Raw genomic sequence first — 72,089 nt, 5'->3', positions numbered from 1 at the left:
GGTATAACTATGTCGAGAGCAATGTTTCAATTTAGAAGAACTGAAATCCAGTGTTATCATTTGATAACAACTCTTAACTATTATTTAGAATAATTGTGTTTCAAGAATAGCTATACTTAGAACAACTAGTGTTGGAACAAATTTTATTTATAACAATAATGTTTTAAGAAGAGCCATTATTTTGAATGAGCTTTTCCAAGAAAAGCATCACCATAAAACAACTCTTGTTTAGAATAACTTTTACGTTGAGAATAACTAACATTTAGAACATGTCAAAAATATTTTTAAGAACAATCATCGTCTTGCATTTCAAAAGATGTTCAGAGAAGATGTTTCACATTGTAACCATCTAATTTTCTATTTAAAACTAGTGAAATTGGATATTTGTTTTATATCACAAAAACATGTTAATTTCAAAAAATGATTGATTTTAGAATTTCATTTGTAAAGAATAATGATTTTAAGAACTAAGTTGAATTTTGTTAAAATTTATTTTCAGATTGTCAGAGAAAAAGTGATTTAATCAGACTTTTATTAAAAACCAATTTCATGCATAGTCATTTAAATATCAATTCAAACAATTTAAAAATTTATGTCATGCAATTCAAATAAATCCCAAAATAAAGTCCCATGCTACAGTCCGGATAAAAATTATTACAGTCCCAAAACAATCATTAAAATTAAATTTAAAGTACTCAAAAAAGTGAAAACATCTGAAAAGCTCCTCTGATAGCCATATCCATGTCTTAACCTTGGGGATTATTTGAAATCAAATCATAAACTAAGGAATGAGCTGATAAGCTCAGTGTCAGTCATAACTCCAGTAAACAGTAATAGACATTAAATATAACACTCAAGCTAAAGAATATACAAAATATTAAAAAACAATACAAAATTCACAGTTTATCTCATGCAAGAACATGTCAATGCATAATTTTTAGAAAAGTTCCTACCCAAATATGCTACACAACATAATAAGAGTTCCCTAGAACTCATCCAACCAATAACACACCAGTTTGTGGACAAGCCACCAGTATTACATATAAACTGTCAGTAATATGGACAAGCCACCAGAATTGCAAACAAATTGCTAGTATTGTGGACAAGCCACTAAAATTGCAAACAAGTTGCCAGTAATGTGGACAAGCCACCAGAATTGCAGACAACCTGCTAGTACTTCCTCCTTACATAATTGTCCCAACCCCAATGCAATATGACATGCTTTAACAACAATAGAAGCAGCATAGTATGAATGATTAAAACATGCGATAAATGGCAAAAACAGTAGGCATGAATTATCATGTGTTCAGTATTTCAGTATTAATAATCATGATTTTATCATGTGATCAAAGTTTTTTAACAGAAACTGTGGCATACCTTAAACATGCAATCATATTTATCAGTCTTAGTGAACATGGTTTATCATGCTATCAGTATCAATTGCAGAACAGTGACATGATTAAATATTACAAAACATATGAATAATTTTTAACCCTATACACATATTTTTGGCTACACGAATTTCTTAAATCAGAGATACTTACTTGTAGCCAATCTTTATAAATGATTTATTTTTCACTAAGATCACTTATGCAAACGATTAGTTATATGTATTATTAAAGTTTTAAATGAACATTATTATTATAATTATTAGTATTAAACATACTCTTAAATTATTTACAAATAGATCATCCATAATATTTTAATGGTTAGAACCCACACCTGGAATAAAGGTTCCACAGTATTAGATCTAATCTTCCACACTTCAACGTGACAGATCTAATTAAATCTTGCCTTGATCTGATCATAGAATAATGGTACATACATAAAAAACACATATGTGTCAATTTTGGCTTAACAGTCCAATAAGGTCCTCTTATGAAATCGAATGAAATCAACTTACTCTATCACCCTTTCAATGGAGATCTAATAATATTTTTGTTATAATGCAAATTTGAGTGATCCAAATTGGGACCTTCAATGAAAACACAATATTCATGAGTTGAACATATTAGATTTGACCCTAACAATTCAAGAGAAAGAATTGAGATTCGATTGGGTGATTCATCACTTACGCTTTACCGTTTAGATAGGAAACTACGATTCAATGAAGATCTTGAGTAGGGGGAGGAATATTCGCTATGAAGAAACAGAAGTGAAGAAAAGATTACTATGAAGAATAAATAAAAATAATATATAAACTTGGAAAAGGGAGAGAATAAAAAAAGATTCATTTATAATCAAAGAAAAAGAAGAGAAGAGGAGAAAGGAAGAAACGCAAGTGGCGGTGGAGTGGTGGCAGCACAAGAAGGGGAATAGGGAAGGGCAGTGATGCAAGGGTGGTTATGTGGTGGTGTACGGCGGTAAAATTAAATAAAGATTGTGGCACAAGATAGTGAAGAAGAGAAAATAGGAGAGAAAAAAGAAAAGATGAGATGTAAAATGAAAAAAAATGAAGATTTTTTAGTGGTAGGGGCGAGAAACAAGATAAAGAAAAGGAAATAAGGGGAATATAGGGAGCAAAATGGGAGTAACTATAGAAGGAATGATGAAAGGAAGGAGGAAGAAAATGAAGGAAGAATCTTGAGTATCTGGTAAGTAGTTTGGCGGTAATGAGGTTTGACTAAGGGGTGTCCCGAAATGAAAATAAAATGCAAGAAAGGGAACTTAAACTTGGATTTTAATGATAGCTTCACTTGCTCTTAACCACTAGGCTAGCACTCGATCTTGTTAAAAAACTAATGATAACTAAATAAAAATGGGATGTTGTGGAGAGATTGGCTAGGTGGATTAGATATGAAGATAGTTAATAGGCTTCCTTTTAACTTTTTCTTGTAACATTGACTGTAACGACCTGATAGTCACAGGTGTCGGAAAATGCATATTTGACACTCCGTTTTCATAAATTAGACTCATATTTATGAAGTTAGTTGTGTGGTTAATTAGGTGTTGGTTAGGTGAATTTGTATGAATTAAGAGTAATTAGGTATAAGGACTAAGATGCATAAAGGATGAAATATGAATTATAGCTTAAAGAAAAACTAAAAGGACTAAAGAAACAATTATGCCAATGGTCATAATTGAGGCGGCATAAGTGTAGATATTATAAAATGTTAAAGTTAAAATATATATTATAATATTATAATATTATAATATTAAAACTTAAATGTTAAGTAAATATATTATATTATTATATATAATAATATATTATGTTATTATAATAAAAAATAAATAAAAAGAAAAACGAAAAAGAAGGAAAGAAACAGAGAAAGCCAAATGAAATAGGGAGAAAAAGAAAGAAAAGAAAGAAGGAAGGAAAAATTAGGGTTTCAAAGTTCCAAGATCAATTGGTTAGTCAATTTAGTCCATTTTCTTGTAATTTTTATGTTTTTGGAATCCCGGTATTAAATACTACTCGACCCATATCAAAATTTTAGAAAATATTGAGTTTTTAAGTGTTTTCTATGTTGAATAATTTTAATAATAGGGATTAAATTGTAGAATGATACTAAATTTTATGTAATAGGGACTAAATTGTGAAAATTTTGAAATTTAGGATTTTATGTGAAAATAAGGAGTTAAATCTAGTTTAAAGTGGAAATTGGATGAAAATAAAGAATTAAATGTGAAGAATAAAAGTTAATCTCGGTTTAGGGACTAAATTGAAATTTAGGCAATATTTGAGTAAAAAAATTGAAATATTCAATATGAAATTGAATTGTGTTGTATTGATAAGTTTTAATTGTTTTAATTCTGTAGCTAACGTCATACCGGAACCCTCGACTAAAAATGGAAATGATAAAGTAGACGAGGAATAGATCAGAATTTCTGGTTTGTATTTCTATAATTCGAAGCTAGTTATTAATTGTTCTAATTTTTATTTAATGTATATGGTAAGTGTTGAGGTAAGTATTTGATATTTTGATAATTGATTGAATGAATTGAATTGGTAGGTGTATATATTGAATGGATTGATTTTTGAATTGAAATGAATATATGTGTTATTATGTGATTATATGAAAAATCAGTATTGCATATTGATTATATCTGAAATATGAAATTTAAACCCTATTAACTGTATCGAGCCGAGTCAGATATAGATGGCATGCCATGGGATTGGAATAGTTCAGGAATTTCTTCGACTTTTTGTTGATGAGACACTGGTGTCAATTTAGTACTTCGGATTAATTCGATGAGACACTGGATGTGAATTTACTTCGGTTTAGCCGATGAGACACTGGGTGTCAAATTATTACTTCAAATTATCTGGTGAGGTACTAGGTGCCAAACTTGTGTGTTTTGGTTGGATCCGTATATCCGTCCGAGTCTGAGTCGTGTTAATAGGGGTAAATGAATAGTAAATTTTTATGATTGATATTGAAATGACATGGTATGAGAAATGCAATGTGAAATCACTTGTGAAAAGCTATGTAAATAGCACGTATGTGAATTGGGATATATTTGTGAAACAAATAAAATATGATATGATTGTTGTAATAATTAAATACTATTATGAGTTCATATTTCAATTGTATATTTTTAATTTCTTATCTTTAAATATTCAGATTATAGCAATACCACTGAGTTTATTCAATGTATGGTTTTGTTTTCCGTTCGCAGGTTAGGTACTTAATTTTGATCGCTGATTCAACATCCAACAACAGTCTCGAACTCAAATGTGGTGATGTTTTTCTTTTTGTCGGCATGTACTTAGGGTGTCTAAATATTAATCATTTTGTGGATTGTTTGTAAATAAGATTATAAGTTAATATTGGATGGTTATATACATATAAATTTATGTTTATGTTTGAGGTCATATTATGGCATAATTAAGTTAATGTTTAGATGAACATAGAATAGGTAAAATAGATTGAATTTGGCATGTTTAAAAATTGGATTTGATTGATGTTTCATTGATATGTTTTGAGGATATAATTGTGGTACCAATGAGGGTACATTGGTTAGACATCTAGGATGATTGTTTTGACATGTTTTGGATATGTTTGATTGTGTTTTGAATTGGTTAAACGAATGGTTTTTGAGTTGCTTAGTGTGTAAGCTTGTAAGGAATGGTAAACTTGGTGTTAAAGGTACATATTGAGTCCACACGGCTAGACAGACGGGCGTGCGAAGCCATTTTGATAGGGCACACAGTCTGGCACACGGGTGTGTGGCTTGGCTATGTGACCCAAGTAAGAAAGTTACACGAGTATAGACATAGGCTGGACATGGCCATGTATCTCTATTTTGAATACCCATGTGTCCTAAGACACGGGCGTGCCTCCTGACCGTGTGAGTCACACGGCTTGACCACACGGCCATCTGAACCTTGCAGCTTTGAAAATTTTATAATATTTCGTAAAAAATTCTCTGAGTTTCTGAATTAGTCCCGATTTGTTTCTATAATGTAGCTTGGGCCTCGAGGGCTCGAATAAGGGATAATATGTACGAGTTGATTGATTTTGACTTGAATATTATATGATAAAAAATGTTTTGAAATTATGTTTGTTTGATTGGTAATGCTTTGAAACCCTATTCTAGCAACGGATGTGGGTTAAGGGTGTTACAATTTAGTGATATTAGAGCTTTGGAGGTTTAGGCAATTCTTGGGCTAAATGGAGCTCGAAACTAAGTTTAGAGGTACATGCCATAATTAAGTCGAATTGAGTCAAGATTTGGATGCTGATATATATATATATATATATATATATATTTGTTGTTATTTTATAGTTAAAAATGTAGGATGATTATCATGATGATATTGATCTAGAGATTTATACTGGAGATGATGTATCCAATGAGTTAGATGAAACCGAATCGGCAACACCGAGTGTTAATCTAGTTAGTACTGAACAACCTAATGTTGAATGAGGTAATATTAGGGAAAGTGATGATTCACAATTACTTAGAGCTATTACTGATTCTCTTTAGCGAGTGGCGGGAACTACATCCGTTACGACATCTACCCTTACTGCTCGTCGAGCTCCGATAAAAGAATTGCGTAAATATGGTGTAATAGAATTCTTGAGGTTGAAAGGACTTGATCCTTTTGCAGCTGAAATTTGGATTGAATCCACTAAAAGAATTTTGCTACAACTTGAGTGCAACCTGCTTGAAGTTTAATATGTGTTGTTTCTTTACTGCAAGGAAAAGCTTATACCTGGTGGCAGTCAGTGACAAGTCATATACCTGCAGTTTAGGTAAATTGGGAATTCTTCCAAAAGGAATTTCAAAAGAAATATGTGGGTGAATTGTATATCGAAGACAGAAAACAAGAGTTTTTGATGCTGAAACAAGGTGAAATGTCTGTGGTTGACTATGAACGAGAGTTTTCGCAACTTAGTAGGTATGTTGCTGAGTTTGTGCTGACTGAAATTGACAGTTGCAAGTGATTTCTGCGTGGTTTACGCAATGAGTTATGAGTATAGTTGGTGTCACACAGAATCACTGAGTTTGTAGATTTAGTTGAACGAGCAAGAATGGTAGAGCAAGTTCTTGGTTTTGATAAAAAGACTTAGAATAGTCGTACTGTTGGAAAGTGTCGTGGAGTTGCTAGTTCAAATCCACCACCGAGGAGATCAAAAGAATTCAATGGTAGCTGTTGATCAAATTTTAAGTCAAACAGAGCTGATAGAAATCGTGATAGACAACTGACTGTATCTACGGGTAGTGCGCGAGGTCCATCCAGGGATACTAATATTCTGAATTGTGAGCACTGTGGGAAAAAGCATCGGGGTGAATGCTGGAAATGAACTTAAAGCTATTTTCACTGTGGATCTACAGAACATTTTGTTAGAGATTGTCCGAAGAATGAGAATGGTACACCTGTTACTTCTCAGAGATCTATGCCTGCTTCTAGAGGTTGCGGGTCGAGTCGAAGTGGTTCATTTTCGAGAGGTGGTTCTAGAAAGGGAAATGATGTTGTTACTCAACAATTGGAGGCTAGAACGCCGGCTCGAGCTTATGTTGTGCAAACTCATAAGGATGGTGATGCTAATGATATAGTGAAAAGTATATTTTTATTACATTCAAAACCTCTTTATGCTTTGATAGATCTGGGATCTTCACATTCATATGTTAATACTAAATTGGTTGAGTCGGGAATTTTAAAATTTGAGACGTATAGAGTATCAATAGTGGTGTCTAGCCCATTGAGACAATCTGTGTTAGTGGATTAGGTGTGTAGAAGAGGTCCGTTAATGATACAGAATATGATCTTCCCTATTAATTTTTTGATAATGCCGTTTGGTGATTTTGATATGATTTTGGGAATGGATTGGCTTACGGAGCACGGGGTGATTCTGTATTGCTGTAAAAAGAAGTTTGTTGTTCAGAGTGAAAACGGTGATAAGATTGAGGTGAATGGTATTCGAATAAGTGGTTTAACTTGTATCATTTTAGCAATTCGAGCTAATAAACTTCTTCATCAAGGTTGTGAAGTTTTTCTAGCCTATGTTATTAATTCGAATTCTGTTGATAGTCAGTGCAGTAAGATTCAAACTGTTTGTGAATTCCCTAATGTGTTTCCCGAGGAATTACAGGGATTACCACCAGATCAGAAGGTTAAGTTTGCAATTGAAGTGTTTCCTGGTACAGCTCCGGTGTCAATGCCCCTTATCGTATGTCACCTACGGAGTTGAAAGAATTAAATGTAGAATTGCAAGACTTATTGGATCGTGGTTTTATACGCCCTAGTGTATCACCTTAGGGAGCTCCAGTGCTTTTTATTAAAAAGAAAGATGGTTTGATGCGACTATGGATAGATTATCGACAATTGAATAAGGTGAAGATTAAGAATCGATACCCTTTACCCCGTATTGATGACTTATTTGATCAACTAAAAGGAGCTTCTATCTTTAGAAAGATTGATTTGAGATCGGGTTATTATCAGTTGAAAGTGAAAGAAAGTGATGTACCGAAGACAACATTTCGTACACGGTATGGTTATTATGAATTTTTAGTGATGCCTATTGGATTGACGAATGCTCTAGAAGCATTTATGGATCTCATGAATCGTATTTTCCAACCGTATTTGGATCAATTTGTGGTAGTATTTATTGATGATACTCTGGTGTATTCGAAATCTGAATTCGAGCATGAACAACACCTCAAAATTGTTTTGCAAGTGTTATGGGAGAAACAGTTATATGAAAAGCTTAGTAAGTGTGAATTTTGGTTATCAGAGGTCGTATTTTTGGGGCATGTTATCTCAGCAGATGGAATTAGTGTTGATTCGAAAAAGATCGAGGCAATTGTTTAGTGGAAAACACTAAGGAATGTGTCAGAGGTTCGTAATTTTCTTGGACTAGCTGGTTATTATCGAAGATTTGTAAACGGATTTTCGAAGATAGCCTTGCCATTGACAAAGTTGTTGCATAAGAATGTTCAATTCGTCTAAGATGATCAATGTCAAAAAGGTTTTGAGAAATTGAAGCAAATGTTGATTGAAGTGCTAGTTTTGACTTTACCAGAACCGAGAAAGGATTTTGTCATTCATAGTGATGCTTCCTTGAGTGGTCTTGGTTCTGTTTTGATGCAAGATGGGAAAGTGATTGTTTATGACTCTCGTTAGTTGAAAACACATGAACATAATTATCTGACACACAATTTGGAGCTAACTGTTGTGGTTTTTGCTCTAAAGATCTAGAGACACTACTTGTACGATGAAAAGTGTTATATTTATACTAATCATAAGAGTCTTAAATGTCTTCTATATCAAAAGGAATTGAATTTGAGATAGCGTCGTTGGATAGAGCTTTTGAAAGATTTTGATTATGTTATTGACTATCATCCTGGTAAAGCTAATGTCGTAGTTGATGCATTGAGTAGAAAATCAACGATTGAATTGCTAGCGATGTTTGCTCAGCTCAGTATTAATGACGATTGAAGCTTATTGGCTGAATTAAAAATCTCAGCTCAGTATTAATGACGATTGAAGCTTATTGGCTGAATTAAAAATCAAACCGGTGATGTTTGATTGGATCAAGTCAGCACAGTTAGAAGATGACAAGTTGGCAAAGAAAAGAGAAATGGTTCGGAATGGTACATTAGAAACTTTCAACATTGATGATTGTGGTTGCTTGAGATTGCATAACCGAATCTGTGTTCCAGATGTTTCTGAATTGAAAGAGTTGCGTAATAAGTGAGTTCCGTTAGTGAGAGTGTTGTGGCATAGTCATACTATTGAGGACGAAATTTAGGTACCCCCACCTCTTTTTAGGTAAATTTCGAGGACGAAATTTATTTAGGGGGAGGATTATAACGAACCGATAGTCACGAGTGTCGAAAAGTGCATTTTGAGACTCCGTTTTCGTAAATTTGACTCATAAATATTAAATATTTACGAAGTTAGTTGTGTGGTTAATTAGGTTTTGGTTAGGTCAATTTGTATGAATTAAGAGTAATTAGGTATAAGAACTAAATTGCATAAAGGATGAAATGTGAATTATAGATTAAAGAAAAACTAAAAGGACTAAAGATGCAATTATGCCAATGGTCATAATTGAGGCGGCATAAGTGTAGATATTATAAAATTTTAAAGTTAAAATATATATTATAATATTATAATATTAAAACTTAAATGTTAAGTAAATATATTATATTATTATATATAATAATATATTATATTATTATTATAATAAAACAAATAAATAAAAAGAAAAGGAAATAGAAAAAGAAGGAAAGAAACAGAAAAAGCCAAACGAAACAGGGAGAAAAAGAAAGAAAAGAAAGAAGGAAAGAAAAATTAGGGTTTCAAAGTTCCAAGTCAATTGGTTAGTCAATTTAGTCCATTTTCTTGTAATTTTATGTTTTTGGAATCCCGGTATTAATTACTACCCGACCCATGTCAAAATTTTAGAAAATATTGAGTTTTAAGTGTTTTCTATGTTGAATAATTTTAATATTAGGGATTAAATTGATAGATTTTAAGTTAGAAATGAAAAGATTAAATTGTAGAACAAATAGTAAATTTTGTGTAATAGGGACTAAATTGTGTAAAATTTGAAATTTAGGATTTTATGTGAAAATTAGGGAGTTAAATCTAGTTTAAAGTGGAAATTAAAGGAAAATAAAGAATTAAATGTGAAGAATAAAAGTTAATCTTGGTTTAGGGACTAAATTGAAATTTAGGCAATATTTGAGTAAAAAATTGAAATATTCAATATGAAATTGTATTGTGTTGTATTGATGATTTTAATTGTTTTAATTCAGTAGCTAACGTCGTACCAGAACCCTCGACTAAGAGGGGAAAAGATAAAGTCGATGAGGAATAGCTCGAAATTTCTAGTTTGTATTTCTATAATCCGAAGCTAGTTATTAATTGTTCTAATTTTTATTTAATGTATATGGTAAGTGTTGACGTAAGGAATTGATATTTTGATAATTGATTGAATGGATTTAATTGGTAGGTATACATATATTGAATGAATTGAGTTTTGAAATGAAATGAATATATGTGTAATTATGTGATTATATGAAAAATCAGTATTGGATATTGAATATATCTAAAATGTGAAATTTAAATCCTATTAACTGTATCGGGCTGAGTTGGATATAGATGGCATGCCATAGGATTGGAAGAGTTCAAGGATTTCTTCCACTTCGAGTCAATGAGACACTGGGTGTCAGTTTACTACTTCGGACTAATTTGATGAGGCACTAGATGCCAATTTACTTCGGTTTAGCTAATGAGACACTGGGTGTGAAATTATTACTTCGAATTATCCGATTAGGCACTGGATGCCAAACTGGTGTGTTTTAGTTGGATCTGTGTATTAGTCCGAGTTTGAGTCGTGTTAATAGGGTAAATGAATAATAAAGTTTTATGATTGATATTGAAATGGCATGGTATGAGAAATAAAATGTGAAGTAACTTGTGAAAAGCTATGTAAATAGCAAGTATGTGAATTGGGATATATTTGTGAAACAAATAAAATATGATATGATTGTTGTAATAATTAAATATTATTATTAGTTTATATTTCAATTGTATATTTGTAATTTCTTATCTTTAAATATTTGGATTATAGAAATACCACTGATTTTTTACTCAGCATACGGTTTTGTTTTCCGTGTGTTGGTTAGGTACTTAATTTTGATCACCGATTCAGTATCCAACAACAGTCCCGAACTCAAACGTGGTGATGTTTTTTTTTTCTTGGCATGTACCTAGGGTGTCTAAATACTAATCATTTTGTGGAGTGTTTGTAAATAAGATTATAAGTTAATATTGGATGGTTATATACATATAAATATGTGTTTATATTTAAGGTCATATTATGACATAATTAAGTTAATGTTTAAAAGAACATGGAATAGGGAAAATAGATTGAATTTGGCATGTTTACAAATTGGATTTGATTGATGTTTCATTGATATGTTTTGAGGATATAATTGTGGTACCTATGAGGGTACATTGGTTGGACATCTAGGATGATTGTTTTGACATGTTTTGGATATGTTCGATTTTGTTTTGAATTGGTTAAACAAATGGTTTTTGAGTTGCTTAGTGTGTAAGCTTGCAGGGAATGGTAAACTTGTTGTTAAAGGTACATATTGAGTCCACACGGCCAGACACACGAGCGTGTGACTTGGCCGTGTAAGACACACGACTAGTACACGGGCGTACGAAGCCATCTCGATATGGCACACGGGCGCGTGGCTTGGCCGTGTGACCCAAGTTAGAGAGTTACATGGGTATAGACAAAGGTTGAGGCACGGCCGTGTGTCCCTATTTTGAATTCCCACACGGCCTGAGACACGGGCGTGTCTCCTGATAGTGTGAGTCACACGGCCTGACCACACGGCCATGTGAACCTTGTAGCTTTGAAAAAAATTTAATATTTCGTAAAAAATTCTCTGAGTTTCCGAATTAGTCCTAATTTGTTTCTATCATTTAGTTTGGGCCTCGAGGGCTTGAATAAGGGACAATATGTATGAGTTTGATGGATTTTTACTTGAATATTATATGATATGAAATGTTTTGAAATTATGTCTGTTTGATCGGTAATGTTTCGAAACGCTATTCCAGCGACGGATGTGGGTTAGGGGTATTACATTGACAGTATGTTTGATTTGTTGGAATGAAATAAGATATGATTTGAGTAGTTATTCAGTGGGAATGAAATAGGGAAAGAATAATATTACTTAGTTTGGTTCATTGAATGGAATAAACTCGTAATAATATTTCATTATTTGATTAGATAAAATAATAAGGAATAGATCACAAATGATAATTTAACCCTTACAAATAAAAAATGTTTTAAATATATTATAAATATAATGACCCGATTTTATATTATATTATAAATAATTTACTTATTATATAATAAACAATTAAGCATATGTTTTGTTATTATATGATCGATTAAAATAGTAATTACGTACACAATAAATAATACAAAGTATTATATTATAATTTTATTATGTTAATTTAAAAATAAGAAAAAGGAATTATTTTGATTCAATCTTCTCTTGCCAAGTCAAATTCTATATTTTTGACACCGACGAAAGTAATCACTCAATATTCATAGTTTTTTATCTCTTTTGTGCGATTCAAGATATAGTATCCGATTCCATAGATCTATGTAGTTCCAAAAATAATTTATTTATTTTATTATTAATCAAGGATTTCGTATATAGCTAGAACGACCCTCACAAATTGCGACTACTAATTTGTTAAGAATTAATCGAATTATTAATATGATTTTAATAATTTATTATATTATAATGAATTATTTAATGTCTTTAATAGTCTTTTTCATTTTCATCTCATTACTATCAATGTGTTTAAATTCAAACACATCTCATCATTAATTTTTATCTCACCCTACAATAATTAATCTTATCATCACTGTTGTTTTTAAACTTATCGTCCATCCGAACTGTTAAGGATTAAGTTAGTTGTGGTAGTTGACAATTAAGTTTCTTAAGTCAATTATTGTTTCTGTTATTCTATTGTTGAATTGGTTAGTAGGTTTCTATAAAATGCTATAGACTATGCCTTCATAGGCAAGGTTTTTGATTCAATAAGATGAAGTTCATTTTCTCTTCAATTTACAACTTCTTTCTTGTTGTATGTTGTGTTTCTTCTTGCTAATGTGAAAGTTCTTGACATGGTACCAGAGCTAAGGGTTTTCTATTAAAGTTGTAGTTCACTCAAGTTTTGTTGGATTGTCATGGCACCTGAGGTTCTTGAAGTTAGTCTGAATCATTCCACAAATAGTGGTGGTGGTGAGCAAGCCAATTTTCCTTGTTCAGAACTTGGTTCAGTGATCTCTGTTGTTGGTAAGAAAGTTCAATAGTTTTCTAAGTATGATACTATCAAACTTGGTGAAAATAATTTTCTTTTGTGGAAGCATCAAATCTTGCTGGTTCTTGAAAGATACGGTGTCCAAGGGTTTGTTTTAGGCACTTTCAATGTTCCTTCTCAATTCTTGGTTGACAAGGATGGGCAATTAGTTAAGAATCCTAAATATGTACAGTATAATCAACATGAAAAACTATTAGTTTCTTGGTTATTGTCCACTATGTGTGATGAAATTTTGGTGTATCTTACTAGTTCTTGTACGAGCTTTGATGTATGGGCAATTATAGAAAGAAGATTTGCTACAAAGTCTACCATTAAGATTTTGAGTTTAAGGCATACCTTGTACTCTCAAAAGAAGAGTAAATTGTCAGTAAAAGAATACTTGGCCAAGATCAAGGGAATGTGTGACACCTTGACTTCTATATGTAGTTTGATTTTTAAGCAGGAGTAAGTTAATATCATTTTAGTTGGGCTCTCGGTTGAATATGAGTTTATAAGGGTGGTTGCATCAGCCATTTATGTTTCCCTTAAGCTCCTTTTTGATATGCTTCTTGACTGTGAAGCTAGGCAACTAGAGTTTGTGTTAAGTGTGCCTATACAAGCCAATCTAACTAGTCAACAAAAAAATGGTAGTAAGACTTCTAAAAATAAGAGATACACTCAAGGTCATAAGAAGTTTAGATGTGGTTTACAGTATGGTAGAGGGTCTCATTGTAGCAAAAGTGTGGGAGAAGGTTTTTCCAAAATCAGCCTAGTGTCAGTTATGTGGTAAGATTGGACATATTGTGTAAAAATGTTATTACTGTTTTGATGAGAACTTTGTAGGTGTTTTTGATGAGACCTTTGTAGGTGTTTTTGATGAAAGTTCAACCATAGCTATGAATTGACATTGGTTTACTGATTCAAGACAGTCAACATCCTCTTCACCAAGTTGTGGCATGCATCAGTGTTGCATTAGAACTCCTGGCCTTTTAGCAAGTATTGGTCAACCAATGGGTCACCTTGCAAACACCCACACAATTCAGATGTGTTATCTTAACTCAGGAGCCACAAATCACATTTCCAATGATTTGTCTATCTTAGATCATGCTACTGAATATACAGGTAAAAGTAAACTTTTTATGGGTAATGGTGCTCCTGTTCATATTAGTCATGTAGGGTCTTCCTTTACTACATGGGCACAAGACTTTTGCGTCTTAAAAATGTTGTTATTGTACCAATTGTTTTTAAGAAACTAATATTAGTATCTCAGTTTGCAAAAGACAATCAAGTGTACTTTGAATTTCATCCCTATCATTGTTTTGTGAAGGACATCAAGACATGAATGGTTTAGCTGGTGGGGCATATACATAAAAGGTTGTACAGGTTTAATACGTCTTCTCAATAAGCAGTTTCTGTAGTTCCTACTACTATTATTCATGTTGTTAAACTTGACATCAATACTGTTGTTTCTCCTACTATTTCTTCTTTCACTACCGTTTCTCATTCTGTTTTAGACTTGTAAAACAAAAGACTTGGTTATCTGTGTAATAGAACACTTCATTAAGTGCTTAAACTTTGTAATATTGCCCCAAAACAATCTCAATTTTCATTTGTTTATGCAACTTTCCAATTAGGAAAGTCTCATAAACTGACATTTATTAGTTCTAAGATAGTATATTACTCACTGTTTGAACTTATTCTGTCAGATTTATGAGACTTGCTCCCCTTTCTTTAGAAGGTTTCTTTTATTATGTTACCTTTGTAGATTCTTACAATAGGTATACATGGATATATCTACTCGAGTCTAAAACTGACGTTCTTGAAAAAGTTCTTCAGTTTCACAAGTTTGTTGAGGTTTAGTTTGGATGCAGGATTAAGAAGTTTTAGAGTGACTGGGTGGGAAGTATAGACCATTGACTCAAGTTTTTTCTCGGCTTGGAATTTAGCACAGAGAGACTTGCCTTCATACCTCAAAATAGAATGACATTGTAGATATGAAGCACAAATACCTGGTTGAGATTGGTCTTACTTTGCATGCGCAAGCTTCTTTGCCAATATTCCTACACTTTTCATCTACTTTGCTTGCACAAGCTTCTTTGGCAATGTTCCTACACTTGTATTTAGCACAGGCAATGTTCCTACACTTCTGATGCTGCTTGATCTGTCATAATTCGGTGTAGTAGATTAAACTAGTTTTTGCACTTTAGGAGCTTGAACACAAGTATTTTAGTTAAGTTTTAATTATGTTTTCGTAAGTTTAGTTAATAAAGTGTGTAATTTGAGTCTTTTATTGACTTAGGGGCCGAATGAGGCCTAAAGGTGAGCTAACACACTTCGTGAGCATGCATAAGACTATTAAAAGGCTTGCTAACTCGATATTGGTCGCTATGTTGCAATACAAAGAGCTGGATGTCGCAACATAGGGAGCAGAATAGATGAATTTCAAAACTACTTTCAGTGTCGTGACACACTCCCCTGAAGACAGCCTGAAGATAAAGCATACTGCCCTCAATGTCACGACACAAAACTTGGTGTGTTACAACATCACCTCTGTATGTTAAATAATTATGAGCCAGGGGTATTTGGGTCCCCACATTCAAATGTTAAGCACGAGGACGAAAACTAACCAAGTGTTAAGGACGATGACAACTTTTGTATTGTATAATATTCTTCCTAAATTTTGTCTTTAATTTGTTTTTTCTTAGGTTTTAGGTGTATTTCAATTCTTGTTATTTGCTTTTGTGGGAGAAATCAAATTGGTGAAACACAGTCAAACTCTGTGAGGATTCTGCGCTCAATTCTAATACAAATCAAGCTTCTACTAAGCTTTATACTATTGAATTATTATTAATGTATTCTCTTTCTATCAAGTGTATATTGTTTATGAGACCCATGAAGAACTAATCCTTCTGTGAGGGATTAGTGACTAGAGGTATGATTAATTAACTATTTTGTAGGGTTCTGTTAGTGGATCAGCTATTCAAGAAAGGAAAAACCTAAACCGTAGTCCTGACAACCCTAGGAAGTCATGAAGGTGGGAATTAACCCAAATTTGGTATGACCTATCCTTGAAAACCTTAACCTTGAACCGATCTGAATTATAAGGTCGAGAGAGAAGTAGTTCTTGATGATTGTTATTCTAGTGGAAGATTGGAAGATCTTGCTGGGATATCAAATAGTTGATGTAACAAGAAAACTTGAAGCGAAAATTGATTATGATTACTAAAGCGAGCTAATCACCCATGCCGAGATTTGATATATTCTATTATTTGATTTCTCGAGATTTATTTTTTTTGTCTTTTATTATTATTGGTAGTATAGATCTCAAAAACCTTTACTTTCATTTTATCGTAATATAATTCATTTAAAATACTAATTAGATCTATTTTTGCTTAGGTTAGAATTAATTTAGTGCTCGCCTCCTCTGGTACGATCCTCGGAGTACTCACTTAGTCCGCTGTAACTATATTACAACCTAATTCGTATACTTATGAATACTGCCTTCAATATATTTTGTGTAGGATTTCTACTCTAGACGTTGGTACATCCGGAGGCGGTCAAGTTGTTGGCACTCTTGCTAGGGAGGCAACATCACTAGATTATTTTTAATTTTTACATTTTAATAGAATAATTAGGAAATATGTAGATTATAGATATGATTTTAGTTTATTTAATTATTTGTTAACATTACTAACATTTCTCTGTTCATCAAGGAACCCTAGTGTACATTCTCGTCCAGGATACCCACAACAAAAACCACAGAAGTTAGTTTAGCATAAAACCATGGATAACTTCGATTACATGTGGTTGGATGAGGAATTAGATTATGATAATGACATCTATGATGAAGGATTATATGAGGATTGAGAGATCCAAAAGAACTAGGGATTACTGATGCTCAAACTAAGTCAACTTTGAGGAGAAATTCGAATCTCTTTGCAAGATGATGACACTAATATCAATCCAAATTCAATGGGTCATCAATACGAGCAAGTCCGAAAATCAGAAAAAGAGAAGAACTCAACAATTTCAGGATTTTCAGGATGTTGACAAAAGTTAAAAAGTATACATTGACAGAACTTATGATCACGAGGCTGGCATCAACCAAACAATATCTCAAGGAAGCATGGAAACAAGGCTACAGGAGCCATGAATCAGTCGATTACTACAAGAATCACCTAATAGATTTTTAACCCAAGGCGTAGAAAAATCTGAAAACCTCTGAAACTGGAACGCAAGTTCTATGGTACATAATGACTCACTAATCGAGACGTTCGAGGTAACTCCCATAATACCATTTCTGTTAGATGTATTACTTGAAAATGTTATGCACAAAAAGCATGAATAGTCACCCCAAAATATATTGTGGAACAAAGACTATAAAAGAAGGTTAGGGTGGTTACATTACTATTTGATTTTAAAAGTGACTAATTACTATGATCAGTGGAAAGAATTGTCAGTGATCAGTGTAGGTCGAAAGGGTAGATTCATAGAGCGAGATAAACGAAGAAAAATAGAATGGCATGATGGGTGTTGGAACAATAATGATAGAAACAAAATACGAGAAATGCCCAAGTGCATATTAACCGAGCTGACAGACGAGTCCAATAACAAGACCTGACATTTTGATGTAACCTTAACCTATTATACAATATTGTATATTTGGCTGACCAATTAATAAAAAATTTACAGAAAGATCAACAACATGTCTAACACACGCTTGAAGCACTCTGGATATCGAAAAATTTGTAAAAATAAGAGTCGGTGTCGCAACAAAGCACCTCTGTGTCGCAATACCACATACAGAACAAAAGAAGAAAAGAAATTACCTCGACGTTTAGACACAATGTCCCTATGTCGCAACATGAAAGACAAACTACCCAGCTTTTCAAAATTCCAGGGTGCCTTGTGACATCACACCCCGATGTTGCATTGTTGGAACACTAATAGGGATGTCGCAACACTGTAATTTTGTACAGGGTTAACCCGACCCGTTCTCGCAACTTGACAACATAACTCTTATTTTACCCATTTTTAACCCTAAAAACCTTTAATTCTAATTCAAAAACAATTCCACTCAACCTTCAAAACTAAAACCTCTAAATCCCTTTTAACTACTAAAACCTCTCTAATCTTCTCCACCTTCAAAACTCTCATTTCAATCCAAAACCTAAACCACTCAACCCTCCATTGTGATTTCTAAGCCTATATTTGGGAGAAACATCATCGAACACTTGGAGAAGAAGCAGAAATGATTGTAAAGAGGTCAAGGTTAAGTGCATCTTTACTCTTTTTACTGTTCCATTTATTATTGATTACTTTTCTTTGATTTCTTAAAAGTTGAATTTTAGAAAATGCATCCTAGAAGAAGTAGGAAAGCTACGGTCTAAAAATCTCCAGTGGTTTCGAACTATGAAAAATTTCGAAACCCAAATGCTGAGAAATATTTTTTTGAGTTACAAGGAAGACCACTTATACAAGAATGAGGGTTCAAACCCTCAATAGCTTTTTGCAATGAGTTATGGACTTTATTAAGGTACCACCGCTAGGAGCAATTCTGTGTCACTCCTGAAGTGGTTATACTAGTAGTACAAGAATTTTATGCCTCTTTTAGAGATTAAGAAATGAGAAAAAAGCAAGGTGCAAGTTGGGATACTATAACGATGATAGGAGAGGAAGTACTGATCACCTCTAGAGAGATATGTGAGTTTTATGACATCCTTTATTATGACAAACACTTCCTTGATGAAATTGATTTAAATAGATTTAAGGATATAGAGATGCATGATGTCGTTAAGTACTTAACTCAGCATATAGGTACATGCAATCATAGGCTGGATACAACCTTACCAACTAATTTCAATCAAGTAATAATGTTCTCGGTAGCGAAAATATGAATGCAATATATAGGTACTAGGATTGCACCCACTTTGAATATTTCTAACTTTAATACTTTCTGAGCTTTTCTTTTGTATGGAATTTGTAACACCCCAAACTCGGCCTAGACGTTCTGGTTGAATCTGGTGATGTCACATGGTATTGTTTTTCGAAAAAGTGAGTTGTCGTCAAAAACCTCTTACCTATATAACCTCTTGACAGTATCTTATGTTAATTCCAGGACGTGTCGGTCATTTTCAAAACGTAATTCATAAAGTTACTCTCTTTCAAAACGTTATTAATTTTCAAAACGTCACTTATTGCGGAAGCTTTTTAAGATAGTTTCATATTTGAGTGAATTTTGTTAAAATGTTTGCTTCGTTTTGAAAACTCGATTATCCCTACTACTACTAGCAGTTATAAATCAAAACAATAAAAATCTCAAATTAAAAATATAAATCCAAAGATGCCATGATACAGTAAAATCCCCAACATAAAATCAAAATCATAATTAAGCACTTAAATGGAATGAAGTAGTTCGTGTGGCCATCGCTGAGTCTTCCACCGCACTGATGCTCCTATGACTAGGGATTACCTGTACAGATGAATAAGAAGGGTGAGTTTACGAAAACTTAGTGTGTAATCTCATATATACCAGAAGACAGAAAGCAAACACAATCTGCGCCTAAGCCTTTTTTCAGTATCAAATTCGGTTTCAGTTAGGGCCTTAGCCCATTTCAGTACAGGTGTAGTCATGCATTAAGGCCTTGGCCCATTACAGTATCAGTAATCAGTACAATGTTAGTTATGCTATCACAAAATCCTACCCAACCAGCCTCTACTCTCCATCTCCGTCCAACCCTACAGTCCATGTTGGGATATAATCAACCCACCCATCCCTTCACTCCAAGTAGCACCGAATGTGGCACTGTTCAGTAATATGCAGCCGAGCTGCAAGTAAGTTAGGCTCGAAGCCTTTCAGTACACTTCCTCCAATCAATATAAACCCATCCCCATGCAATGCATCATACAATCTTGGCATGTCAAATCATGGTATCATACAGGCATTCATTACAAATTTAACAGCATGCTCAATATACAGTCATAAATATATATCGTACATGGATATAATAGTCATTCAGTCAATTAGGGGTCTAGGTAAGCTTACAGACCTTACAGTAGGTTCACAGTCGTCTCGGGCGACCCGTGTAACCTTAACATCAAAACAGTGAAAAATGGGCCAACATGCCCATATTGTTGGCCTGTGAAGGCCCACATGCCCGTGTGGCCCACACGGCCCAAAATAACCTCGACCATGTGGATTACACGGCCTGACCCAATAATCCCACACACCGGTGTGGTTCACCATTGTGGGCCCACATACCTGTGTGGCCCACACGGCCCAATTCAGTTCGGCCTGTGTATTGCACACGACCAGTCTCGTCGATCACACGTCCATGTTCGATCACACGGCCAACCACACGGGCAGCCACACGCCCGTGTGGTGTCGATAGTCTCACTTTTTAGCTTTTTGCCGATTTCAGTCTCTAGTGTTACGGTTACACACCTGGTCTATTTTCGCTGCTAACCCAACCACGAGTACTCCAATACCTCAGACAAAAATAGAATGGCGATTCCCTACTACCAAAGTGTCAATCAAAAGCCCACTGCTCTTTGATCAAATCCGAATGCGCGAAAACGTAAACGACTATTGAAAGAGGCTAAGACAGAGGCCAAAGGAACAACAATTCGGTTGCAACCAAGCAGGAAACAGAAGTAACCCTCCAATTAGTCACTTTTAAACGAAGCATTAAGAACAAAAAATATCCAGAAACTATAGACAACCTTCCCTTCGACGAACGACAATGGATTTGCAATTAAATGGCACCGCTTGGAATTCCTACAGTCGCCTAAAGGTCTCCTAACCAGAAATAGAACTCCCATTAGACAAATAACAACAATAGGATGGAAGCTATAATAACAAAACTTTCCATCATTGCTCAAAGATATTGAAGAAGCAAATCACGACCACAAGAAAAAGAAGGTTATGAAACGAAAGAAATTTGCAACAAACAGGAAAAGAGGGAATCGACAGAACCAAGACAATAAAATAAAAGAGAAAGCTGGAGAGGGAAAAACTAAAGGAAACTTTCGGCAGGAGAGAATGAACAAAGAAATTCGGCTTCAGCAAAACTGAGGAAGAAAAAACCAAATTTTGAGTAAAAAAGAATCTAATCCAATCACAATCCCTTAATTTCTCCTATTTTTACTCCTCAAATCTCTCTACATTACTCCCCACTCAATCCAAACACCCCAAAACATCCACAACCTCACACACATCTCAAACACTGAGTATTTTACCACATTTCAAACTCCTTCAGGCACAAGAACAAAAAAATCCCCCTTGCACGTATAGGGATTCGAACTCAAGACCCCCAGTACACTGACACTCTACTTAACCACCAGACCAGCAAGCCCATTCTGACATATTTTACCAACAAATATTTATAAACCTACTGGTTAGAGATAAGGGTTTATTCATTTAAAAATAAAAATCTTCCCAAGCTAATGCTTGAACTTGAGACCTCTCAAACACTTCCCAGAACACTTAACCACTGAAGCAAACATACAATTGTGTCATAAAACATACGAAAAATATATAAGAGATTTTGGAGCGTTACAGAATTTGCAGCACAAGAAAATATGTGTGGGCATGTGGATTTATCGTGAGATGAAGTGCTATTTAAATAGCCAAAAAGCTGAGGTTTTCTTTCCTCACCTTGTGACAGCACTGTGTGGAAACGTAGATGTTCCAGTGGGAGAAAATGATCAATTCATGAAGCTAACAAAGAGCATAATCGAAGATTCACTATATAAAAAATATTTTGGGCTTTAGAGGAAATAAATTATTGATTAGAACCAGAGAGGGAAAGAAAATATGGATGTTCTGGTGTCACTAAAGCAAAAGGGAACATCGAAAACATGGAAAAGAGCAAGTGGGAGCATCGACGAAAAACTTTAAGGAATGATCAGATGGATGTAAGAGATGGGCCCGATACTTCAAGAATATTCCCAATTGAACGAGTTAAAAGGGGTTTAAATTACCCACCAGACATGTTCGGCCCAACACAAACACATCATAAAACTGAAGAGGAGGCGACCTTAGAAGATGAGAATGAACAAGACCTCCTAAGAGTAGAGGATAACTATGAGGCGGTAGGCCAAACACAATATTCTACAACAAAAAGGGCTAGTCATTCAAAACCCAACCCGACATGCACCTTCAACGGGAAGGATTTTCAATCATGAGTATGGTTTGGGAAAAGGAAAAGCACCAACGGTCGTCGCCTCATTTTGATAATTCGAATTCAAAGTGAAGTTTTGGGATTATATTAATTTTGGGGATGATTTTTAATTTATTTAAATTATTAGGAGTAGGAGTAATAGTAGAATATTAGTTATTTGGTGTTTTGTTTCAATTTTTTGTGTAGTAACCCCACATAGCAGATGCACAACAAATTTGAGCTTTCAACAATCAAAGGAGAAAACACCCATCAATAGCTCATGAAACCATCATGATCAATCGAGTAACTTCATTCCTTATCTTTTACAGGGCTACACATTGAGGACAATGTGTTTATCTAAAGTGTGTGGGCGGTAACATAGAAAAACGAAGTTTCACAATAGGGTCCAATAAACCTAGGGCTCAACTTGCCCTTACGACCAAATCTCAATACCTTCTTCCATGGCGAGACCTTAAGAAAAACGATGTCCCCTACCAAATACTCAATCTCTCGACGCTTTAGATCTGCATAGGACTTCTGTCTCTATATGCTGCCTTCAGTCGGTTTCGAATCAACCTAACCTTATCCTCAATATCAAAAACTAGTTCAGGGCCCAGAACAAGCTGCTCGCCTGACTCAGTCCAACATGAAGGTGTGCGACACCTATGACCATATAATCCCTTGTAGGGTGCCATCTGAATGCTAGACTGATAGCTATTGTTATAAGCAAATTCTACTAGCGGCAGGTAATCCTCCCAACTGCCTCGGAAGTCAAGCACACAACTTCTCAACATATCCTCCATACAGTCTCACTATCTCAGACACATACAATTTAGCTAGCTTCTGTAGAGAGTAGTCAGTACGAACTGGTATGAAGTGGGCAGATTTGGTCAATTGATCCACGATGAACCACACTAAATCCTTCTTACTGGGTGTGAGTGGTACCCCACTAACGAAATCCATAGTTAGACGTTTCCACTTCTAAAGTGGAATCTTGATTGGCTGCAACAATCTCGAAGGTAATTGTTGTTCAGCCTTAACATGCTGGCATGTCTAACACTTAGCCACGAATTCGGTAACCTCTCGCTTAAGACTTGGCCACGAGTATAACTTACGAAGGTCACAGTACATCTTATTTCCGCCCGGATGCATAGCATAAGGGCTACTATGCACCTCTCTCAGAATAGACTGCCTCAATTTAGTATCTTTCGGTACACAGATTCTCCTACGGAAATAGAGCACCCTTTCGCTATTCAGTCTAAAATCCTCAATATTCTCACTCTCAACCTATCGAAAACGAAGACCCAACACCTCATCCCCTATCTGCTTACCCTTAATCTGCTCTGTCCACGTCGGTTTAACTTGAAGTTTGGCCAACAGACTACCATCATCAAATAAACTGAGGCGAGCAAACATCGCCCTCAAGTCAGTCATAGCTCTACCGCTCAATGCGTCGGCCACCATATTAGCCTTACCAAGGAGATATTCAATAGTACAGTCGTAGTCATTAAGCAACTCAATCCATCTACGCTACCTAAGATTTAGCTCCTTCTGAGTGAGGAGGTACTTAAGGCTCTTGTGATCAGTGTAAATGATACACTTCTCACCATACAAATAATGCCTCCAAATTTTCAGTGCAAATACCATTGCGGCCAACTCCAAGTCATGTATCGAATAATTCATCTCATGAGTCTTAAGCTGACGAGACGCGTACACTACCACCTTACCCTCTTGCATCAATACACATCCTAGATCGACATGTGATGCGTCACTGTAAACAGTAAACTCTTTTCTAGACTCTGGCTGTATTAGAATAAGGGCCTCAGTCAGTACAGTCTTGAGCTTCTCAAAGTTCTCTTGCTGCGAATCAGTCCAATTAAATGACACACCCTTACATAGCAGCTTAGTCAAGGGTGTAGCAATCAAAGAAAACCCCTCTACAAATCGCCAATAATACCCTGCCAGTCCTAGAAAACTTGGGATCTCAGATACAGTCTTAGGCTGCTTCCAATCCAAGACAGCCTCAATCTTTTGATGATCGACTCGAATTCCCTCAGTAGAAACCACATGTCCCAGAAATGTTACTTCACGTAACCAGGACTCACATTTACTAAACTTGGCGTACAGTTATTTTTATCACAAAATTTGTAGAACCACTCTGAGGTGTTCATCGTGATCATCTTTAATTCTCGAATACACTAGTATGTTGTCAATAAATACCACCACGAACCGATCCAAATAGGGCTGGAACACTCGGTTCATCAGATCCATGAAAGCTGCTGGTGAATTCTTCAGTCCAAATGGCATCACTAGAAACTGGTAATGTCCGTATCGAGTCCTAAATGTTGTCTTGTATACATCAATATCTTTAACCCTCAACTGATGATATCCTAATCAGAGGTTAATTTTGGAGAAAACTGAAGCCCCTCAAAACTGATCAAACAGATCATTTATCATCAGTAAGGGATACTTATTCTTGATTGTCAACTTGTTTAATTGTCGATAGTCAATACACATACGCATGGATCCATCCTTCTTTTTCACGAACAGAACTGGTGCTCTCCACGGAGACACACTAGGCAGATGAACCCACGATCCAGTAACTCTTGAGTCTGAGCCTTAAGCTCCACAAACTCTTTTAGTGCCATTCTATAGGGAGCGATGGGTATCAAGGCTGTACCAGAAAGAAGCTCAATCCCGAACTCCACTTCACGATTCGGAGGTAACCTAGGTAGCTCTTCAGGAAAAACGTCTGGAAAGTCCTTAACTGTCCTGATATCCTTAATCGAAGAACCCCCAGAATCTGAAACACTAATATAGGCCAAATACACCTCACATTCCTTACGAACCAACGTTTTCGCCCTCAATACAAAAATCGCATTCGATAAGTAGTTTTGACATTCCCCAATTACGAGTACCTCGCTATCCTCCTCAGCTCTCAGTACAACCCTTTTTGTGGCACAGTCCAAACTCACTCGGTGTTTGACTAACCAATACATCCCCAGTATCAGATCAAACAATCCAAAAGGCAGTTCCATCAGATCAACCAGAAAAATAGCCCATTGAACCTCTAAAGGAACGTCTCTAAACAACTCATTTACCTTTACCGATTGTCTCAACGGACTCAATACAGTCACCTCCCTCGTAGTGCTCTCAACCAGTATACCCAAGTTTTCATATATGGTACAAGCTATATAGGAGTGAGTGGATCATATATCTATTAGCGTAGTATAAGGTACATTATAAATAAAGAACGTACCTATGATAAAGTCCGGAGCATCTCCATCCTCTCGGTGACGTGCAACATAAACTAGAGCCGACTGCCTTGCCTCAATATGACCAGCACCTTTGCCCTGTGTTCTCTAGCCACGGCCCAAACCATTTCCACCTTTGGCCTGACCACAGCTTCTCATTGGCTGCTGAGCTACTCTCGGTGGTGGTGCAATACCAGTGCCTGGATCTTGCAAGTGATCGGACCTCCGTGGACACTCTCTAATACGGTGCTCTAGAGATTCACACCTCAAACATGCCCCAGTTCTTTTCCAACACTCACCCTGATGGCGTTTACCACAGTTAGTACACAGCGGCTATCCAGTAGCAACAATGAGAGCCCCAACTCTGATCGACCCATCAATTCTGGCCTTTTTTAAGGCTCTGAACGAAACTCGAGAGCTCTAAATCCCTCTTATTCCTACCTCTCTCTTTTTCACGGTTCTGATGCTCAGTGCGCTTCACTTCTTCAGCGATCTTCGCCTTATCAACCCGTGTAGCAAAATCTCACTCCCTCTATGGAGCTATTAGAACCCTTAGATTATCCCTGAGGCCATCCTCGAAACGAACACATCGCTTGTACTCAGTCGCCACTATACCACATGCATAGTGACTCAATCGTAAAAACTCGGCCTCATACTTGGCTACTGATTTGTCTCTCTGAATTAGATTTAAGAACTCCCTCCTACGGGCATCCACATAACTGGCGCCCGCATACTTCCCCCAGAAAGCAGCTTTAAAGAACTCCCAGGTCAGTCGATCAGGCTGAGTGCCATCCTTAACAGTGAGCCACCACTGATAAGCCTCATCACACATCAGCGATATAGCACCCTTCAACTTTTGTTCAGGGGTGCAGTCCAAGTCATCGATAATCCTCCCTGTGGCCTCAATCTAGTATTTTGCTACATTAGGGGCAACTTCAGCAATACCCCTAAAAAGTACAGCTCCGTTAGACCGGAGTCATTTCGTAACTGACCTGCAGCCTCCAGCTCTAGTATTGGGTCCAACGACCTTCTCTAGAATCCTTAACATGGCTTGAGACTGTGCGTCATCCCCAGCCGCACGATCATGAAACCCAGCCTCAGCCACAGGTGAAGCTGGTGTCTCACTAGTATCCAAATTAAGCAGATTGCCAAATGACGACGACCCAGCTTGAGCACCCTACGGCCTCTACCACAGCCTCTTGTACCTCGTCCGCGAGTACCTCTGGTACTCATTGTCTAATTCATTTTATCTGTATTAACAGTTTTATGCATCAGCTTACAGTTCTAGTGTTTATTAACAGATATTTTATGAAAACAATATCAGAAGTGTAAAGTTTGTTTCGTACATCGCAGTGTCAATCAATGTCCATCAGTTTTACTACAGTCTCAGTATATACTATTTTAATTATTTTTCAGTACAGTCTACCTATAGTAGTCTCAATATATACTACCTATAGTAGTTTCAGGATATACTATCAAAAACAGTTTTAATTCCACTTTAGGCAATTCTCAGTTTTAGAAAACTTACTGGATCGACGCTGCAGACTCGGTGTACCACACTTTCAATAAAAACATTTTGAAATCAGTTCTCAAAAATCACATTTTAAGAACCCACATCCACAGCCAAGTTTTGCAACTTGGCTCTGATACCACTAAATGTAACACCCCAAACCCGACCTAGACGTTATGGCCGAATCTGGCGATGTCATAAGGTAGTGTTTTTTAAAAATTAAATTGTCATCAAAAACCTCTTACCTATATAACCTCTTGACAGTATTTTACATTAATTCCAGGACGTGTCGTTCATTTTCAAAATGTAATTCATAAAGCTTTTTAAAACAGTTGCATATTTGAGTGAATTTTGTTAAAACGTTTGGTTCTTTATGAAAACTCAATTATCCCTACTACTAGCAGTTATAAATCATAACAATAAAAATCCCAAAATTAAAAATATAAATCCAAAGAGGCTATGATATAGTAAAACCCCCAACATAAAATCAAAATCATAATTAAGCACCTAAATGGAATGAAGTAGGTCGTGTGGCCACCGCTGAGTCCTCCGCCATACCGATCCTCCTATGACTAGGGATTACCTGTACAGATAAATCAGAAGGGTGAGTTTACGAAAACTCAGTGTGTAATCCCATTTATACAAGCAGACAGAAATCAATCACAATCTGGGCCTAAGCCCTTTTTCAGTATCAAATTCGGTTTCAGTTAGGGCCTTAGCCCATTTCAGTATAGATGCAGTCATGCATTAAGGCCTTGGCCCATTACAGTATCAGTAATCAGTACAGTATCAGTTATGCGATCACAAAATCCTACTCAGCCAGGCTCTACACTTCATCTCTGTCTAACCTTACACTCCATATGTGGATATAATCAACCCACCCATCCCTACAGTCCAAGTAGCACCAAATGTGGCACTATCCAATAATATGCAGTTGAGCTGGCAGTAAGTTAGGCTCAAAGCCTTTCAGTACACTTCCTTCGATCAATATAAACCCATCCCCATGCAATGTATCATACAATCATGTCATGTCAAATCATGGTATCTTACATGCATTCAGTACAGTTTTAACAGCATGCTCAATATACAGTCATAAATATATATATCAACCATGGATATAACAGTCATTCAGACAATTCGGGGTCTAGGTAAGCTTACCAACCCTAAAGTAGGTTCACAGTTGTCTCGGGTGACCTGTGCAAACTAAATATCAAAATAGTGAAAAATGGGCCAACATGCCCATGTTGTTGGCCCATGTAGGCCCACACGCTCATGTGGCCCACACGGCCCAAAATGACCTTTGCCTTGTGGATCACACAGCCTGACCCAATAATCTCACACGCCAGCATGGTTCACCCGTATGGGCCCACACTGTCCAATTCGGTCCAGCCTGTGTATCACACATGGCTGGCCTTATCGATCACACGCCCATGTTTGATCACACAGCCAACCATACAGGTGGCCACATGCCCGTCTGGTGTTGACAGTCTCACTTTTTGACTTTTTGCCAATTTCAATCTCTAGTGTTGCGGTTACACACCTGGTCTATTTCCGCTGCTAACCCAACCAAAAGTACTCTAAGACCTAGGCGATTCCCTACTACCAAAGTGTCAATCAATAGCCTACTGCTCTTTGATCGAGTCTGAATACCTAAAAACATAAACGTCTATTGAAAAAGGCCAAGACAAAGACCAAAGGAAAAATAATTCGGCTATAACCAAGCAGGAAACAGAAGTAACCCTCCAATTAGTCACTTTTAAAAGAAGCATTAAGAACAAACAATTTCTAGAAACTATAGACAACCTTACCTTCGACAAACCATAGTGGATTTGCAATTAAACGGTACCGCCCGGAATTCCTACAGTCAACTTAAGGTCTTCTAACTAGAAATAGAACTCCCATTAGACAAAGAACAACAATAGGATGTAAGTTATAATAGCAAAACTTATAGTCACTGCTCAAAGATATTGAAGCAGAAAATCGCGACTACAAGAAGAAGAAGGTTATGAAACGAAAGAAATCCATAGCAAACAGGAAAAGAGGGAATCAATAGAACCAAAAAAATAAAATAAAAAAGAAAGATGGAGAGGGAAAAAAGAAAGGAAAATTTCGGCAGGAGAGAATGAACAAAGAAATTTGGCTTCAGCAAAACTAAGGAAAGAAAACCAAATTTAAAAAAAAAAATCTAATCCTATCACAATCCCTTAATTTCTCCTATTTTTACTCCTCAAATCTCTCCACATGACTCTCCACTCAATCCAAACACCCCAAACCATCCACAACCTCTCACACATCTCAAACACTTAATATTTTACCATATTTCAAACTCCTTCACGACACAAGAACAAAAAAAATCCCCCTTACACGTAAAGGGATTCAAACTCAAAACCCCCAGCACACTGACACTCTACTTAACCACCAGACCAACAAGCCCATTCTGGCATATTTTATCAACATATATTTATAAATCTACTGATTAGAGATAGGGGTTTATTTATTTAAAAACAAAACTTTGCCCAAGCTAATGCTTGAACTTGGGACCTCTCAAACACTTCCTAGAACACTTAACCACTGAAGCAGACATACGATTGTGTCACAAACGTTCAAAAAAATATATAAGAGATTTTGAGGCATTACAGAATTTACAGCGCTAGCAAATATGTAAGGGCAAGTGGATTTATCGTGAGATGCAGTGCTATGTAAATAGCCAAAAAACTGAGGTCAAAAAGCTGAGGTTTTCTTTTCTAACCTTATGACAACACTGTGTGGAAACATAGATGTTCCAGTGGGAGAAAATGATCAATTCATGAAGCTAACAAAGAGCATAATCAAACCCTTACTTGTGAATGAGTTTTTTTTGTGTGGTTTGAATGATTATTGAATGAGTCATATTAAACCCTTACTTGTGAGCACATTTTTTTCTATTGGTACTAAAACCAATCTTCAATTATTTTACTTTGATCTAGGTAAATGGTTGTTTTTTGAAGCCAGGTAAATGCTTGTTTAATTTTTTTGGTCTAGTTTGGAACCACTTGTAGTCCCAATAAAAAAATTCAATTGTTATAATTACTCGCACGAAATACTTCAATTACAGTTAAGTTTTACTCTTCAAGAATGTTTAGATAAAGAGTGCAACAAAACAAAGAAAATACAAGAACAATAAAGACGGCTGGAACAAAGCACTCCAAAAGATAATTCCAATGAGCATGAAGGCTACCTATTTATAGGTTGTGATTAGTAGCTTCTCCAAATAATTTGACGAGATCATTTAACATTTTAATTCGATGAAGTTATATACAAAATCTCTCTCTCTCTCTTTTTTTTAATTTTGAAATTAAAATCTTAATATCCAAACAAATAAGATCAAGTCAAACGTTTTAAAATAAGAACAAAGTCCCATGTGATTATCGAACATGGAATGAAACAATTGTACCATGAATAGTTGAAGTCCCAAGAATTTTTTATTTCATTTTTACTGAACATATTAAACAAAGAATTAGGCAAATATCTTCAAGAAAATGAGTCTGCCCCATAGACATAGCATCATGTCAAAACTCCCCCTTTCAATGTGCACCAAATTATCAACAAAGATTCATAAGATATAAAAGTTTATGAGATATATGCTCTGAAATTAAAGTTTGTATCTATGAAAGAGATCTTCAACAAATTACCAAAAATAGTAAAGAAACTTCATAATTGGCTCATCACAAACAGAACAAAAATGCTCAACACAGAGCAATTTATTTATCCCTCCTAAGAAAAAAAAATCAGCATCTCAAATCAACAACAGTATACATCATCTTCTATTCCCCCCCTTTTTTTGGTCAAAATGTATGAAGGGCTCCCCTATCATGGTGTCGTCTCAATGTTGCAAACGTTGAGCCAACCTCACCTTTTTTGCAGCCATCGTATGTAATTCGTCTATAAAAGAGTCCAACTCACTTAAAAAAAGAACTCTAAAATAAAGAGAATAATTGGAAACCAAATAAAGATTAAAAAGAAAAAGAAAAAAAGAAATACAAGCATATAGCAATATTGTGTGCCCTTCCACACCAACACAAGAGTTTAAATTTGACAAACATTAAAGGGGCGTTTGGTTCGCTGAATATAATATTATGGCCTGTAATATTTCTAGAATGAGATTACGGTGTTTAGATTTTAACATTCCAACCATCCCATCGCTTCACATTACAACCATCCTGTAATATAATGTGTAATTTCATTACGACATCTTTCTTAGGTAATCTGAGATTACGGGCGAAATCTAAATTTTAAGACAAAATTGCCCTATATTTTTATTATATTTATCAATATAATCTTTTTTATTATCTTTTAAGAAAAAAACAAATACATCTCTTTTCCTTCTCTTTTTCTCCCGTAAGTTTGAAAACCAAAATCCCTAACTTTCTCTTCCCAATTTTAACTCCACACTCTCACGGAAATTCACCCTCGTCTCTAGTCAGGTGAATTTAATATTTTTAATTTCTAGTTGTGTCTTCACTACACCAGAACAAGCCTTTAGCGGCGTCTATAGCGGCGCCGTAAAAAACTGAGCAATAGTGGCGAGTGAAAAAAAACACCGTAAATTATAGGCAACAGCGGTGATTTACCAAAAGTGCCGCAAAAGAGTTAGGTAAACGACACCGTTTTCTTTGTCAGCTTCAAAGACATTAGTGGCGCTTTAAACCAAACGCTGCAAAAGTGAAGCATTAGCGGAGCTTTTAAAGAATTGCCACAAAACTGATTAACAGATGATGCCGTTTTGGTTTACGTTTGATTGCATTAGTGGCGTTTATGAAGAATCACCGCAAAAGATCATGTATTAGCGGCGCTTTCCCCAAAGTGCCACAAAAGTTCTTACCGAACGACGTCGTTTCATGATGAGTTTTAGACACAATAGTGGCGCTTTTATAGAAGCGCCGCTGAAGTCAATCATTAGCGGCGCGTTAGAGGAAGCGCCGGAAAATGTCTTAAGCATGAGCCGTCTTAGGGACAATAGTAGCGGCGCTTTACTGAATCGCTACAAAAGATTTTACCGAACGAAGTCATTTTGATCTTGTTGAGTTTTAGACACAATAGTGGCACTTTGAAGAAATCGCCGCTAAAGTCAATCATTAGCGGCGCTTAAGAGGAAGCGCCGCAAAATGTAAGCATACGACGTCGTTTCCTGTTGTGCTTAGGGACATTAGTGGCGCTTTATGAAAAATGCCGCAAATGTCAAGCACTGGCGGTAATAGTTTTAGGAAAATGAAGTCGTTTTATTTTTCAAATTTTAGAGATATTAGTGGCGCGTAGCTATAAACGCCGCAAAGTTCAATAATTAGCGGTGCTTTTACGTTGCGCCGTAAAATTTTTAAGCGAATGGCAACATTTTGTTGTTAAGGTAACTACATTAGCGGCGCAACTTTAAAAACCCCGCAGATGTCAAGCATTAGCGGCGCTTTATGTTAAGAGCCACAAATATATTTAAGCAAACGACGTCGTTTTGTTGTGGAGGTTTAGAGACATTAGTGGCGCTTTATTGTAAGCGCCACAAGTAAAAATAAATTTATTTTAGGTTTAAGTGTTTAGTATTTAAGGTTTAATTTTTATAGTTTAGGGTTTTAGGATTTATGAAGTAATGTTTATTATATTGGGATTAGAGTTTTAAGTTTAGAGTTCATGATTTATCGTTCGTGGTTTATGGTTTTGTGGTTATGAGCATAGGGTTTAGGGGTTATGGGCTTAGGGTCTAGGGAGTAGTGGCTTAGGGTTTTGAGTTTAAGGGTTTATAGGTTAGGGGTTTAGGGGTTTACGGGGTTTAGTGGTTTAGAGTTTAGGGTTTATGGTTTAGGGTTTATAATTTATGATTTACGGTTTTAGGGTTAATTTAGGGTTTATAGCTTAGGGTGCATGTTTAGGGTATAAAGTTTAAGGTTTATGGTTTAGTGTTAAGAGTTTAGTGTTTACGATTTATGGTGTAGGTTTATGGTCTAGTGTTTATTGTTTAGGGTTTAAGAGGTTAAAGTTTAAAAGTTACGGGTTTAGAGTCTAAGGGTTAGGGGCTTATGGTTTAAGGTTTAAATTTTATTTTTCCACATTTAAGGGTTATGCTAAAAACATAGAAAAATATATGTTAAAAATAGAAAAAAATAAAATAGTATTATTTAAAATAATTTGAAAATAATTTTAAGTTTGACCAGTAGTGGCGTTTTTCGAGAAAACGCCACAAATATTCATTGAAAGATAGCAAAACAGTTTCGTTTTGTCTGATTTTTTAGTGGCGTTTTTTTCTAAAATGCCGCAAAAGGAGTTATATTAGTGGCGTTTCTACGAAAAACACCGCAATTATGTTTTTTGTCTTTGTTAAACGTTGTCATTTTTATCTACGTTTTCAGTGGCGTTTTTTCCAAAACGCCGCAAAATGATATGTGTTAGTGGCATTTTCAGGTAACGCCGCAATTATGTTATTAACCTTTTGTAAACATTGTTGTTTTTATCTACATTATTAGTGGCATTTTTACAAAAATGCTGCTAAAGGTTATGTGGTAGTGGCGTTTTTATAAAAATGCCGCAATTATGTTATAAGTGTTCGCTAAACGTTTTCGTTTTTATCTACGTTTTTAGTGGCGTTTGTACTAAAATGCCGGTAAAGGATATGTTTTAGTGGCATTTTTATTATAAACGCCGCTATTATGTTTTAAGTGTTTGCTAAACGTTGTCGTTTTCTATCTGGGATTTTTTAATGCGTTAGTGGCGCTATTGATAAACGCCGCAAAGTTTAATTGAACTAACTTAAACGGCATCGTTTGTTTAGCGTTAAATTTCCTTAGTTCTCCTCCACTCTGATTTCCCCAATTTCATTTCCCCAATTTCCCATTTCCTATGCCCCCAACTTCCCCGATTTCATTTCCCCCCAAATCCTTTTCCCCCAATTTCCCCGATTTCATTTCCCCAAATCCCCAAATTCCCAAATTCCCCCTTTCATTGTAGTCGTCTCCACTCTGGCAGTCGCTCTGTCACCCGCTTTCTCTGTCGTCCGCTTCTTCTATTCACTTTAAGTTTCTTGTTTCCACATTGCATGATTTTTCGTTATTTGATTCGATTAAGGTTATATTTCTTTCGATTAAAGCCCTTTATTTCGTTATTTGTTACCTTGTTGAATCGGGGTTTATTTTCGATATTAATCTTTTGGATTATTTTGGTGAAGGTCACAGACCAACTAATCTATTGGAGGATTAAGGCTTGGGGAGTTGTTGATCTTCTGCAAAGGTAAGTTACTGATTTGGGGGTTTAAACTATGACTTTGCTTTAAACTTTTGACTTCATAGACAAGAAGATTAGGGGATTTGACTTTGCTTTAAACTTGGCAATCGCCAATTGCATCTATGCATTTAAATCAATGTTGCGTATTTTATACATTGGGTTTTCTCGTATTTGTTAGTTTTTTTTTTTGCTTTGTTATTGGTTGGTGATCCTGGAATTGAAAAAAAAATATTCTCTGTGTTTAGGGTTTATAGTTGATTATAGTTATGCACGCGTGGGATCATGTTTTGTATTTTAATCATTTTCATATATTTGGAAGGCGATCATATCTAAAAAATAAATCATATAGTATTGATTTCATTTTAAATTTGCCAAAACATTGATGGTTGTTATGCGTCACCAACTCTAATGCCTATGTATTTTTTTTTCGGGTGTTCTTTGTGGGCGCCTTAGCACAATTTTTATTCATAAAACAATTTCATGATTGTGAAAGAAATACCCATATTACATCTTCTCATCTTGTTTCAACCTTTAAAAAATTGGGTAAATTTCATCATTGGTTACTCAACTTTGATCATCCAATTATGAAAAATTATAATTTGGCCACCCAACTATTGGAGATTTTGTGTTTTGGTTATCTAATTATGAAATGACTAATGGACTTTTTTATATTATGTTAATTTAGTCTTAATTTCAAACAAATTAGTCTTTAATGTTTATACATTGTGTCAATTTGATCTCAATAATAAAAATTCAAAAATATTATAAATTTAAACAATACATATATATTTTAAATATAATTATGAAATTGAAAAAATACTTAAAATTTATGATACTATGTGGAAAAATATGATACTTAAAAATACATATATATTATATATTTTTAAATATATATATATATATATATATATATAGCATGAAAGATTTAATTAAATCAAGATTAAAATCTAAAATGAAGTAGCAAAGAATCCGAACAAATTTCCGAATTGGATTATAAAGTTGGTTTCAAAAGGAGACTATCTATATCAATTTGGACTAGTATACTCCGGATAAAAATGGTTACTAAAATTTTAAAACAAAGTTTGTTGAAAATAAAATTTCAAACTTTAAATATAAAAATTTAAAATAAAAGTTAAAATCTCAATTAGGCATTTAAGATGCCTACCTACAATCTCATATATAATTTTCCCCATATTCTTCATCTTCACCATTGAAGGTTGCTTTGTTATTGTATTTTATAGATGATTAAAATAATTTATAAGTTTTCTAAATAATTATATATAAGCTTATATATAAGCTTGCATAACTTACATAATAACTTACATAACTTACATAACTTACATAATACACCACTTACATAACTTACATAACTTATATATAATAACATAATAACTTACATAACTTATATATAATAATATAATAAATTACATAATACATAACTTATATATAAGCTTGCATAACTTACATAATAACTTACATAACTTACACAAGTTACATAATACACCACTTACATAACTTACATAGCTTACATTCTACACAACTTACATAACATACATAATATAGAACTTACATAAAATACAACTTACATATCTTACATAATACATAACTTACATAATACAACATTTACACGACTTAAATAACTTATATAACTTGCATAACTTATATAATAACATAATAACTAACATAATACATAACCTACATAACTTACATAACTTACATAAATTAAATAACTTACATAAATTAAATAACTTACATAACTTAATAACTTACATAACTTATATAACTTACATAAATTAAATAACTTACATAACTTACATAACTTAAATAACTTACATAATACATAACCTTCCTAACTTACATAAATTAAATAACTTACATAACTTACATAACTTAAATAACTTACATAATACATAACCTTCCTAACTTACATTATTTACATAATACATTGCCTCTGAACTTACATAACTTATATAAATTAAATGACTTACATAACTTACATAACTTACATAAATTAAATAACTTACATAACTTACATAAATTAAATAACTTACATAACTTACATAACTTACATAACTTACATAATACATAAAAATATATCATATCATAACTTACATAACTCATTTATGGTTCTAACTGGCGTTTTAACTTACCCGTGCAAATTATTGTCAACGTCAAACTTCAAGAATTAAGAAACGGACTGGTCTTGGATGAATTTGTCAAGGGTTAGCAACGGTTATCGAAATGGAGTACAGACTTTTCTAAAATTTTCATTTCAATATGCAAGCCAAGAGAACATGATTCTTTACCGGTGTAAGAAGTGTGTCAACATAAACTGGCATTATCGTGAGGTTGTATTCGAGCATCTAATTGTTGATGGGTTTGTTCGGGGTTATAAACAATGGTTATTTCATGGAGAATGCCCGCCTAGTACTTCCTCTTCAAAGATGGATGTATCTTATCCTGGTACTGCTTACCATCAGTCTGATAGAGGGGATGACATGGAAGGTATGTTGCGGGATGCATTTAATATGCACAATCATGGTGTGCAGTCGTTCCTAGCGAATTTTGTGGCATTTGATGATTGTAATATTGGTGGAACTTCTTTTACCGAACCGGGAAGTAGTGTACCTCATGAAGAACCGAATGGAGAAGCGGCGAAGTTCTACGCTCTACTTAATGACATGAACGAAGAACTGTATGAGGGAGCAAAATTTTCAAAAATGTCCTTCTGTGTTCGTCTTTTTCAGTTAAAATGTTTGGGAGGGTGGACCGAAAACTTGTTGACAATGCTGTTAGAGTTTTTGAGAGAAATGTTTCCGTTTGCAAAAATCCCTCAGTCATGCAAAGATATGAAGAAAATGATAAAAGATTTAGGCCTTGGGTACAACAAAATCCATAGTTGCCCAAATGACTACATGTTGTATTGGGGCGATCAGAAAAACCAACAGTACTGTCATGTATGCAGCCAATCCCGTTGGATAAATAGAAACACAGAAGATGGGAACAATGATGAAAATGATGCACAACTGAGGAAAAAGGCAGTCAAGATTTTGCGGTATTTTCCCCTTATACCAAGGCTTCAAAGGCTTTTCATGTCATCCAAGACAGTGAAATCTATGACGTGGCACCATGATGGACGAACCGATGATGGATTATTAAGGCATCCAGCAGATTCTTTAGCTTGGAAATCATTTGACAATAAATTTCCAAGCTTTGCAAGCGATCCTAGGAGTGTGAGGCTTGGGCTAGCATCTGATGGATTTAATCCTTTCAAGATCATGCGCCTTGTGTATGCGATGCTTGGCGATGAGTGCTTGTTCCTTACAATCGCCTCCGTGGATTTGCATGAAGCAATCTTCCCTTATCTTATCTATGATTATCCACGGAGAGAAAGGGCAGGAAATGATATCGACATTTATTTACGCCACTTATTGAAGAGTTAAAACAATTATGGGTGGTGTCGAGACATACGATGTCTTTGAGAAAGGAGAACTTTAATTTAAGTGCAGCTTTGATGTGGACCATTAATGACTTCCCCGCTTATGCCAATTTATCCGGTTGGAGTACCAAGGGTCCATATGCGTGTCCTTGTTGTGCTGCACAAACATGTTCGTATTGGTTGTACAATGGGAAGAAGTTCTCTTACATGGGGCATCGTCGGTGATTACCGAAAAATCATAGATTTAGATTTGAGTTCATAGATGTGATGCATGAAGAGTTCAGAGAAGCTCCTTCGCAGACCAGTGGCTCTGAAATCTTGTTCATGTGTGAATATATGAATTTCATTTATGGGAAGATGAACCAACCGCCAAAAACGCAAAGAAATAGAAGATCAAATGATAAAGCTGATGATGACTCTGATGAAGAGGACGATCCTAATGAGGCGGACTTGTGGAAAAAAAGAAATATTTTTTTTAAGTTGCCTTATTGGGAGCATCACTTTTTACAACACAATCTTGATGTTATGCACATTGAGAAAATGTCTGCGAGAACATTGTGGGTACAATTTTGAATGTCGACGGAAAATCAAAAGACAATCCTCAGAGTCGACTTGATTTAGTCCAAATGGGAATTTGACCTGATCTTCATCCCAATCCACTTCCGAATGGGAAATATCGGTTGCCGCCTTCTATTTTTTCAATGTCGAAGACGGAAAAAGAAGTGTTCTGCATGGTGTTGAAGGATATAAAGGTTCCAGATGTGTATGCATCCAATATATCTCGATGTGTTAGTGTTTAAGATCGAAGATTATATTCGCTAAAATCACATGACTATCACATCTTGATGCAAGATTTACTGCCAATTGCTCTACGATGTTGTATGTCCAAGAAGGTGACGTCTTGTATAATTGAACTATCCAATATAATGAAAGCCAATTGTGGCAAAGTTTTGGATGTTCAAGAACTTCAGAAGGTACAGGATCGAGCCGCTTTGACTTTATGCAACATGGAGAAAATCTACCCACCTTCCTTCTTCACCATTATGGTTCACTTGATAATCCATCTCCTGCATGAAGCAATTCTTGGTGGACCCGTTTTCTATCGATGGATGTATCCTATATAAAGGTGTTAATTAAAATTTTTAAAATTTTCCTTCTTTCACCTCTATGGCTTTAGTTACAACTTTTGACAGTCTTGTATATCGTGTTTAGGTTCCTATCCAAATTAAAGTCTTACTGCCGCAACAAGCGATATCCAGAAGGATCGATTGTTGAAGACTACTTGGCAGAGGAATGTATGACCTTCTGCTTAAGATATTTGGAAGATGTTGAAACAAGGTTGAACAGACCAAATAGGAATGCTGGAATCATGGACCATAACTTCGCCGATACTTATTTGTTCCAAAGTTTTGGAGAACCAATCGGCAAAGTTGAAATTACAGAATTAGATTATTTATCGTGGGTACAAGCACATCGATATGTTCTGTTTCATCACCAATCAATGGAACCTTTACGGAAGTAAGTTCTACAAATTTGATAAATATTTATCAAATTAAAAATTTTTTATCTTCTAACAAAGTGAACATTTTTTTAACATAGTGAGTACAAACAAATATTGAGATCTCGTTCGCGCTCCCGAAGAACACAACATCGAGATATCAATAAGTTGTTTACAGAATCTTTTCATGAATGGTTAAGCCAAACGATATGCAGTTGGAGCTTCCGCTTACAAATAATAATATTTTCTCATAACATTTTTAATTACTCAGTTTACTTTCCATTCAATAGGTTTGGAGTGGGAAGAACGTAAACGATGAAGTTAAATGGCTCTCCCAAGGTCCAAATCGAGTGGTTAAAAGATATAGTGCGTTCCTCATCAATGGATTGATTTCATACAAAATATCGCGAGAGGTTGAGGAGAACATAAAATTGTGGAATAGTTGTTAATTCCTCAATTACAAGTTATGCTAGTGCTAGGGACAATAATCACATCGAGGAAATGTAGAATATTTCAGACTTCTTACTGACATAATTGAGTTGGATTACTACGGCAAATGGAAAGTTGTCTTATTTCTAGGTGATTGGGCCGATGTTAATACTGCTCGTGGAATTAAGCAAGATCAATTTGGTTTTACAATGGTGAACTTCGCTCGATTGATTCACACAGGACAACAACTGATAGATGAGCCATATGTATTCTCATCTCAAGTCAAACAAGTTCTTTACTCAAAAGATCCAACTGATGAGGGTTGGTACATTGTACTCCGTAACATCCCTAGAGACTTGTTTGACATGGGCAGTGGAAGTAGAGATAACATCGACGATAGATCAGAAACTTTGTCCTTTCCAGAACAAAACTTAAACGATAATATTCCTAGTACTAGTACACAATTTCAATGGGTTCGTCAGGATATGGATGAAGATATTTACGAATAATGACGTAGTAAGATTTTACGATTGTTTAATTATATGTCATATCATAATTTAAATCTTGGCCTTATTATATAATTCAACTATTTTATATGTGCTGTTATTGTTGTAATTAGTTATTAATTTTTCAACCATTTTATGTGTATTGTAGATAAAATGCCTAGAAGAAAAATTTCAAGGGGAAGCATTGTTCAAAATGATCCAAACTCGATAGAAACAAATAATCTTGAACAACGAGCGATGAATTGGATCTTCGAATGTTCTGATTACACCTGAGGATCCTACAGAAGTTCAAAGTAATTTTATATTTAATTTACATGCGTGTTGACTTATAATTGAATTATTTTTCAAATTCTTATATTATAATATACCATTTGCAGCTGAAAATGGTGGGACGCGCAGAGGTCGAGGACGTACGCTACTTAGAGATTTATAGTAGTGAGATCTAGTCGAGCGTCTCAAGGTATGCAGAAATAGTTTTGGTCAGCCTGTTGGATCAGAAGCTCGACTTTTAGCAGGATACATGGGCATTTGAGCACCAAATGCGAATATGTTGCCTATACTACGAGTCATGGCATCAAATGCCCAATAGCAACAAAAACCAAGCCCTCGATAATATTAAGGTAACAAAATGTTAATGTCATTTGTAATACTTGGGAAATAGTTTCATTTATATTTACTTTATTAACTTGTGTTTTTTATAGGCGAGGTTTGCTTTAGAGGTCTCAGATGCTTATGTAAAGAAGGCATTGGGAAAAAGATGGAGAGACCATAAAAGTACTTTGAAGAAATATTATTATAAGACAAAAACAACCCTCGATGAGAAATTGCAAAATGTCCCGCCGGGTATGCTAAGGTACCAATGGGAAGATGCGGTTAGACTTTGGCATTCGAAGAAAGGCGAGGTATGTCGTACTTCCAAACTATTGTAATTGTTTTGGTTTATAGTATTTACTATTTACGTACTAAAAATTTCATAACGTAGGATCGTGAACGAGTTGGAAAAAGCAGCAGGCAAAAACAAAAATTCACTCACACAGCCGGGTCAAGAAGATTTGCATTTGTAGCTGAGGGGGAGGTATTTTTAATTTTTTAATATTGTCAAATATGTATAACTTTCCATTAAATAATATTTTTACTACTATATTGTAGGAACGATCGTCCGGTCAAAAAGTTGGACGCCTTCAACTTTTTGAAATTACACATAGGAAGAAAGATGGATCTGCTATGACTCCTGAAGCTGGTGAAATTATGGTACGTTTACTTAATACGATTTGACTTGTTTTAGTTATTTATAGTGTTTATTTTCTAATGGTTTAATTCATTGCTTGTAATGTGACTATTGTTATGTTGCATTTGTTTTTTTAATATATATTGCGTTCCTAACTATGTGATTTATTTATTAGGAAAAACTAAAGGATAAAAAGGCGGACTACGAAGCGATTGCTTCTAGTGATAGTTCTATTCATCCTGAAGACATTGATAACCAGATTATTACTGAAGTTTTGGGTCCTGAAAGGTATGGTCAAGTTCGATTTCAAGGATCTTTTGTTAGCCCAACCCAATATTTTGGATCCAGCTCGCAGCAATACATGGCTTCGGGGAGTCAGGCTCAAGCTGAAGTTCAGAGGTTAAGACACCAGATGGCTCAGATGCAAGCGACCACAGTTGAGGTTCAAAGGAAATATGAAGAACTCCAGCTACAACTTAAAGAAGAGGCGGCAGCGAGGGAATCAGAGGCTGCAGCGAGAGAAGCAGAGGCTGCAACGAGAGAAGCAGAGGTTCAAAAGAAATATGAAGAACTCCAACTACAACTTAAAGTAGATACGGCATCGAGAGAAGTAGAGCAGAGCAAAAAGTACGACGAACTTCAATAGCAGCTTCAGATTATGATGAAAATGTTTTAGCAGTCGCAACTTCAGCCGTCATAGTGTGTTGCGTAAATATTTTTATCATTTTAACTTTTAACATTTCTGTAAAGAAAAGTATGAATTCACTTTTATTTATTGATGTTAATATTATTTTATTCGTTTAATTTGAAATATTATATAAATTTATTGCTTTTGGCTGGTTTAGATCTAGTTACTTTTTGATTTGTTGTTACAGGAGGGCTGAAAAAATGGAAAATTTTATTTTACAAAAATCCCAAAATTAGTGGCATTTTTTATAAAAGCGCCGCTAAAAGTCATGTTCTATAGCGGCGTTTGTGAAGAAAGCGCCGCTAAAGAACATGATCTTTAGCGGCGTTTTTCTCTAAGCGCCACTAAAGAACATGATCTTTAGTGGCGTTTTTCTCCATGCGCCCCTAAAGAACATGATCTTTAGCGGCGTTTTTTTTCAACGCCGCTAAAGAACATGACCTTTAGCGGCTTTTTTTTCTAAACACCGCTAAAGAACATGACCTTTAGCGGTGTTTTTTCTGTAAACGCTGCAAACGTTAGCGACGTTGTCGTTAGCGGCATTTTTTGCGGCGTTTGTCTCCTTTAGTGGCGCTAAAAAGCGCCGCTAAAGGCCTAAAAAAACACCGCTAAAAACCTGTTCTGGTGTAGTGCTTCATTTTGCTTTATGGCTTATTGCATAGAGAGATATTTTAATTTTAAAAATGTTTTCAATATTTTATGGCTTGTTGAGTTCTTGTGTTGTTGATTGTTTGGGTTTTCTCATTATTTCAGAAAGGTTTTCTCAATTGCTATGAATCCTTGTTTAATTAATTAATGAGAGTATATAAAGAGATAGGTAGAAAGAGGAGACCTTGAACAAAGGACACCATCGTCACATCTTTCCTTGTGTTGTACTGTTTGAAAGTTCAATTAACTTTCAATTTTTAAATCCCAAATTTCTTTTTGTTTTGAGTCTATTTTATTTTATCAAGAACAATTATTAACAATTATTCGATTAATGTAATATTACTATTATAAATTGAAGTTTGGAGCTTATTTGCTTTGCTATTTGTGATTTAAATTTTCATTTTAATATAGAATTTCACTAAGGTCATAGCTTTCAATCATTTTTTTCTTTACAGGATTTTAGGTTTTTTTCCGTCTATTAAGATTATATCAATTTGGTGGACTAACTTGCTCTTTAGCATCCTCTCACTAGCTGATGTGTCAAAATTTGGTTAATGAGTTCATATTTTATAACAATGATGATATAGTAAAATTTGGTTTTAGGTAATCTTAAATTCTGTCAACCAAACACATTAATCTTACATTCTAACCAAATGAACCAAACAAAGGTAATCTCACATTCCACCACTAACCTTACATTCTTGTAATCCTATTACAGAACGTAATTTAGGATTCAACGAACCAAATGCCCTCTAAGAGAACTGATAGGGGGTTACGTGCGGACCAAGATCGAGTTGCCAAGTCACGGGAAACTCCTACAAAAGCTATAAACAATTAGATCTGAAACGAAATGGAAAATTAAAAGATTAGAACTTTGAATTTCCAGATCTGAAATAAAATCCCCAAATCAGCAAAGAGTCAAATTGAGAATAGAAATAAGTGTTAATAAGGGTTCTTGAAACCCTAAAAGAGGTTGCGATTCTGCCCAATTGAACACTAAGATAGTTTTCCCCAAATTTCGGCAATCTAATTTCACCCAAAAGGAGTATGGATGAATCGGCAAGAACCCTAGAAATTGGGGATTTTTGGCTGATTCTTTAAGATAGAAAAAAGGCTGGAAGCACAATAAGAACAGCAAATAAATTAGATAAAGATTCGGCACAAGCAGAAATAAAGAAAGAATTGACAGCAAGAAATTAAAAGATAAGTCCTAAGAAGCCTTGAAATCCTGAAAGACTTCACAACTCCCTTCAAACGGCTCCAATCTCCCCTCCAAAGAATATCAATGGCAAGAAGAAGGTTGAAGATGGCTCCCACAATTAAAAGATTGCTAAAACAATTTCTAAAGAAAACTCAAGAGAGAATTTTTGGAGAAAACCTCAAAGAAAATTCTGCTCTCAACAAATCTGAAACTTTGAGTAAAATTCTAAGTAGTGTATACAAGGGTGGCCGGCCATGCCTTTAAATAGGCCTTAGACTAATCCTAATCTTATTAGAAAACTTAAAAATTAAACCTAATTAATAAAAATAATAGGTAAATTTGGCCATGCACTTAAATGGACTGTTTTGTGCCGAATTTTAACATGTAACATTCCTAAAGCCTAAAATTTAAATTAACAATTAAAATGTTTACAAATTGGGGCCTTTGACAATTTGGCCTGATTTTCAACTAAATATGGGTGTATTTCTTGATTGTGCTTGGAATATTCTTATTGGGCCTTGCCTTCAAGAACTTGGGCTTGTGATCCATCTTTTACCGAAATTGAGTCGTTGATGCTCGTGACGGATATCCAATGCGCTTTGGCTGCAAGATTCGGTTTCTTGGACCAAGATTTCCAAGATTTGAAATCTTGATTTTCTTGATTCTTGAAATCGCTCCAAACAGCAAAATTGGGCCAAGATTCAGTTTCTTGATTTTCTTAAAAACAAGAAAGTGAATCTTGATTTTCTCGTTCTTTTGTATACGCATCTAAGGCATTTGTGACTCGTATCATTCCCCGCTTCCTCAAAAAGATTCATCCTCGAATCTGAAAAATCAAATGGACTCGACTTTCCTCGATCGAATGGGACTAATGACAATTGAGTCCACTGAAAAGAATAGCCATGAGTTAGTAAATAGCAACACAAACAAACTTGTAGTCCAATCAAAAGCATAACAAAACAAGTATAACTCATGCGAATGGACAGATTCAGATTACCATGCAAATAAGCTAATTTACTCGCCAATGCCTCGTCAAATATTCGAAACAAAGATGGACATGTATTAAGGCATTCAATCATCTCAAATTATTTCCACAAACCATGAATAAATCGCGAGTAATAAATCAAATGGTAAACGTAATCATCACAAGTAGGTATTTCAAAAGGTTCACACGGTTCACAGAGTTGCACAATCATACCATGCATTAATCGACGGACTATGGATTCACTCACACATGCATCATAAAAACTATCAAAAACAATAATCTTTTTATCAACCATCAAAACAGATAGATCATCAATAAATGAAATAGGACAGTCAAGCACGTTTCGATCTAAGTGTTTTACAAAAATTAAATCATCAACACGATCTTTGTTACTATTCGAGGAGTAAAAAAGTCTTTCAAATGTTTCAAGCATCTTACCTTTATAAGCAGAAGAATAAGGGTCGATTTTACCTTTTCCATTTAAAACAAACCTTCGCTCATCGGGGGCATAGTGTAGTCGAAGCTCCGTTGTTGAGTTAACCTTTCTCAAATGGAACTCAAACTTCATGTACAACCACATCAACTGTTTAAGGCATGAATATAAATTGAAAAGAAACTTGGCAAATTTCGTTACCTTATTCACCACAACAGATTTACACAAATTCGAGGATTTTTCACAAGGCAAATAAAGAGAATAACAACTCACACTTCCAATCGTAATGATTTTATCAACCACAATCGAAGAATAATAATTAATCAGATCAAAATGAGGGGATCCTTTAAGAACTAAGTCAGCAAAAGTTTTATCCATAATTTTCAAATCTGCACGGGACTCGGTTGCTAAAATTTCCTTACTTCGCTTACCTTCGGGCTCATGTAGTGTGATTTCATCTTTGCCTATGTTGATCGTACGAAAGCGTCTTTCATTTGAGAGGTATTGAAGTTGAAAGTTATCTTTCGGTCTTTCGGGAACCTGAAAAGTAGCAACACAAGAAAAATTCATATCTTGGTTAGTGGAAACATTCCTCACTACCATTTCCACGTCTTTTTCTTTTGTTTTTTTTTCGAACTCATTTTCTCTTCTTTCTTCAATTTCTTTTTCAATTTTCTTGTCTGTTTCCTTTTCACTCTCAATCTCCTTTTGCTCTTTTTCATTCTCTTTTTCTTTTTTGATTTCTTTTTCTGTCTTTCTTTCATTACAAGATAGAGATGTTACAAATGAATCAGAACGAAAGACTCTCGTTGGGTATGTACGGAATGACTTGCATACGAACAATGATCCCCTTGGAAAACTTCATTCTTGACACTTGCTTTGCATCGTCTTGAATTCCTCGTTGAATAAGAGTCATGATAGGAATCTCTTCTCGAATATTCATTGGATGTTTGTCTTCTTGGCACTCTCATTTCTGCCCTTTCACTTGAATTAAGTTGTCCTCGTTGGGCTCTTTTCTTCACTCGCATCTCATTGAAAGTAGCATTCAATGATCGAATTAAGACCGTCTGTTCGTCTAACTGTTGTTGGAACTTTATAAATGTATCATGGACATCATTATGGTCATTATCACCTTGACCAACCTTAGACATTTTCAAAAACCTGCAAAATAAACACTCAACACTCAAAAATAAAAGTTAGCAAACCTCACCGTTAATCACTCAAAAAGAATAAATCAAATTCTCAATGAGGTAGAATTCAGTCTTGTGAGTTCTTTAGTAGAGTTTATATCAACCAATTAGAGAGTGTATGAACTAAACTACCAAAGAATCCTAATTTGCACTAGGATGCCAAAAACTGACGTGACACCAATTGAATCGTGTTGTACCGAGGAAGAATTGTGCACCACGTTTAAATCCTACTAACACAAGAAACAAGAAGGTGTTAGATAGCGTAAAGGAAGAATAAAGGCAAACAAATGAAAACCTACAGCTAAGAATCAATAAAAGTTGCTAAAACCAGAAAACCAGAAAAACTGCGGAGTAACTTGACAACTTCGTTCAAGGTGTTCCCGATCTCCAAAAATCACAAAATTAAATCTGGAATGTCCTTAAATATTTAATTTTTGATCTAAAAAGTTTGGGCACCAAAATCAACCCGCTGAATCTTTTTTAAATTTTTATTTGATTTCGTATTTTTCAAATTTTTTGACTTTTTCAGCTGACTTTTTTACGGGAAATATTTTTTTATATTCAATCACAGTGCGAAAAATACGTATGTAAAATTTAAGATCAATCGAACAATGTTTACCCACTGAAATAAATTTTTTTCGAAAAATTTTTCTTGGTAAAACTGCTATTTGTAGTTTAAAAAATAGAGACCAGTTTAGAACACAACCAAGAACACCCAAAACGCCCAAAATCTGATACCAAATGATAGAGGGTTGTGCGTGGACCAAGATCGAGTTGGCAAGTCACGGGAAACTCCTACGAAAGCTCTAAACAATCAGATCTAAAACGAAATAGAAAATTAAAAGATTAAAACTTTGAATTTCCAGATCTGAAATAAAATCCCCAAATCAGCAAAAAGTCAAATTGAGAATAGAAATAAGTGTTAATAAGGGTTCTTGAAACCCTAAAGGAGGTTGCGATTCTGCCCAATTGAACACCAAGATAGTTTTTCCCAAATTTCGGCAATCTAATTTCACCCAAAAAGAGTATGGATGAATCGGCAAGAACCCTAGAAATTGGGGATTTTTGGCTCATTCTTTAAGATAGAAAAAAGGCTGGAAACACAATAAGAACAGCAAATAAATTAGATAAAGATTCGGCACAAGCAGAAATAAAGAAAGAATTGACAGCAAGAAATTAAAAGATAAGTCCTAAGAAGCCTTGAAATCCTGAAAGACTTCACAACTCCCTTCAAACGGCTCCAATCTCCCCTCCAAAGAATATCAATGGCAAGAAGAAGGTTGAAGATGGCTCCCACAATTAAAATATTGCTAAAACAATTTCTAAAGAAAACTCAAGAGAGAATTTTTGGAGAAAACCTCAAAGAAAATTCTGCTCTCAACAAATCTGAAACTTTGAGTAAAATTCTAAGTAGTGTATACAAGGGTGGCCGGCCATGCCTTTAAATAGGCCTTAGACTAATCCTAATCTTATTAGAAAACTTAAAAATTAAACCTAATTAATAGAAATAATAGGTAAATTTGGCCATGCACTTAAATGGACTGTTTTGGGCCAAATTTTAACATGTAACATTCCTAAAGCCTAAAATTTAAATTAACAATTGAAATGTTTACAAATTGGGCCCTTTGACAATTTGGCCTGATTTTCAACTAAATATGGGTGTATTTCTTGATTGGGCTTGGAATATTCTTATTGGGCCTTTCCTTCAAGAACTTGGGCTTGTGATCTATCTTTTACCGAAATTGAGTCGTTGATGCTCGTGACGGAGATTCAATGCGCTTTGGCTGCAAGATTCGGTTTCTTGGACCAAGATTTCCAAGATTTGAAATCTTGATTTTCTTGATTCTTGAAATCGCTCCAAACAACAAAATTGGGCCAAGATTCGGTTTCTTGATTTTCTTGAAAACAAGAAAGTGAATCTTGATTTTCTCGTTCTTTTGTATACGCATCTAAGGCCTTTGTGACTCGTATCAAGAACTCCTTAGTGTTTTAAATTTCTTGGCATCAAGGTTTTTTGTGAAAATGTTCGCAAGCTAATTTTTAGCTGGAAAATACTGAAGTACTATATTTTTTGTCTCCACAAGTTCACAAATAAATTAATGTTTTCTATTAATATTCTTCACACAAGAGTAAAATAATGGGCTTTTAGAAATGTTAACTGTATTGGTATTTTCACGATACACAGTTAGAACATCTATTGGAACCCCACAATCAAACAACATTTGGATAATCTATTGGCACCTGGACTCGGTGATCGAGTTGAGTATATGGTGTTACAATTTTCCCATAGAATTAGTTGGCTAATTATGTATGCTTAAACCCTAAGATTGACAACCCTAGGAAGTCATCTTGGTAAAACAAGGTCGAAAGATAAGTTTCCTTTGTAAATCGTAACTTATTCTGGTTTAAAAAGCGAGGTCGAAAGATAAGTGAGTATTTATCAATTAATTAATCAATCAGAAGCTAACAAGTAATAATTGGCTAGTTAATTAGCTAATTCACTAAAACCCGAGTTCTAAAGTTAATTACAACCACTAAAGCAAGTTACTCTTCTGCATGTTAATCAAGATTTCTTTGTTGATTAATTATTTCTAGTATTTTTTTTAAAATTAATCCTATTTATTATTTATCGTAATATGAATTTTGGTGAGTACTATTTAGACTTCTTATTGTAGAAATAATTTTGAATTTAATCCATCTTAGTTTTGGTACGATCCTTGGTGTACTTCTTGTACCCTATTGTACAATATTATATTACAATTTGACACGTATATATTTTTGTTAAAGTATTTCCCGTCCAAATATTTGCATGTTTGACGACGATCAAGCTGTTGGCACTGTTGCAGAGGAGGTTTCAGTATTAAATTTAATTATATTTTCTAAAAGTAGTACGATAAATAGGAAAATTGAAAATTATAGATACAATTTTTATTTTTATTTTTATTTTTGCTATTTTTTAAAGTTTAACATTACTAATTTTTATTATCTATCTCTGATTTCAGTGTATAACCAAAAGTGGAAGCACTCCAATTGAGCCACCTCCTAATCCAGAGAGATTTTTTAGACGCATGCGTCCATTGATGCAAAACGATCCACCCGTGGTAGCTAAATTGCCACGGAAAAATCTATTATTTGATGATCCACCTGAACAACAAGCACAAGTCCTTAGAGAGCTACTAACGGCTCAAAGGACGTTGCACGATTGTGTACTACCAACTCCAGAAGTCATACGAGGCAGTATTGAGAGCCTAACGATTAACACCAATAATTTTGTGATTAGAACAAGTACTATACAAATGATCAAAAATACCTTGCAATTTCGAGACAACATTTTGGAGGATCTCACTCAGAATTTAAAGTGCTTCCTTTAACTCTTCAACACGTTTAAATATAATAGGGCCACCGATGACGGTGTTCGTCTTCGGTTATTCCTCTTTTCATTATATGATAACGCATATGATTGGCTTGATTCGTAAGAACCAGGTTTGGCCACTACATGGCTATTGCAACTCAATCGCGATAGTACAACTTTCAAGTAGATTAAGAGTGAAACTTTGTACGAGGCATAGAGGCGATTTAAGTTGTTGTTAAGGAAGTGTCCCCATCACGGGAGGAAAGAGTGGCTTCGAATCCAAATTTTCTACAACGGTTTGGATGATAATCTTAGGTCTAGTTTGGATAGCGCATTTGAAGGAGCCTTTTTGAACCACATATACGAGCGAGAGTGTTAATTAATTAAAGACATCGCTATGAACTCATATATGTGACCGAACGAGAGGTTCGTCAATCCAAAACCACTAACAGTGAAAGTTGTCTGTAAGGAGGATAATTATCAAAAAATTTTATAAGATTTGAATCACTTGGAAACCGTCGTTAAACCATCCATGATGGAGCTAGCTCAAGGCTGTGAGCCACATTTTTAAAGCCAGCTTGATAACTCTTGAAAAGATTTATATTTCATACCTTTAGATCTAGCTAATTGTCTATACTTAGGTGATTTTAGTTGCATTTTATGATATTATATTAGTATTTTTTAGGGCATTACATTAAGGAGATTAAACTGTGCTTAAAGTTTATTATTTGTTACTTATAATTGTTTGCAGGTAGGGTTGGGTTGTTGAATGAGTGGCAGATGTAGAATGAGGAAAATGAGTAACAGAGTGAAGGTTTGTCGTGGTAAAAGGTTGGATAGTTTGTCGACTTGTATGCCATTGCAATTCCAGGAAGACCAAGCCAGCATTGAACACATAATAGTCTCACCCCTACTAAATTTGTACCAGAAAAATCTGCCTAAAAATGAAGGGAGAATATTATGGGCTGATGGATCTACCCTAGGAAAAAATATATAAAAAGTCAAATGAAGAAACATTAAAGAGGAGATGCTAAGATAAGGAAAGGGGTAGCGGTTGAGAAACAAGGCTAAAACGTAAGGAAGCAGACAAAGTCAATCAACTCTGGTCTTTGCAAGACGTTGCATCACCAGAGTTGAGCATTGGATTGGTGAAAGAAAACTTCCTGAAGTTCTTCCTTTATTGTTTTAATTTTTTTGTGCAATTAAATGATGAAAATGTTGTCGAATGATATCTTGGATTTGGATTTTATTTGCCAACCCATGAGCTAAATCTCATAGGGCTGGGATTACTTGATGAAACTCTTATTTTTGTTAATGACCGGAGTGTAGATCATAATTAATTTATTGTTTCATTCAATTGTTTTTATTTTAAAAAATTTATGCGTTCAATTTCTAGACATAGTTGATTGTGCATCATGTTCATAAACTTAATCTGATGCTGAAAAAGTTAGGTTAGTTGGATCAAAATTGAATGATACAAGTGGGTATTTGAAAGGATATCCATAGTTAGACTCTAGACATAGAACAACATTTGCATGGAATGAGGACAAAACTATATTGGATATCATACATAGAGCCTATAGACATATATCGCTTTAGAGGTAACTATAGATCTTGTTCTCGAAAGAAGCAGGTCATTCAGGACTCTTTTGAATAGTAGATTGAGTATGATTTTGCTGAGGCATTACTGATAGTGAGTAGATTATTAGTAATCTCGACCTTCCAAGTCAACATCATAGACCCTTTATCCTTTATTGTAGTATCTCTGTCATAGCATTCTTACTTGTTTACTTATTTGTTTACATATTTCTCACATCATTATTCCTTTAATTACCATTACATTCTTATTATTGTTTTTTCCATAACATTAATTACATTTCATTATAATAACTTGACCATTTTATAACTAACCGATCCTTGTAGAGACAATCTTATTTATCACTTTATTACTTGATTCGACGTGTATACTTACACAATCTGCATATCATTTCGCACACAACAAGTTTTTGGCATCGTTGTCGAGGATCGGTAATTTGGTGAAATTTGGTTTTTTTTTAATTTTCTATTCTAATTCCATTAGTTTCATTTAACTTAGTTGTTTTTAATTTCTATAAGTTTGTTATTAGTGCATGAGGAGAGGAATTTCTGCTAACAAAGAGCATTTTTTTTACCCTGAGATTGAGAGAACTTTACGAAGAAGGAGAAGAGAAGTGTGTAACATGACTAGGGATGGAAATGATCTTGGTCTGAATGATCCATTAAATCCAAATGGTCAGGATGTTAATCTTCCAATTCATTGCATGATAGATGACCGAGACAGGCCATTTCGTGAACATGTTGTGCCATTTTTGGATGATCTGAATCTAGGGATAATTAGACTACACATTCAAGCTCAACATTTTTAATTGAAACCGGTGATATTTCAGATGATACAAAAACTGAGATAGTTCAGCGGGTTGACTATTGAAGATCCACGATTGCTTTTAAAACTTTTTTTAGAATTATGTGACTCATTTAGACAACATAGTGTTCCTGAAGACGCTTTGCAGCTTAAATTGTTTTCATATTCCTTGAGAGGTCGAGCAAGAGCATGGCTAAATATTTTGTCGTCAGGGACAGTGGCATCATGGAATGATATTTGCTAGAGGTTTTTTTACATTATAATCCGCCAAACATGTGCCAAGGTTAGAAATGATATCACGTCTTTTCGACAATCAGAGGATGAAACACTATATAAAGCTTGGGAATGATTTAAAAAATTACTTCAGAAATGTCCGATGCATTGATTCCAACACTGAACACAGATGGGGATATTTTAGAATGGGTTGAATGTGCATACAATGATGGTAGTTAATGCTTTTGCCAATAGTACCTTGTTGGATAAATCTTATAATAAAACATATTAGATTTTGGAAAAGATTGCCAACAATGTTTATCAATATCCTACCACGAAAGTTGGGACAGAAAGAAAGCTGCTGGTACCATGGAGCTTGATGCAATCACTTCGTTGACAGCCCATGTATCTTCTTTAAAAAATATGATCAAAACATTGAAAAGGTCCATTGCAGGCTATAAAATGAAATCAGCTTAACTATCGTGTGTTTATTGTGGTGAAGACCATGTGTTTGATTAATGCCCGTCAAACCCAACATCTATAAACTACATGGGTAATTTTAACCATAATAATTACCTTATTTCAACACCTACAATCCAAGGTGGAAGCTATAACGCCCTGAATTTTGGGCCTAAGAGAATGGGCTTCGAGTGTCGGAGCAATTTCATTTTTATTGCATGAGAGGTTCTCACCAATTGCATGTTTGCTATATTGATTAAGTGATTTTGGAGTGTTAGGGGGTTTCTAGAAAGTCTTGGGATCAAGTTAAGGTATAGGAAAAATTTTGGTTTTTTAGCCTTAGGGGAGCTTTGACTTCAGGAAGGAAGTCTTTTAAAAAATGGGGATGAGATATGATACAAGGAATCTTGTGCTCTAGTGTCAAGGTGGCGTCATGGGGGTGGCAAGGAGGTCTAGGGTTTGAGTGTTGGCATGATGTTATATTGGGTATTTATTTTGCACCTTTGAACAGCCAGTGGTTGAGTTGGAATTGAACTCTGGAGGGGAGAGTTTGAACTGGTCAAGTGAGAAAAATAAGGAGGGGATCATGGAGCAAATCGTGGAGAAAATCAAGGGGATGTGATTGGTTGAGGAGTTCGAGCCAAAATGGGAGTTTAGGTAAACTTGGAATCGGTTTTGAAGAGGGTAGGGAGTAGTGCCGAATTCTCTTTGGCTATTTCGGCTCTTGGTGTTTTCTTTTGGAAGCGAATCTTTATTTTCTCTCAAGTGATAGTTCAGCTTGGTATTTTTTCGGGTTTTGGAAACATTGTCGTTTCTTGAGGGTAGATAGTGCCAAATTTCTTCTTTTCACTTTTGGGTTTTAGGCACTTTCGAATTTTGCTCATTTTCCTTCTCTCAACTTATTCACTTTTCTCTAATAGAACTAATTCTTTCTTTCAAAGCTGTTGATTTCTACTCTTTTCTCATTCTTCTTATGGTGCCAATAGTTCTCTTGTCTTCTCTTTCTCCTTAAAGATTGAGTACAACCCTCTTACTTTCCTTGAACATCTCTTTTTGTTTCTTTTAAGAATTGGCTGAATGTTTCTCTCTTTTAAAACCAATTATAAACCTTTGTTCTCCTCAATTATCTCTTTGTTCTTCTTCTAAAGTTTGGCCGATTAACAATCCTTTACTATTCAGTTTTCATTGTGGATTTACATCTTTGTGCTTCTTTTTCTCCTTTGTGTCTCTTGAAGCCATTCTTGAGTTAGAGAGTGATCTCAGTCAAGTGATAAGTAAAGGTGACTTATTATTTTTGTTCTAATCTTTTTCAAGGTACCCTACTGGGGTGCTGTCTAAAACTCGAAGGTGTTTATTCCTCTGTCTCGTTATTGACTGCCCTCTTTGTTGATTGTTAAGTACAGTGTTAGCAAAGGTTGTGTATGGTTAAGATCTCTCGATCATCGCTTGTCGGAAGGAAGGGATTCAAGAAGGATTCATGGGTAAGGCCGTATGTAGATCTTTGATGGGGCATATGTTTTCTTTGAGACTAACATTTGAATAAATCTAGTTATTGGATATTAGTAATAGATAGACTGTGTTTGTGATTCAGATATTTTCGCAAGGAAGTGAGCGTGTTTCGTAACCAACCGATCACGAAAGGATAAACCAATTTGAACAAGGCACGAGGCTCGTGGTCTAGAGTGTGGTTACTCAAAAAGGTGTGTACACATCGCACATTAGGAATCGACAAGGGTCGAAATCCTGAAATGTCGAAAGTTTGGCAACGGTAGCTACACGAGAGTGTCGAACGCTCTCATAGAACGATCGATACGACGACAGAGGGCCCATGAGCGATCTCATGGGCTTCGGCCATTTTTTAGCCAAATGGACCAAAATGGGCCATATGGGCTGTGGGCCCGACATGAGTGAAATGCATCGATGGATAGAAATTAACGAGCCGATCATGTTGTCCACATGGCCAAGGGTAGTTGTGGGCTCAGTAGGCCACACGAGAGTGTGGGCTCCACTTGGGCCACATATTGGGCTTTTGGGACGTAGTGTATTATTGGTTACTAGGGTGACATAAGACGCGCTGAATGATTGTAGGCTTGGTAATAGTCGATTTGTGTACTTGGGCCCATATTAGTAAATAAATGTTATGCCCCTAAAGGGAAAAATGTCTAAAATACCCTTATTGGTTTATGATCGATTTTGTATGCTTTCTCGTATGCCATTAATAATATGTTTGCATCTTATATATGATACCATGTTGCATGGGTTGGGATCGTTGATTGGAGGAAATATTAATTGATCTGTTAGGGTCGCACGGTCGCGAGACGACTGTGGATCCACCGATGGCTATAAGCCGATTATGTGATTTGGCAGCTCTGCTGCAATTTTGGTTAGTGCCGCAACCGGTGATACATTGGAGTGTAGGCATGGGTGGGTCGATTAAATCCCCACAGGAGTGTGGGGTTAGACGGGATACGAAATGCAGGGTTGGATTGGGCATTGTGCATTGCATACCTTGGTTAAAGATTGATATCGGCTCTGGCCAAACCGAGGCTGTTTTGGGCTAGGGCCCAATTACCACTGTTATTGAAAAGGGCTTAGACCTAGATTGATGTGATAATTGCTAGTTGACTGCTAGGGGTTGTTCACACTGAGTTTTCGTAAACTCACTCTCTATATTTTTTTTTTATTTTCAAGTAATCCTCATTAGGCGGTTCGACATACTGGAGGACTCAGAGGTGGCCACACTACGAACAGCTTTAGATTTTAGTATTTTATTTTACCTTGCTATAACCATTTTTATTTGGGTTGTAATTAGGCCTCTTATAATTTATGGTCTTTAGTTTGGGATTTTTAGTTTATTACATTTTCTATCTGTTAAAAGTAGATCGCCGTTTTCCAAAATAGTAATTGTTTTCAAAACACTACACTTTCATAATTCAATCTTTAAACATCACGTTTTCGTAAATCAGTTTCTTTTAAACTTAGCTTCCACAACTGAAAAGAATTTTTGGGAATAAACTTAATAAATTTTCTATATACCACATTTTAAACAAATAAATAAATAAACTACCATAACTGGGATTTTACTTAAGCTTATAATTAAGAAGGGTTTTCAATGAGAACATGGTTTTCGAAAAACACTTCTAGGCTGAATTTGGGGTGTTACAGTTAGTGGTATCAGAGTCAAGTTCAAACTCGGGCTGTGAAGTGAGATTTTAGTTTTAAGGTTTTAAAGTGCTTTTCAATGATTTAAAAACATTTTTAAAGGATTTTATTGTGTGGCACACAGAGTCTCCGATGTCGAACCAAGTTTTCTTGATACTAAAATCTGTTTTAAATTGATATATTGTAGACAGTTACTGGGATACTTTAGATATATTATATTGAGACTCTTAGCTAGAGTAAAACTGAAGCCTATAGGAAACTAAAACAGTAGTTAGCTTACGACTACGAAAATAACTCTGAACTACTGCCACTTTCTTAAGACATTTGTTTAATTGTTAAAACTAAGAACTAAATTCCATAAAATTTCTAATTCAGATAATACGCGAATCAACGATGAGCACTCGAAGAGGTGCGAGAGGCTGAGGCAGAAGCCGTGGAAGTGCTAGGACTGGATCTTCGGCATCAAGTCATATGCCCAACGTTGAAGTGAGAGAGGCTCCAGCTTCACCAGTACCCGAGACAGGGTCGTTTGATCGAGTGGCTGGGGACGACGTATTGTCTCAAGCAATGTTAAGGATTTTAGAAAGGGTTGCAGGTATTGCTCGGTCGAATACTGTTACTGTGGGTTGCGGGTCCGTTACAGAAAGACTCCGGTCAAATGGAGCTGAGATCTTGAGGGGAGTTTCTGGGTGGCCCCGAGTGTGGCAGAATACTGGTTAGAGGCCACCGAAAGAATTATGGATGACCTCGACTGTACATCGGAACAAAAGGTAAAGGGTGTTGTGTCCCTCCTAAGAGATGAAGCCTATCAGTGGTGGCTTACGGTAAAATAAGGTACTCCGTCTGACCGATTGACGTGAGAATTCTTTAAGTCCATGTTTCAGGGAAAGTATGTGGGCGCCAGCTATGTCGACGCTCGTAAGAAAGAATTTCTGAATTTGGTTCAAGGTGACAGATTTGTGGCAGAATATGAGGCTGAGTTTCTACGACTCAGTCGGTATGCTAAAAAAATAGTGGCAACAGATTATGAACGTTGTGTTTGGTTAAAAGAAGGCCTTAGAGACAGTCTTCGAGTACTGATTACTCCCCAAAGGGGGCAAGATTTCGTAACATTGATGGAGAAAGCAAGATCGCTAAATATGTGAAGCACACTAAGCGTCTAAACTGAGAAAGAGAAAGGGGCAGATATAAGAGGGTTTCTGATCCCTCCAACTTTGATTAGAGAACTAAGAGAAGGGCTAGAGTGGATGAGCCGGTCAGAGCTGGGCCCCCTGTTGCTACTACTGGGTTACCACAATGTGTTTTTTTGTTGGAGGAGAACGGGAGCTTGTTTGAGTTGTGGTTCCATGCAACATTGTCTTAGAGAGTGTCCCAGAAGACCGAATCAGATGCAAGTCTTTAGTAGGGGTAATGATCAGCCACCGAGAGGTGGTCAATTGTCGCTTAGAGGTCGTGGTCAGGCTAGAGGAGGAAACGATATGGGCCACGGTCAAGGAGTACCAGGCAAAGCTACTAGTTATACAAAAGCGAGGCAGCCAGCGTTGGTCTATGCAGCATGTCACCGAGAGGACGGAGACGCTTCAAGTGTAAATACAGGTCCGTACCTTTCTCATAGTGTTTTATTTACCTAATTTGTAATGAGAGTTAGAGTGTGCAGCAGAAGCATAGTGATGGGACTTAAGTACTGCGGCTAGTGGATAGTTGGAATTTCGAGGACAAAATTTCTTTAAGGGGGTAGAGCTGTAACGCCCTAAATTTTGGGCCTAGAAGAATGGGCTTCGAGTGTCGGAGCAATTGGATTTTTATTGCGTGAGAGGTTATCACCAATTGTATGTTTCCTATATTGATTAAGTGGTTTTGGAGTTTTAGGGGGTTTCTAGAAAGTCCTGGGATCAAGTTAAGGTATAGGAAAAAAAAATTTTTTTAGCCTTAGGGGAGCTTTGACTTCAAGTAGGAAGTCTTTTAAAAAAATGGGGATGAGATATGATACGAGGAAGCTTGTGGTCTAGTGGCAAGGTAGCGTCATATGGGTGGCAAGGAGGTTCAGGGTTCTAGTGTTGGCATGGTGTTATGTTGGGTATTTATTTTGCACCTTTGGATAGCCAGTGGTTAATTTGGAATTGAACTCTAGAGGGGAGAGTTTGAACTGGTCAAGTGAGAAAATTAAGGAGGGGATCGTGGAGCAAATCGTGGAGAAAATCAAGGGGATGTGATTGGTTGAGGAGTTGGAGCCGAAATAGGACTCTAGCTAAGCTTGGAATCGGTTTTGAAGAGGGTAGGGAGTAGTGCCGAATTCTCTTTGGCTATTTTGGCTCTTGGTGTTTTCTTTTGGAAGCGAATCTTTATTTTCTCTCAAGTGATAGTTCGGCTTGGTATTTTTTTCGGGTTTTGGGAACATTGTCGTTTCTTGAGGGTAGATAGTGCCAAATTTCTTCTTTTCACTTTGGGTGTTAGGGACTTTCGGGTTTTGCTCCTTTTCCTTCTCTCAACTTATTCGCTTTTCTCTAATAGAACTAATTCTTTCTTTCAAAGCTGTTGATTTCTACTCTTTTGTCATTCTTCTTGTGCTACCAATAGTTCTCTTGTCTTCTCTTTCTCCTTAAAGATTGAGTACAACCCTCTTACTTTCCTTGAACATCTCTTTTTGTTTCTTTTAAGCATTGGCTGAATGCTTCTCTCTTCTAAAACCAATTATAAACCTTTGTTCTCCTCAATTATCTCTTTGTTCTTCTTCTAAAGTTTGGCCGATTCACAATCCTCTACTATTCAGTTTTCATTGTGGATTTACATCTCTGTGCTTCTTTTTCTCCTTTGTGTCTCTTGAAGCCGTTCTTGAGTTAGAGAGCGATCTCAATCAAGCGATAAGTAAAGGTGACTTATTATTTTTCAAGGCACCCTACTGGGGTGCTGTCTAAAAGTCGAAGGTGTTTATTCCTCTGTCTCGTTATCGACTACCCTCTTTGTATATTGTTAGGTACGGTGTTAGCAAAGGTTGGATGTGGTTAAGATCTCTCGATCATAGTTTGTCGAAAGGAAGGGATTCAACAAGGAATCATGTGTAAGGCCGTATGTAAATCTTTGATGGGGCGTATGTTTTATTTGAGACTAACATTTGAATAACTCTAGTTATTGGATATTAGTAATAGATAGACTGTGTTTGTGATTCAGATCTTTTCGCAAGGAAGTGAGCGTGTTTCGTAACCAACTGATCTACGAAGGGATAAACCGATTTGAACAAGGTTCGAGACTTCTGGTCTGGAGTGTGGTTACTCAAAAAGGTGTGTACACATCGCACACTAGGAATCGGCAAGGGCCGAAATCCTAAAATGCCGAAAGCTTGGCAACGGTAGCCACACGAGCATGCGAACGCTCACGTGGAAAGATCGATACAACGACAGAGGCTCCATGAGCGATCTCATAGACTTGGGCCGCTTTTTACCCAAATGGGCCGAAATGGGCCATATGGGCCCGATAGGCTAATGGGCCCAACACGGGTGAAATGCATGGATGGATAAAAATTAATGAGCCGGTCATGTTGTCCACATGGCCAAGGGCAGTTTTGGGCTCAGTGGGCCACACGAGAGTGTGTGCTGCAGTTGGGCCACATGTTGGGCTTTTGGGCTCTAGTGTATTATTGGTTGCTAGGGTGACATAAGATGTGCTGAATGATTGTGGGCTTGGTAATAGCTGATTTGTGTACTTGGGCCCATATTGGTAAGTAACCATTATGCCCCTAAAGGGTAAAATGTCTAAAATACCCCTATAAGGTTTATGGTCGATTTTGTATGTTTTTTCGTATGCCATTAATAATATGTTTGCATCTTACATATGATACCTTGCTGCATGGATTGAGATCGTTGATTGGAGGAAGTATCGATTGATCTGTTAGGGTCGCATGGTCGCGAGACTACTGTGGATCCACCGATGGCTATAAGCCGATTATGTGATTGGCAACTCTACTGCAATTTTGGTTAGTACCGCAACCGGTGCTATATTGGAGTGTAGGGATGGGTGGGTCGATTAAATCCCCACAGGAGTGTAGGGTTGGATGAGATACAGAGTGCAGGGTTACATTGGGCATTGTGCATTGCATACCTTGATATAAAGATTGATATAGGCTCCAGCCGAACCGAGGTTGTTTTGGGCTAGGGCCCAATTGCCACTGTTTATGAAAAGGGCTTAGAGCCAGGTTGATGTGATAGTTGCTAGTTGATTGCTAGGGGTTGTTCACACTGAGATTTCGTAAACTCACTCCCTATATATATATATTTTTTATTTTCAGGTAATCCTCAGTAGGCGATTAGACTCAGAGGTGGTCACACTACGAATAGCTTTAGGTTTAAGTATTTTATTTTACCTTGCTATAACTATTTTTATTTGGGTTGTAATTAGGCCTCTTATAATTTTTTGTCTTTAATTTGGGATTTTCAGTTTATTACGTTTTCTATCTGTTAAAAATAGATTGCAGTTTTTCAAAATAATAACTATTTTACAAACACTACGCTTTCCAAAATAATAACAGTTTTCCAAAGTAATGTTGATGAATAAATTACCTCTAAAGTTGAAGGACCCAAGGAGTTTAAATATCCAATGTTCAATAGGAAATCATTATGTTTGTAAGACATTATGTGATCTAGGAGTGAGTGTAAATGTAATGCCTATGTCTATTTTTAGGAAGATGGGAATTGGGAAAGTAAGACCTACTACGGTTATGTTGCAACTGGTTGATCGATCCTACACACATCTGGAAGGTAAAATTGAATACGTGTTGATAATAATAGAAAAAAAAATTTCCTACAGATTTCTTTATTTTAGAATGTGAAGCTGACAAAAATGTGTCAATTATTCTTGGAAAACCTTTTCTTGCTACTGGCAGGACTTTAATTGATGTGCAAAAAGTCGAACAGACCATGAGGGTAAATGATCAGTAACTTACATTTAATGTATTTGATGCCTTGAAATGTGCTAATGAGAATGAAGAATGTCACGCCATTAGGTTGATACAAACAATAGTAGAGCAAGAGTTTGCAAAATTTTGCCACATCAATTCTGATAGTGATGAAGATTCACTTAAGCGGAGTGACGTAATAATTTTTAAGAACATTGGTGAACTTATGGAAGCCAAGAAGTTTGTGGATAGACCAGGAAGAATTTTGAATCTTTGGATTTATCATATCGCTCTTTTAATCCTCCTCAACCTTCTATAGAGGAATCTCCCACACTAGAGTTGAAATCTTTGCCCCAGTATTTAAAATATGCATAATTGGGAGAGAACAACACTTTGTCGATAGTAATTTCTACGAAGTTAACACCCGAGCAAGAGGTCAAGTTGTTAGAAGTCCTTTGATGATCTAAGAAGGCATTAGGTTAGACCCTTGCTGATATAAAGGGAATTAGCCCTTCTCTTTGCATGCATAAGATTCTGTTGGAGGATTGCCATAGCAATTCTATTGAAGAGCATAGAAGGTTGAATCTGATCATGAAGGAAGTTGTCAACAAAGAGTTCATTAAGTGGCTTGATTATGGAATTATTTACCCGATTTCAGACATCTCATTGGTGAATCCTGTATAATGTGTACCTAAGAAAGGAGGTGTCACAATAGTCACTAATGATAAGAATGAGCTCATACCAACTCGCACTTTCACGGGATGGAGAGTATGCATAGATTGCCATAAGCTACAAGGCAACAAGGAAGGACCATTTTCCCTACCATTCATTAACCAAATGTTGGATAGATTAGTTGGGAAAGCCTTCTACTATTTGTTGGACGATTATTCAGGATATAATCAGATTGCCAAAGCACCCAATGACCAAGAGAAGACAACTTTCATGTGTCCATATGGTACTTTTGCTTTTAGACGGATGTCATTCGAGTTATGTAATGCCCCGGCAACCTTTCAACATTATATGATTGTCATATTCCCTAACATGGTGGAAAACTTTCTTAAAGTTTTCATGCACTATTTCTTTATTTTTGGAAAAAAAATTGAGGATTGTTTAAAAAATTTGGAATTGGTTTTGTGTCGTTTTGAAGAAACAAATCTTGTTTCGAATTGGGGCAAATTCCACTTTATGGTTCGTGAAGGAATTGTTCTGGGGCAAAGGAAAGATACAGTACTACGTGCAATATATTATGCGAGCAGAACCCTGATGGATGCGCAACTTAACTATACCACCGTAGAAAAGGAGTTATTAGCTATGGTGTTTGTATTCGATAAATTTCGCTATTATCTAGTTGGTACCAAGGTCACAGTCTACATGGATCACTCTACTATTAAGAATTTAGTGAGCAAGAAAGATGACAAGCTAAGATTGATTAGGTGGATACTCTTATTGGAGGAGTTCGACTTGAAAATTAGAGATCAAAAGGGAACTGAAAATCAAGTGGTTGATCACTTTGTCAAGGTTAGAATCTGAAAATGAAGATGGCAATGAAAAACTTATTAAAGAAGACTTTCCAGATGAGCAGCTATTAGTTGCCGTCGCATTACTTTGGTATGTTGATATAGTGAACTTTTTAGTAATCGGTGTGATGCTACCTGATCTCAACAGCCAAAGAAGATGGAAATTCCTTCATGATGCTAAGCATTAATATTAGGATGAACCCTTCGTATTTAACCATTGTGTTGATCAGATAATAAGGAAGTGCGTCCCTGATGACAAAATACATATCATTCTGCAGCATTATCATTCAACTCTTTACAGGGGACACTTTAGAGGAATTAAAACTGCTACCAAAATACTTTAGTCAGGATTTTATTAGCTGAGTTTGTTCAAGGATGCTCATAAATTTTATCAATCATGTGACCATTGTTAGAGGATAGGAAATCTATCTAAGAGACACGAAATACCGCTGCAAAATATTCTGGTGATTAAGTTGTTTGATGTATGGCGAATAAAGTTTATTGGTCTATTTCCACCATCAATGGGAAACCTATACATACTACTGGTTGTGGGCTATTTGTCTAAGTGGGTCGAAGCTGTTTCTCTTCCTACGAATGATGCTAAGTCAGTCATGAAGTTCTTGCACAAGAACATTTTCACAAGGTTTGGTACACCTAGAGCCATTATCAGTGATGAAGGATCTTATTTTGATTGCAAGTTAGTTGCTAATGCCTTGCTTCGGTATGGGGTGAAGCATAAGATTACACATCATTCCCGAAAAATGGACAAGCTGAGATTTCTAACAGAGAAATAAAAAAGATGCTAGAAAAAATGGTGAACCCAACTCGTAAGGATTGGTCCTCTAGATTTGATAAAGCTTTGTGGGCCTATAATAATGCATTTAAAAGACCATTAGGGATGTCACCTACCTATTGAGCTTGAGCACAAAACATTTTGGGCTATTAAAAAGCGAACATGGAATGTGTCGTTGCTGGCCATAAAAGTTTGTTAGAACTGAATGAAATGGAAGAATTAAATGCACAGGTATATGAAAGAGCTAAACTATACAAGGAGAATACCAAGTGCCAAGGCAATTTAAACCAAGGCAACAGGTGTTGTTGTTCAACTCTAGGCTCAAATTGTTCCCTAGTAAATTAAAATCTCGCTGGTCAGGTCCTTTTGAAATAGCCCACATATATCATTATGGAGCTGTTGATGTTAAAGGTGTGAAGACTGCGATTGCATTTAAAGTTAATGGACAATGCTTGAAGCACTACTTGGGTGCTCATATGGATCGAGACAAGCATTCCATTGACCTCCGCGATGTTTGAGCTAGTAGTTTGGTTTTTTTTCTTTTCTTTAATTGCTTTACTTCAATTTCATTTATATTATTTGTTATCTTTAATTATTTAATGTTTTTTTTCATTTCTATTTTTTATCTTTGGTTAATGAGCAGGGTTTTTCCAGGATTTCCAAAGACGAAATAAAGTGCAAGCTTTCCAGTTGTGATATTAAGAGGTGTTTGTTGTAGCATCTCAAAAAAGAATTATGAAAAGGAAGCTACTGTATAAATATAGTGCACGCAAGTCCACTTACTGCAATTAAAGTAACACTATTCAGCTCCAAACCAGGGAAGTTTTTCTCTCTTTGTTGCATGATTTTGTGTACATGTAGATGTTCTTGCCTTCTTGATTCATGATTGTACATGCATTGAGGACAATGCATTAGATATTTAGTAAAGCATGTTTCTTTTAGTACTTTTGTTCATTTTGCCACAACACACATACCTGCCAATAATTATTTAGACTGTGATGAGTGTATTTTTGTCCGTGATGTTCGATGAGGAGCTTAATTCTTTAATCAATTTAGAAAGATGTTGCGGTGGATTAGTTGATTTTAGCTTAGGATAGTTTACTTGCAAATTGACCCCTAAAAACGTAGGTTGTCCTAGTTCCAATTACATTTGGTCTGTAGTAAGTTTCTTTTAACAAAATTAGAGACTCTTGAAGCTAAATTCGGTAAAATGGCAATACTCAATAAAAAAATAAAGTGGAAATTTTTAAGAAAACTCACAAAGAAAAAAATCTAAGAAATGCCGTAAAATACTCCAATGCTTAGAATTACCGAGCAGGTCAGCAACATTTTGTTTGCTCCATGGTGTTGTTGATTAGAAAAGCAAGTTTGAGTAAGGGTGTTTAAAAAAAAGGAGTTTACGACACTCCACTGTAGAAATAGGTTGAGTAGCTAATGGGGTAGTTGTTTACTCCATCCATCTTTTTAGTCAAAAGCCTTAGCTTAATGAGTGAGTCCCATTCAAATTGTGACATGATTGAGTTTCTAGCAATTCGGTTTATACTCCACCGTGATTGTTGAGTAAAAAATTCATATGAAAAGTTGAATCCCCTAATAAAAAATATAAAAAATAAATGTGCATGTATTTGAGTATGTATAAGGCCAGTAAAAAAGAGAGGAAAAAGTGAAACTGGGTTTTGTTAAAAGATGAAATGGGTAAATTAGGAGATACTTGCTATAGTGGAAGTTTATGGGTACTTACGATTTCTTGTTTTTAGGGCAATATTTTCTAAATTGTCTTTCCTGAATTGCTAAAGGGTTAATTGTTTTATCCATCCATCTTTTTAGTCAAAAGCCTTAGCTTCGTGAGAGTCCCATTCAAATTGTGAAATAATTGAGTATCTAGCAATTCAGTTTATGCTCCACTGTGATTGTCGAGTCAAAAAATCATATGAAAAATTGAATGCCCTAATAAAAAATATAATAAATAAATATGTATGTATTTGAGTATGTATAAGGCCAGCAAAAAAGGGAAAAAAAAATGAAATCAGGTTTAGTTAAAAGATGAACTAGGTAAATTAGGAGATACTTGCTATAGTGGAAGTGTATGGGTACTTAGGAGTTCTTGTTTTTAGGGCAATATTTTCTGCACTGCCTTTCCTGAATGAGCTTATGAAACATGATCAAACTTTTAGACATAGAAGATTTCTAAGAACTAAAGTTCAAAATGCCCTCTTAATGGTCCAACAGTACAATGGTAATTATGTTCCTATGGAAATTTTTGCATTCATGTATTCAAGCATATCTTGCTTGAGGACAAGTAATAACTCAAGTTTGGGGGTGTGATAACTCTTGAAAAGAGTTATATTCCATGCCTTTAGATCTAGCTAATTGTTTATACTTAGGTGATTTTAGTAGCATTTTAGGATATTAGTATTTTTTTAAGGCATTACATTAGGGAGCTTGAACTGTGCTTAAAGGTTATTATTTGTTACTTTTAATTGTTTGCAGGTAGGACTTGGTTCTTGAATGAGTGGCAGGTGTAGAACGAGGAAAATGAGTGAATGAGTGAAAGTTTGTCGTGGCAAAAGGTTGGACAGTTTGCCGACCGATATGTCGTGGCAATTCCAGGAATACCAAGTTAGCACCCAACACATAACAGTCTCAGCTCAGCTAAACTTGTACTAGAAAAATCTGCCTTAAAAAGAGGGGAGAATATTATGGGCTGATGGTTCTACCCTAGGATAAAAGATATAAAAAGCCAAAAGAGGAAACCCTAAAAGAGAGATGCTGAGATAAGGAAAGGGGTAGGGACTGAGAAACAGGGCTGAAACGCAAGGAAGCAGATGAAAGCAGTCAACTCCGGTCTTCACAAGACGTTGCATCATCATAGTAGAAGGCTATACTGATAAAAGAAAACTTCCTAAAGTTCTTCCTTTACTATTTTAATTTGCTTTTTCATGCAATTAAATGATGAAAATTATTGTCGAATGATATCTTAGATTTGTATTTTATTTGCCAACCCATGAGCTAAATCTCATAGGGTTAGGATTACTTGATGAAACTCTTATTTTCTTTAATGATTGAAGCGTAGATATGAATTAATTTACTATTTCATTCAATTGCTTTTTATTTCAAAAATTGTATGCATATAATCTCTAGACATAGTTGACTGTGCAACATGCTCATAAACTTAATCTGATTCTAAAAAGGTTGGGTTAGTTGGATCGGAATTGAATGATATAAGTGGGTATTTGAAAGAATATCCATAGTAAACTCAAGACATAGAGCAACATTGGTGTGGAATGAGGACAAAACATTGTTGGATATCATTCATAGAGCCTATAGACATATATCTCTTTAGGCAAGGTAACTAGAGATCTTGCTCTCGAAAGAAGCAGGTCATTTAGGACTCTTCTGAATAGTAGATTGTGTATGACTTTGCTGAGCCATTACTGATAGTGATAGTAGATTCTTAGTAATCTCGACCTTCCAAATCAACATCGTAGACCCTTTATCTTTTGTCGTAGTATCTCCATCATAGCATTCTTAGTTGTTTACTTATTTCTTTACATATTTCGCAGATCATTATTCCTTTAATTACCACTACATTCTTATTATTGTTTTTGCCATAACATTAATTACATTTCTTTATAATAACTTGATCATTTTATACCTAACCAATCCCTGTGAAGATAATCTTACTTATTACTTTATTACTTGATTCGACATGTATACTTGCACAATTTGCATATCATTTCGCATGTGATATAGCCTGAGAAGGTAAATTATTTGGGTAGTAAGGGCTAAAACCCTTACTTAAACACATATAACCCTGGTAAGAAAGATCATTTGAACTTGAAGTGGGGAGGTACTCAACGAGGCGAAAATCCAATGCAAAACTGACTGACTCCTCCTTACCAACCTCCACATGTGCGAAGATCTCAGATAGATCCATTAGGAACAACAATATTGTATAAGGTCAAAGGCTAGACAGAATAGAATAGGAGATACAAATGATGAAAACGGAGCTTTGATAAGTCTATGCTAAGTGCTGCCGACTCGAGTCTCGAATGGATAGCCTCCATGACCAAATGAGTCAAATGATGTTTTTGTTACAAAAGCAATTTGGTCAAGGTATCCCCAGTAACACGATGAGTAATCCTCAAAAGGATGAAAAGGAACACATGAATGTCATTGCCCTACGATCAGGTAAAACACTTGACAACCCAAATGTAACCATCCAAGAAGATAAGGATTTGCAAAAGTTTGCAGATGAACCCTTGGAGAAAACGAGCCTAAGGAGTTAGCCCAGAAGGTAGCCGAACAGGTAGCTGAGCCAGTAATTTCAAATCCTAGCACGACAAAGATTCCTTTTTGATTGAGGCTAGAGGATAAACAGAGATGGGACGAAGCTAATTTTGTAAGTTTTCTTAACTTATTCAAGTCCCTCAATGTTAATTTATCACTCTTGAAATTAATTGATAAAATTCCAAAATATGCTAAATATCTAAAAATAATAATTTTGAGGCATAAAAAGTTGAAAATGGATGAGCAAATTAATATTGATGCTTCCTGCAGTGGTATAATTACTAAAAAGATACCCCAAAATGAAAAGATCTAGCTAGTTTTATAATTCCTGTAGAAATAAAGGGTAAACATTTTAGTAAAGTCCTTTGTGATTTAGGGACAAACATTAATTTAATGCCTCTATCGATTTACACGAAACTCAGATAGAGGGAATTAAAGAACATAACATTTTATTTTAGAGTATAGGAGCTATTTTTAAAGAAGGAATAAAAGAATGTTTTGATAGTTTTCTATTTTTCTAGCCGCTTAGATTTTATTTCTTTTCTTTACTTTTCAAGAGTGATTGTGTTGAAATTTTACTTGTGGATACAATCAACTTCTAGATCATATTATTGAAGAGACTTGTTCTTCAATCTAATAAGATTTTTTTCTCTTTAATATTTTCCTTTGTTTTGACTATGTTATTATTTATATTTGGAGTTGATTTGAATTTCGTTATGAACTAATTGTTCTAAGTGGTGAACAGATAATAGGTTAATGGATTAATAATTCAAATAGGTTAAAGATGGATTTATATTACAACTAATTAATTATTTATTTTATTTTCATAATTAACTTAGGTGGCAGATAGGTTTTGAAATATATTAAGAGTGTCGTTAGGATTTGTACTTTTAGTGCACTGATTTCGTTACACTACTTTTAATCTTTTAGGACTGATTGAATAAATAATATTACCACATATTTAATTAATTAATCTCTATATGTTTATCCTCAATTCCTTTTACAGAAAAAGCAAAATGTATAAACCATTCATTACTAAAAGTATAACTTGCTTCATTAAAATGAATTCTAATGTGATAAAGAAAATCAAATTTTCACCGAGGAAAAAAATTATTGAATGCATAATGAGGGTGGTGGCTAACTTAATTATTAAGTAAATTTCTTAATATCACTTAAAAACCAATAAAAAATCACCATAATCACCTATGACTTGTTTCAAAACAAATAAAAAAAACCTTATTAAAATTGAATATTCTTAAAAGATTATGAAGAGGTTGATTTTTATGAGGAAACCTAGTTGAATTCACCACCTCAAAACCTTCAATTTCTTCATGGCTAAGTAATAATCTAAGTCCCATGTGATATACATAGCAGAATTTCCCATGCTATTTTTGGGCTCTCATTAGTGCTCATTTGTTCATGGGTTGCTCTTCATAATAACTCTTAATTGGCCTACAAGAAATTAAAACAAAATATAAGTCCATTAAACATATGAATTTCACGTCTATTGACCATACTTCGAATTTTTCCTTAATATGGCAGCAAAGATATTTAATTAAGGCATGGGCATGCATTGTTGAAAGCCCTCTACTAATTTTAAATTCTAAATGCGTGAGCATATGGCATATATAAAATTCTCTACTAGTTTTAAATTACTATAATAAATGAAGTTTTTAAAAACAAAATAACGAAAATAATATGAAGTTTTTAATGACAAAAATTATTACTACTATAATAATAATAAATTTCCAAAAATAAGAAAGTTTCTTAAAATGGAAAGTTTACCAAAAATGAGGGTTTCCTAACATGAAAAGATTTCAAGAATAGTCAAATTCATCCATAGAATTTCTTACTTGTATATTTTGACTTCACCAACGTTCTAAGCCAACTTGAAATGGTTAAAAATAAATTCTTGGACAAAAAGATAAAGCTTCGATTTAATGTCATGTGCTTTGCTTCTAGTGATTGCATCAATGGGTAAAACAAATCCTTATAACTTAGTCGTTGAATTTCAATGATTTGTCTCATAAGCCAAATCTTTTTATCGGGGACGAATTCAAGATTTTACTTCAACTGGGGCGAAACTTTTAAATCCGAACGACCTTTTCCTTAATGTAAAAAAGTGTCAATTCTTCTCGGTTACTTTTTTTTCTTATCAAACAAATCAATTTAATGTTTCTTAAAAAGCATAAAGATTTAACTATAAAAAATTAAAAGAAAAAAATCACACTATATAAAATTAAATATTTTTTTCCAATATGCAAAAAAGAATAACTAATACTATACTAAAAATTTCATAAATATCATTATAATTCCAAAAATTAAATTAAAAAACTTGGCCTTAGTCCTATTTCTTAATACTAGGCATCCTAAATTGCACCTTCCGCTTTTTCATAAGATCGAACTCATCAATGATAGAATGTTTTGAAGATTCTCAAGCCATCTCTTTTTCGATGTATGTCACCAAGTAAGTTGAAAAAAAAAATCATCCTCCACTCTGTTGCAAAGCCTTGTCTTCACAATTTTCATGGCTGAAGATACTCATTCAATTGTTATAGTAGACACGGGAAAAGTTAGCACAAGACGAATAATTTATCAAGAAGAGGATAAATACTTGACTTATTTATCTTAGCTAGCACTTAACATAACTCGACAATTGTAGAAGCTTTCTGCAACTTCGTGGTTTGATGAGCATCAAGTTGAAAATGCTTCAATTGAATCTTCATGTGTAGCTTTTCTTGCTTTGAACAATCGTCCAAATAAAAATCATTTATAAGCTTGCAGATATCTTCCACCCGAAAAGCTTTGTAATTATCACGTGGATCAAAAGCAGAGCTAATAACAAGTAACTCCACTACCTCATTAGTAAAGCAAGAATTCATTTCTGTTAGCAATAAATCGGTACCAGTAATGAATATATCAGATCGATAGTGATGCTCAATTGTGAGACTATCTCCTTAGATGTGAGACCAATCTCGACCAGCTTTGTATGGAGTACCTAGACCAGCTGCATCGCGTTTAATATATCCTACGATTTATACTGCAGTGCTTGACAGAGATTATTAGTGATTCCAAGCATCTCAATCATGAAATGCAAGATGAAAATAAATTTAACGAATGTCATTGCATTATATATTCCATGAGGTTCACTATTTTGAAAAAGGTTGTCCAACTTGATGATATTTTGTAATACAATAGAGACAGAATCAAACATCCTCATCAAGCTATTGAGAGAAGCTAAATGAGATCCCCGTCGGGTATTGCTTGGGCATTGGAGAGTACCAACTTGATTTTTCCCTTTGCCTCAATGTCTCTTAATTGACCATGTTGCTTGCTTGAAGAAACAACCAAATTGATTATACCGGTCAATTATGAAAAAAAATTGACAAATAGGAATAACCTCCTTGGATACAACTACTAGAGTAAATTAGAGACGATGAGCGAGGTTGTGAACGTAGTATGCAAATAGACACTTTTTAGCAAATAACACTTGCAAGTAGACCTGTCCATGGTAGGGTGGCTGCCTACCCAAACGACCCTAGAAATATAGGAGGGTTCGGGTAAAAATATAGGCCGAAATATGGGCTTGGGCAAAAAAATGAGGCCCGTTAAAAAATGGGCTGGGCTCGTGCTCAACTTTTTGGCCGGCCCCCCCTTACCGAATATAATAAATATATATTTTTATTTTATTTTTAATTTTAAAATACTTTAAAAATATTTTTTATTTTTATTTTAAAATATTTTTTGTGTTTATTAAAAAGCAAAGTAGGTAGACTTATTATTTTTTCAAAATTTGGTAAGTCAGACTCAGCTTATTATTTTTTCGGTAGGGCACAGGCAAAATTCAGCCCATATTTGGTCGGGCAGGGCCGACCTAAGAGTCAGTGAAATTTTTTTGGGCCGGCGAACCCGACCATGGACAGGTCTACTTGCAAGTCGTTCCATGCACCACGCATATTACTTGCACTATCATATCCTTGACCACAAATATCATCCACATTAAGACAATAACGTAAAAGAACTTTACAAATTTCCTTCTCTAAAGCTCTAGTGTCCTTCAAATGAACCAAATCAAAGAATAATTCACGTATAAAACCTTATTTATCAACAAACTGCAATACAATTGTTATTTGTTTTTTATTTGACTCATCACGAGCTTTATCCACTATTGTGCAAAACTTTGAATCTTTAGTCTTTTCCCGAATGAATCCCTGGATTTTACTCGTCAAAAAAAAAGAATGTTCTTCTAAACAACCAAACTAACATATTGTGCATTTTGAAGGGCATTTTCTAAGACAGTTAACCCCA

General features: G+C 35.3%; 1 non-coding gene across 1 annotated transcript; it reads right to left on the bottom strand.

Annotated features, from left to right (window-relative positions):
* Positions 1-52,739: 52,739 nt before the first annotated feature.
* LOC128035149 (small nucleolar RNA R71) lies at positions 52,740-52,842 on the bottom strand. The gene has a single exon (XR_008191550.1). It is a non-coding gene; the product is annotated as a small nucleolar RNA R71 (small nucleolar RNA).
* Positions 52,843-72,089: the final 19,247 nt, after the last annotated feature.

Source organism: Gossypium raimondii, chromosome 11 (assembly GCF_025698545.1).
Source record: "Gossypium raimondii isolate GPD5lz chromosome 11, ASM2569854v1, whole genome shotgun sequence".
In the NCBI taxonomy this organism is placed as follows: Eukaryota; Viridiplantae; Streptophyta; class Magnoliopsida; order Malvales; family Malvaceae; genus Gossypium; species Gossypium raimondii.
Note: the sequence above shows the minus strand (reverse complement) of the source record. Positions and strands in the feature narration are given on the sequence as shown.